At 29.8% G+C, this 60,959-nt stretch overlaps 1 protein-coding gene and 1 pseudogene across 2 annotated transcripts; both read left to right on the forward strand.

The window, feature by feature from the left end:
* Positions 1–4,731: 4,731 nt before the first annotated feature.
* LOC137824765 (alcohol-forming fatty acyl-CoA reductase) lies at positions 4,732–18,576 on the forward strand. Its single transcript, XM_068630444.2, is given in 12 exon segments — positions 4,732–4,803; positions 5,557–5,648; positions 7,420–7,523; positions 8,165–8,367; positions 8,969–9,069; positions 12,722–12,914; positions 16,214–16,375; positions 16,454–16,535; positions 16,660–16,848; positions 18,030–18,082; positions 18,219–18,263; positions 18,265–18,576. Coding segments are annotated over 11 exon segments (1,281 nt in total). The 5' UTR covers positions 4,732–4,803; positions 5,557–5,566; the 3' UTR covers positions 18,332–18,576.
* A 4,250-nt stretch (positions 18,577–22,826) lies between these two features.
* LOC150023328 (putative fatty acyl-CoA reductase 5) lies at positions 22,827–40,742 on the forward strand (annotated as a pseudogene). Its single transcript, XR_016517720.1, has 11 exons — positions 22,827–22,881; positions 23,466–23,557; positions 24,645–24,748; positions 26,052–26,254; positions 31,798–31,898; positions 34,323–34,515; positions 38,949–39,110; positions 39,208–39,289; positions 39,384–39,629; positions 40,299–40,360; positions 40,499–40,742. The product of XR_016517720.1 is annotated as a putative fatty acyl-CoA reductase 5 (transcript).
* Positions 40,743–60,959: the final 20,217 nt, after the last annotated feature.

The following is a 60,959-nucleotide window of genomic DNA, read 5'->3' on the forward strand; positions in this document are numbered from 1 at the left end:
GACTTAGTACGCCTTACTCCTTAAGAGTTTTGGTCGGAAATTTTTACCAGACTTTCGTCACTGTATCAATTGAGTTTTGGCTGAGATTTGAGGGCCAGATTCGTCCCACAAGATTGGCAATAAATTTTTTATTGATCACTGCCAGGGTCGAAAGGAAGGTTCGTTTGTGTGTGAAATTGTTTGATTTTTTTTATGGGCGAATAGTCATCTGTTTGACCTGAAATTTGTCGCGTTCTGTCCCAAATTCAGTGGAGATTCTTACGTGTAATTTCAAGAAAAAACTATTTCGGGAGAATTTTTCGGAAATTTTGTGCAAACCAAGGCTATCCTTTACCAAAACTTGTGAATTTTCGCCCTACTTTTTGCAATTTTTATTCGGGGTCCTTATTTCGCTGAAAAGGTTCACACAAGTACTTCCATATGTTGTTTGCACCCAGGTAAGAAGGCACGTGCATAAAAGAATCACAAAAAGGAGATACGGGGAACAAAATCCAGGACGTTTTGTTTTCGGAAAACCAATTTTGTTCACTCTCGGTCATCAATAAAAAATTTATTTCCAATCTTGTGGAACGAATCTGAGCCTCAAATCTCAGCCAAAACTCAATAGACACTGTGAAGATTGTCTGGTAAAAATTTCAGACAAAAACACACAATGAGTAAGGCGTAGTATGTCCCGGACCGAGAGGGAAGAAAACTGGTTTTCCGAAAACAAAACGTCCTTGATTTTCTTTTTCGTATCTCCTTGTTGTGGTTCTTTTATGGATGTGCCTCCTTACCTGGCTAAAAACAACATATGGAAGTACTTGTGTGAAGATTTTCGGGGCAATACGGACCCAAATTTTTTTTTTGCAGAAAGTAGGGCGAAATTCACAAGTTTTGGTAAAGGATAGCCTTGGTTTGCTAAAAATTTCAGAAAAATTCTCCCGAAATAGTTTTTTCCTGAAATTCCACGTTAGAATCTCCACTGAATTTGGGACAGAACGCAACAAATTTCAGGTCAAACGGATGAGTATTCGTCCGCAAAAAAATAAAACAGTTTTACACACAAACGAACCTTCCTTTCGACCCTGACTGTCATAAAAAAAAAATTTATTGCCAATCTTGTGGAACGAATCTGAGCCTCAAATGTCAGCCAAAACTCAACAGACACAGTGACGAACGTTTTGTAAAAATTTCAGACAAAAACACCCAAGGAGTAAGGTGTAGTAAGTCCCAGACCGAAAGTGAAGAAAACTGGTTTTCCGAAAACCAAACGTCCTGGATTTTGTTCCCCGTATCTCTTTTTTGTGATTCTTTTATGGACGTGCCTCCTTACCTGGGTGAAAACAACATATGGAAGTACTTGTGTGAACTTTTTTTGGGAAATACGGACCCTGAAAATTTTTTTGCAGAAAGTAGGGCGAAATTTCACAAGTTTTGGTAGAGGATAGCCTTGGTTTGCACAAAATTTCCGAAAAATTCTTCCGATATAGTTTTTTTCCTGAAATTCCACGTAAGAATCTCCACTGAATTTGGGACAGAACGCGACAAATTTCAGGTTAAACGGGTGAGTATTCGGCCACGAAAAATATCAAACAGTTTCACACACAAACGAACCTTCCTTTCGGCCTTGGCAGTCATCAATAAAAAATTTATTGCCAATATTGTGGAACGAATCTGAGCCTCAAATCTCAGCCAAAACTCAATAGACACAGTGACGGATGTCTGGTAAAAATTTCAAACAAAAACATCCTAGGAGTAAGGTGTACTAAGTCCCAGACTGAGAGTGAACAAAACTGGTTTTTCGAAAACAAAACGTCCTGGATTTTCTTCCCCGTTTCTCCTTTTTGTGAAATTTCGCCCTACTTTCTTCAATTTTTATTATGGGTTTGTATTGCGCTGAAAAAGTTCACACAAGTACTTCCATATGTTGTTTGCACCCAGGTATGGAGGCACGTCCATAAAAGAATCACAAAAAAGAGATACGGTGAAGAAAATCCTGGACGTTTTGTTTTCGGAAAACCAGTTTTATTCACTCTCGGTCTGGGACTTACTGCACCTTACTCCTTGGGTGTTTTGGTCTGAAATATTTACCAGACGTTCGTCACTGTGTCTATTGAGTTTTGGCTATGATTTGAGGCCCATATTCGTCCCACAAGATTGGTAATAAATTTTTTATTGATCACTGTCAAGGCCGAAAGGAAGGTTCGTTTGTGTGTGAAACTGTTTTATTTTTTTCGTGGGTGAATACTCATCCGTTGGACCTGAAATTTGTCGCGTTCTTTCCCAAATTCAGTGGAGATTCTTACAAAACTTGTGAAATTTCGCCCTACTTTCTGGAATTTTTATTTTGGGTCACCCTTTGCCTTAGGATGAGTCAGTTCTATTTCTCGATGGAGGCAAGGGAAGGGATATAACTCAGCGGTAGAGTGTCACCTTGACGTGTTTAATAGAATCAGTAGAAAAATTATTTTGTAATATTTTTCGTTTTCTCTTTTTTTCAAAGTTTCAATTAATCTTATTCTTATCATTATCATAACTTTTATAAAAAAAAGTAGAATCTAAAACATGTTTTTAATATTAATACATGTTTATATGTTTTTACTACTAAAAACTTTCAAGGGTGTTATCTGTAAAACAAAGTATGACTCAAGACACAACCAGAATGGATGAATCTAAAATTTTCTTGAAAACTCTGATATAGAGCAGAGTAAATAATAACAATAGTTTCAATGAATCAAAGAAAATTAAAATAAAATGATCAAGATGAAAATATAAAAACAATAATTTTTATATGGTTTTATTAAAAATTATTGGTTTTATTCTACAATATCTACATTTGAATTTAATTAAAAAAAAAACCTTAATTAGATTTTTCAATTATTCAATTAGAAGAACACATATAACTAAAACAATAATTACACAATATTTTTTCTTTAAACATCCTTTAAGAAGAATTACAAATTAAAAAAAAACACTCAATTACCTACTATAACCACACACCTAGTGTATCATAATTCAGTAAAGTAGAAAGAAAAGGAAAGATACTATGTGATGACAAATATTTTCCAAAAGGAAACATAGAACCTATAACATGATCAAACTCTTTTATTGATTTTGAGCAAGTCTTTTATAACTTAATCCAGTATTAGCAGTATTTTAGTTAGAGTTCTGGATTACATAATCCATAGGTTTATCCAATTAAGTTCCGCATTGTGTGATCCAAAAGTTATGATTTTTATTATACATTATGACGATATTTTTACTGAGGAGCTTTTTTGGTATTTTAAAAATTTATGGAGGTGTCCGAAGAAATCATAGAAGTGCAGGAAGAAGCTGTCTAACGAATGTTGTCCTTGTTGTGGTACTAGACACTACTATAAAATTACTTCAAAAGTTATTATATAATGTTTACAAACTTAAATGTAAACAAAGTATGACTCAAGACATAACCAAAATGGATGGATATAAAATTTTCTTCTTGAAAACTCTGATATAGATAGAGTAGACAATAACAATAGTTTCAATGAATCAAAGAAAATCAAAATAAAATAATCAAGATGAAAATATAGAAACAATAATTTTTATATGGTTTTATTCCAATATCTACATTTGAATTTAATTTTAAAAAATCTTAATTAGATTTTTCACTAAATTCTTGAATTATTCAATTAGAAGAATACATGTATAACTAAAACAATAATTACACAATATTTTTTATTTAAACATCCTTTAAGAAGAATTACAAATTAAAAACACTCAATTACCTACAATAACTCTTATTGATTTTAAGCAAGTCTTTTTCAATTATTTGTATCAGTAAGTAGAAAGAAAAGGAAAGATACTATGTGATGACAAATATTTTCCAAAAAGAAACATAGAACCTATAATATAACATGATCAAACTCTTATTGATTTTGAGCAAGTCTTTTTCAATTATTTGTAGTGAATAATATTTTAAGAAACTCTCCTCCAAAAATTGCAAATTTATTTTTATAGAACACTAGTTAGTGTATGTTACATAGAGAAATTGGAAGAGTTACCTTTTTAAAGAGTTTTGGAACTTCTAACTAAAATAATTGATTATTATTAATTATAATTAATTATTATATTCTTCAGTTAATCTAGGAATAATTTTCAATCAATATAATAAATTATTGTTAAACATAATTGATTATTTATAAAAATGTAGCTTTTAAAATTGTTTGACATAATTGATTGTATAATGGATTATGTATAAAATGTGATAATAACATAATATTATTTTCAAATAATCGATTATTTGGTTTTAATTAAAATTAATTTTGGGTTATGAACTTAACCTAATCAGTTATATGTTCATAAAAAAATAGAAAAACAATTTTAAAATAGGTTTTTCTTAAAAACTTTAAAGAGATTGGACCATAATTTATATTTAATAGATAAGGAAGAGAAACCATTAATAAGAGGTGTAGGCATTATCAAAATATCAACACACTATTTTCCCAACAGTTATAATTTATATTATAAAAAATGCCATAGTACTTGAAAATGCCAAAACTATGTTTTTTTTTATCTTTTTATCAGCAAGAAAACAACAACATTATTGTACGACAATTATTGTAATTATTGTACAACAATTATTGGTGAAAACTTTATTAACTTTCTGCACACAAATTCAAGTTTTTAATTAAAAACTTAGTAAAAAAAATGCAAACTATGCATTATGAGAAGTCTCTTGGTCTATAAATATGAGAAAGATTCTGAAATTGCAACTTCATCTCCTCTTAGTTCTTTTAATCTTCTTAAACTTTCTCATACTTCTTCTCCTTCGTCTTTATCTTGGTATGTCATTTTTCTGCAGATTATTCGATCTATATTATTTTATTTCTTTTTCTATTTCTAACTTCTCCATTGTTCTGCTTCATATTCCTGTAAAATATATATGTGCTTCAAAAAATTCATTATACTTTATAGTGCCCCATCTTTCTCATCTTTCTGTTAAACTGAGTTAAAATAAAATATGTAAATATCACTTTATTAAAAATACGAAAATCTACTTAAAAATTAGAAAAATTATAGTGACATTCAAGAAACATTACAAGAAAATCATAAAATAGAAATTAATTTTTTAGAGACAAAAAATAATTAGTTGCTATAATGACAAAATTAGATACCATTTTAGAGACTAAACAAATTTTGATTAGTTTATATTATTGTTAAATGGTTTTTAAACTGATGTCTAATTAACAATCAATGTTTTTGCTATCAAATTTAGAATCTAAATAATTAGTAGCAAAATGGTTATTAATTAGACACTAATTTAGAATTCATTTAACAATAATAGAAACTAATTTAGAATTTAGTATGTAAAATGATATTTAATTTAGTCACTATAGCAACTAATTATTTTTTTTTTCTCTAAAAGAGTTATTTATCATTATATTTACCAAATTGGTGAAAATAAATGAAGTTAGGAATTAAAGTATATTGAACAACTAGGGTTTAACCATTTTGTACTTAAAAAATAATGAAAAAAAATTAATCTCATATTACATTTTGTTGGACACTAATTATATTAAAATTTTGTGAAGAAAGATATCTAGCTATGGCTGAGGTTGAAAGATTCAATGACTTCATCAGAGGAAAGACCATTTTTGTCACAGGTGCAACAGGATTTGTAGGAAAAGGTTTGTGATTTTCTCTTTCTCAATGTCAATTGTTTTTATCCATATTAGGTTTATATCAAAACTTAAACAAATTTTAATTGAGAAGAGGAGTTAAGAGTGATAGATTTTCTTTTAGAGAATACCAAAGTTGTTAATAGTGTAATAATTGGTAAAAGTTAGATACATAACTTACATGTTAATAATTCAACCATTGAATTATAATGATATATTAATTTGATGGTATAGGTTAAATTTGATAAGAAAATAAATAATATTAAGATTTCCATCAAATGATTAGTTTTGTATATTTTGATAAGTATGAATTATGTTGATTTTGTTGTATATAGATAAAATATAAATAATTCTGGATTAATTTAAAATTTTGCATACATTATCTATTTTTAAAAAAAATTAATATAACAATAAAATTTAAGAAAGAAAAAAATCAATTAAAATTTTCAATTATATATATCAAAATTATATAATATATATTATTTAAAAATATAACTTGTATATTTTTTTTATCCTTTTTCAACTTTAATAAAAGACATTAATAATCAAGATAATGTAAACTTATAATTAGGAGTGACAATGTGGGTTGACTCGTCCAATATTGGTTTGTCTCGCATTAGCTCGCTTAAGTAATGTGAGTTCAATGTATTGGCTCGTCCTGCATAAGGGGTGACTCCAGGCCAGCTCGCCCTGCACAAGGGATGGTTCCAGTGTGTCTGCTCGCATAAAAATTAAAATTTTATTAAAAAAATAAATATCAATTCACTTGTAATATATATAGAAAATAAAAGTTGGAGGAGACAATTTTTTATTTTTATTAAGGTGTTTCTTTCTGCACCCATCAAAATTTCTTCCTACACCTCATCAATTTCGAAATTTAATTTTCATAGCATAAAAGTCAATTCCAAAAATGAAGAAGAGATTTTTTTTGTTTGAAATAACCTTTCAAAAACAACTATTTTACCTTCCAAAATCTAAAACAACTATTTTGACTTTCAGAATTCAATTTTTAAAAGTGATGGTGTGCAGGAAGAAATTTGAGGGGTGTAGGAAGAAACACCTTTTTATTATTATGTAGGCTAGCTCGTCTCATCCAGTCCTTGGTTCGTGTGAATTGCAAGTTATGTGGGCGGATCTAAGCGAGTCAACAAGTCAAAATAGTGAGTCTGTCTCGCGTTTTCTTTAGCAGACTGCGAGTTGACCCGCACGACCTGTCTCATATTGTCAATCGTACTTTTAATTTTCTGGTGGAATCCAAAAAGGATTTTAAATAGAATTATTAATAATAAAATAGTTTGTAGATATTTGGAATTTAATCTCTCCTTATATATTTATATAAGGGATGGATCAAAGTAATATAATTTTTATAAAGGATTCTGTATATCATCCATTAACTTTCAACGGAATCATGTTTTCTCCTTAATATGTAGATTACATATACATACATATATAATTTTATATTTATTTGATATTTTCTTTGTATAAATCAAAATTATTGTAGTCTATATTTTCAAAATATAGTAAAATAGAAATAGTTTGATATTATTTTTTATTGTACAATTTTGAAAAAAAAAATATATAGAAAAGCAACACAGTATAATTTTTTATTCAACTGGTGGATTGAAAACATAAATATTATTGATAATTTAATAATTGGTGAAAATTACATTAGTGGAATTTGATGTTTCTCCATTTAACCATAATCATTTATTGAGTAAAAATGTTAATAAAAATTTCTCATATTTTAATTTGACTCTTGTTATTGTTATTATTTGTACAGTGTTTGTAGAGAAGATATTAAGGGTTCAACCAGAAATAAAAAGGTTATACCTTCTTATAAGGGCACCAAATTCAGATTTAGCTACCCAACGCTTGCACAATGAGGTACCTATGCAACTTATATATATATATATATATATATATATATATATATATATATATATACATATTAGTTTTTAATTAATTAATTAATAATTATTATCTTTATATATTAAATTATTTTATTATTAGTTAGAGTTTATTATAAAACAATAACATTTTTAATTATTTTTTATTTAGAATTTATTTATATAGAATCATTTTATTGGTATAATAGACTTCTATCTAGTCTGTTTTTAAATTTTTTTATAAATAGATATAGTCTACATATGTATTGTTTTTGTTAATTAGATACAAATTTAGAGACTAATTTATAAATTTTATTAATAATAGAAATTATTTTAAATATCAATAATTTCTTTTGTGTCTAAAATTAAATCTAAATTAGTTAATATAGTGACTAATTATTTTTTATCTTTAAAATTGATTTATTTGCTTCTAATGATTTAAAATTAATTTTTATATATAAGTTAATTTGAAAAGGCTCTCTTATATCATTTTTTGTAAATCTTTTCCTTTTAACTTATAAATAAAATAACTTTAATTTATGAATAAATTAATTTTATTTTTTCTTATTCTTTATCAAGAGGGTTGTTTAAATATGTTTCTAACCATTATTGTAATTGAATATATTTGAATATGTTGAGGTGTTTGGGAAGGAGTTATTCAAGGTGTTAAAAGAAAAGTGGGGTGCAGATTTTAGATGTTTTATATCAGACAAAGTTGTTGCAGTTGCTGGTGATGTTTCTCTTCAAAACTTGGGAATTAAAGACAAAAACATGTTCAATCAAATGTTGAAAGAGTTAGACATTATAGTACACACTGCTGCAACTACCAACTTTAATGAGAGGTAAATAATTAAATTTCATTTATCTAAAATCAGCAATTGCAAATAAGTTTTTTTTTATTCAGAAATTAACTATTGATGTTTTAATATACTTTTATTTCTCATGCTAAAATCAATTCTTCTTTTTTTTATTAAATACAAACTATTCACTTTACCTACTGAAATGTATTTATTTTAGAAGAGTCAAATCCTATAAAACATTTCCATGTACAGTATATTACAAAAAAATATTTCCTTTTTTTTTTGGGTAGCTAAGTTTTTTAAAAAATATTATTTTTATCACTTGACAATGATAATGTAGGAAGTTAAAAATTGTAAATATATGTTAAAGCTAAAAATTGATCATAACACCACATGTAGTCATATACATAGTTATAAATTTGGCTTCTCTATTTTTTTTTCAGAAAAATAAAATAAAATTTGGCTTCTCTATATATAATAGGTAAAGATAAAGTAAATAATTAATGAAAAAAATTTATACATTAACATATAAAAATAATTTTAACAAACAATATTTATTTTTGTTAGTATATCACACTCTTTTTAGTGTAAATTGATCATGTAATTGGAAGATTATCTCACTCATATATATTATATTTTGCAGATATGATGTTGCAATGAGCACTAACACAATGGGAGCTTTTCATATTGTGAGTTTTGCTAAGAATTGCCATCAAATAGAGATTGTTCTTCACTTATCTACTGGTACGTAATGAACAACTCAAGTAATTAACTTTTGGTGTGTGAGTACTCAAGTGCTAAATTCACATTTCTTGAGAGAATATGATACAAATAATATTTGTTAAAAATATTCATGAAAATTGATTGAAGACTATATTACAATTTTATAAATTGAAATCATAACCATGTTTTTTGTACTTTACTAAAATAAAATAAAGATTATTATAATAACCATAATTTACTAGTTATTGTTGAATAAAAAAGTAATAAGTGGTGCTTCAATACAAAAAGGAATACTGTAAATTTTATTTCCCTTGAAAACATACTCATGTGTGGTATACATGATTTTATGAAGATGTATAATTTTTTCTATATATACTAAAACAAGTAGGTACAATATCAGTTCCCAAGAAGATGTCTACTCATAATTTAAAAGATTGAAATTTTCTAACAAATTGGTAATTATTTAGTTACTATTATGAACTACCAAGGTTGAGTTCAATCAAATTCTGTTGTAATGATTTTAACAACATTAATAAGATTTTATACCTATGGTCCCAAGGACTCCAAGTAATTGCTATCCACAGTCCCTTCCATACCATGTTTTTCTTTGAACTTATATGTAATTGGTAAAATTGTTGGAAATGACACTTATAACTAGAATGTTGGGCTAATTGAGCTCCCACACACTTGCAACATTTATTTCAAACTACAAATGCAATATTACACTCAAAGAACATGTGCTAGACAATTTCCTCACTTCCATTGCATAAATGACATATTGTGGTACTAAGGTTGACTCCTATCCTAACTAAAATTGACCTTGTTGATACTTTCCCCATCAGGACCCTCCAAGCAAACGTTTGAGAATTAAGGAGTAGTCAAACATTCCAAAACAAATTGAAGATACTATTGTATTAGCTCAAACAACTATTTTCTAATATAGCATATGCTGACTTGGCAAAGTTAGTTCCATCCTCTTCTCCTAATAATTGTCATTTGTCTTGATTTTCTCTTTGTAATTGTACAATGTTTATTTCTCCTAGTAACTAAGTGTATTATTTGTTATCTCTCCCCTATTGTATTAGCTCAAACAACTATTTTCTAATATACCATATGCTGACTTGGCAAAGTTAGTTCCATTCTCTTCTCCTAATAATTGTCATTTGTCTTGGTTTTCTCTTTGTAATTGTACAATGTTTATTTCTCCTAGTAACTAAGTGTATTATTTGTTATCTCTCCTCTTGAAACCTCTCCCTTCTCCACTCCAAGTTCCACTCATAACCATTTTGTCCAACTTCCTAATTCTCCTACTGTTTTTTCTTTACCACTAGAAATAGAGAATACACTAGGAAATCTTTGTTTAAGGGTCACCTCACCTAACCATTTGTCCTTCCATAATTTAATCATGCTCCCTGACCCAACCTTCCTTACAATGTGTTTATCAAACTAGCTTTCAATATCCCCTTTCCCAAACACCTTGCACATGTCCCTCCACCACCAAGATTGGGACTTAACTACATAATGTTGATTTTGGAAATTTGTGTTACCATATTTAGACAAGATGATATCTTTCCATTTTCCTATGGGTTCGACCCCGAGTCTCCATTTATAAAAGTTGATTCATATATATTATACTAGACATTATTCTCTTCATTCTATTAGACAACACCTTAGAAATTATTTCGTGGAGTACCTCCACCAATGAAATAGGTTTGTATTGTTCTAGCTTAATGAGGTCATTTACTTTTGGTACTAGCACTATGAAAGATACATTACACCCCCTAGGTATTTTCAGAGGTCTCAAAACTCTCAACAACTTGTATAATGTCATACTTAATAATCTCTCAGCTGCTCTTGATGAAATTAAAATTAAATCAATCATGCTTTGGGATCTTAGATCCCTCATATTTCCAAACAGCATCCTTAATGTCTTCCTCTGTAATCTTATTAGTCAACATTAAGTCATCCTCTAATGTAAGTGATTGGAATTCTACATTTCCTAGCCTAACCTCATAATCAGGAGATGTTTAAACATAGTTTCAAATAATGTCTTAGTTTTATTCGTGATAACTTTGAGTTCTCTCCAGCTTCCATCTACTAACACCCCTTTCATTTCATTCCTAGCTCTCCTCCATGTAAATGTAGAATGGTAAAATTTAGAGTTTGTATCTCCCAACCTCATCCATCTAGCTTTCACTTTTTGTTGATTAATTAATTCCATTCTCTTCAGTCTCATTTCCTCACTTAAGGCACTAGCATCATCCTTTAGTATTCAACTCTTATATTTATTTACTAATTTCCACCTTAGCAAGGTGGATACATCCAAAGACCTATCTATTCCATGACTTAAGATCATATTTGAGTTTTTTCAGTTTTTTTAAGCTCACTAACCCATTACCTTAGTATAAGAATTCCACAGTCCTTTGACTAAGTCAATAAATCCTACAATTGAGTTTCACAATAAAGTGATCATAATGATTTTGGTCCCTAATATTTCATTGATGCTTTTAAGATAATAACAAGGCTACTTTTTAACCATGGTATTGATGTTGTCTTTGTTTGTATCACATTTCCAACCCATCTGTCCCGAGTGGATTTGGATGAAGACATTCCCTTGACAGCTTCTACATATGTTTAATTGGATTCTTTCTACCTCTAAACTAGTTTCTTCTTGCCATCACTTCTTTGATATTTCGTGTGTTTGACCTTGGTTGTAACATGTTTAGTGGATTAACTTTCATTCCCTTTTGTACTGAAGTATATTGACATGGAGTTTAATATTATCAATTTAAATACAATTAGCTCCTTATCCAGTTGCTAGGCATCCTGAATTTCATAGAATTTTACAAAATCAAATCTCTTTCCCGACCTATTAAGCTTTTATAAATTGAACACCTCGTTCACCCTTTCCCATTTCTAGAAGATTTTGAACATAGCTTTTGGGAAAGTTGGAGAAGAAGAATGATATATACTTATGGAGTTTGATGGTATCTCATTTCCTTGATTTTTCTCTTGGAAGCCACATATTAGGCTTCCTTCCAATTTGATTCACGTTGGTGTTGTGTTGTGTATATAGATTAAAAATAATTATGTCCTTTGGGAAAATAAATTGATGCAACAAATCAACTTTGTGGCTTTCATTTGTTGAGCATCATACATAAAGAAGACAATTTTTTTTTTTAATTAAGATACCATTGTTTCATGTTTCTATTTTTAGAAATATATGCATATGTTTCATATATAGTTGCATTAAAAATTTATAAGTTTTTTTTAATGACTTGAATACTCCACAATCACACTTTATAAGATAAGTTAATAATAACTATATATTATTTGCCTTCCACAATCACACTTTATATGCTCCCATAAATATGTCTAAATATCAATTAGAAATTTAATTCCTACAAAATAAGGTCAAATAAGAAGTTATGAAAAATAAATAAATTAGATTTTTGTCAAACTTTATAAATTGTCTTATATGTGAATTTATTTGTTATATTATCTATCTTATGTTTAAATTAATATAACTTAATGCATTACTTTCTAAAGGGTATTTCTAATATTAATGATAAAAGAAAGTAGCACTTCACATTTTAAAAGGGTTAACCCATTATAATGAAGTGATTTTAAGACATTATATCTTGCTAATTAGAGTAAACTTTGTTTTTATTAGCTTACGTGTGTGGGGAGGCAGAAGGAGTTATACTCGAGGAACCCTTACATGGTGATCAGATGAAAAAAGGATCTGCAAAATTAGATATCAAGTTAGAAAAGCAATTGATTGAAGATAAATTAACAGAACTCAGAATGCATGAGACAAATGAAGAAGAAATCAAATCAGTCATGAAAAGTTTTGGACTTGCAAGGTAATTTGTCAATTTACCATTTTTGTTTTAAATAAGGATAAAAATAATACTACAAGAAAATCATTAAATATAAACCAAATTTAGAGACAAAAAATAATTAGTTGTTATAATGACAAAATTAGAGACCATTTTAGAGACTACAAAAATTATTGGTTTCTAAATTAGTTTCTAATATTGATAGATAAATTCTAAATTGGTATCTAATTAGCTACCAAAGTTTTAATTACCAATTTTTAACTAAGTAGATACAATTTAGAAACGGTTTATCAATAATAGAAACTAATTTAGAAACCAATATTTTTTTTAGTTTCTAAAATGGTCTCTAATTTAGTCACTATATATAACAACTAATTATTTTTTTTCCTCTAAAATTAATTTCTATTTAGTGATTTTATTGTAGTGTAATACTTGAAATTAATATTTTACTAAATTTTATCTTAGAAGTAATGCTTGAGGGAACTATTTTTTTTTTCTGAATGAGAAAATAATAAATTAATAGAAACTACATATGTATGGTTCAATCCTTTTACCAATAAAAGTACCATGTATTGTAAAAAAATATTGAGATTACAAAATTATGTACGCATGAATGTACCAACTACAAAATATATCAAAATGTCTTGTTTTTTTTTTATCAGCAATAAAAAATCAATAAATGGGAACCACTTCAGGGGTGGTCCAACCCTTTTACAAGCACACATAAAATTTAACTCCTAACTCGACACCCAAAACCGCCAGCCAAAAGACCAACCAAACCAAGCGTTAACTAGCTTTACCGAATCAGCTGTATACATGTCAAAGGATCCAGAACCCAACAAGGGTAGGAAAAATAAACTTCACGGGACTTTGTAGCAATCCAAGACCACACCTTTACTTGCGCCGAGGCAAAAACTTCTAACACATCTGCCACTCCTCCATTAAAAACGATCGAGTTCCTATGCTTCCAAATTTCACTCACAGTTCCAACCCAAATTGTCCCCCAAACATCATTGACCGAAACAGATGCCTGACTCAACCTGAATTGGATAAAATTTTGCATAGGATTCAAATGGATTACGAACGACACTCCAAGCCACTCAAAGCAAAGACACCAGACCCTCCAAGCAAAGTCACAAACGGCGAACAAGTGACTCGACGACTCGTCGACCTTCCCACACAAGCAGCATACAGGGTTTTCAACCACCACCCCGCGCCTTACCAAATTAACCCTAGTCGCAATCCTATTTTCCAATACCCTCCAGGCCAAGAATACAGCAGAAGGCAAGGCTTTACACCTCCACAACCTACAGTAAATCGAAGAGGGCTCCCCATCACTAACCCTCCTTACCTTGCTATAAGCTGAGTTAACAGTAAAACTTTGAGACCCCTCAACCTTCTAGACCCAACTATCCACCCCTCCCACATCCATCTTCACCCCTTGCAGCAACTGACTCAACTGCTCCTCCAACAACTTCTCCCAGTCAAAGAGGGCTCTACGCCAGCACAGATGCCAAATCCAAACACCATTAGACCAGTTCCCGAACTCGGCCACCTTAGCAGCTTTAGCCGTGCTAAGCGAATATAATCTCAGAAACATTCCCTTCAGAGCACCACAATTCAACTAGTTGTCCTCCCAGAATGCCTTGTATGCAGCCCATGCAATACAATATTACACACACACACACACAAACACACACACACACACACACACACACACACACACATATATATATATATATATATATATAACTGAGATGTAAGTTTTTAAATCTAGTGTTTGGTAATGCATAAAGTCTGAAAACCAGATCTGTAGTTGCTTTTTGCTTCTGCAACGTTTATGTTATCATGTTCCTGTCTATTACAAAACATCTTCACGGAGTGCAAACAAATTACTCTCACTAGTTTGTGTTACATTTGACCATGTGTGAGTGCTGATAAGGTAGCAAACCTGAAATCCCTGCACATATATAGTATGCTACATGTCTGGACCTACAATTGTGAAACTGAGTGAAAAAGATTAATATGTAACCTACGAAGAAATATCTATTTAGAGTTTAATATGTTTTTCTTCTTTTTACTATAACGTGGAATTGATTTTCGTCCCTATTCTAAATTTTAGATTTTCGTTCCTATTCTAAATTTTAGGCCACGTACTTAAAATAAGAAAAATTATTAGAATGAGTTTTTACAATGGTGTTAACTTTTTTTTCTTTTTTGATGTGGCAAATGGACTTCCAAGGTAAGGTAGACTATATTATAATATTGTAACATTCTCGTATTCCACCAAATTATAACAAACCCACATCCCCATTTCGCAAAACCTCATTCCCACTTTACCTATCACGCTCCATCATTGCAAAATTTCAAACTTAGGCACATTTCAACTACCCCACCAAGTTCCACAACTTCCTGAGGAAGAAGATCCTCCACAATCACAAGGTAATCCCTAATCAAATTCCCAACAACCGTCTTTTTATTTTCGACAATGGTATTGAATAGAATGGTGTAGAGTTTAGGGGATTTCTATTGTTGACAGTGTGGTTGAAGGTGAAAAACCAAAGTCCAAGCTTTTGGGTGAATTTGTTTTTGTGGAAGTTGGAGAGTTGGGTTGACCAGTACAAGATAGAGATATGAGTATTTACAAGATAGAGATATGAGTATTTGATTTGGTCTTCTGTTCACTATTTATGAAGATTTCCTTAGAGAAAGCAAGAGGGTGCTTGTTAACAAAGAAGAAGAAATTTTGAAAAGAAGTAAGGTTAGACGAGATGTGATTGGGAACTTCCTTGAAGTAAGAAGTAAAATTTTGAATGCTAAGAACATGGCTAGGGAAATGGAGATGAAGGGTGGGAACAATGTGATTGGAAGATGTGTGGTCACATTTATATTAATTATAATAATTATCATAATTATAATATCATATTTTAATATAAACAAAAAATATTAACATTTTTAATTTGTTTTATATAAAAAAAAAGTTAAAATTGGTTTAGTTTCAAAACTTTCATCCTAACGTGGACAATGATTCACTACTGACTGAGTAAATGTTATAATAGTATGATATAGTCAATGTCGAAAATCTGCATAAAAAAAATTAATGTCGTTTATTCTATATTTTAAGTTATATAAAAAAAATTCTTCTCAGTTATTGATTGATATTATCTTATTTATTGAAAAATTACTAATGTGTTGATAATTATACACTAGATTATAATTGAAAAAATAAATAATTTTATATTGAGATGGAACAATTGAAATTGTATTGGTGAGATTACAATATACAATTGTCAAAATAACATTTTATTTATTTAATAACATAGGGCAAATGTACATGGATGGCCAAACACTTATGTCTTCACCAAAGCAATGGGGGAAATGATTTTAATGAAAATGAAAGGCACTCTACCATTCATCATCATACGCCCTACTATGATAATAAGCACACAATTTGAACCTTTTCCTGGTTGGATTGAAGGTTTCAGGTACTTGTTTATTAACACATATATCTATTTCATTAAAATATTGACGTTAAAAAATATTTGTAATTTTTTTTATTCCAGAACTATTGACGTTATTGTGTTTCATTATGTAAATGGAACAATGAAAAGCCTTGTCGGAATTGGAGAAACAGTTTTAGATGTGGTGAGTTTTACAAATGAATTATGATGATTTTTTATTCAATTAATCTGTAAAATTTCTCTTGCTCTCTCTCTACACAAATATTTATTGTAGCATTTAAAAGTTAATTAATTAATAAAGAATGCAGATACCAGTGGACATGGTGGTGAACCATATTGGATCTTCACTGAGAAATCCTTTCACACTCAATGATCTTGTAGATGATATGTATTACTACTTCACAAAATATCCATTTGTTGATGAATATGGAAAGACAATAGTTGTCACCAAGAAATTAACCATATCCTCTAATGTGAATCACCTCTCCCAAAATAAGGTATTCTTCTTTCATCAACCTTATGTTACTTAGACTGAATATTTTTTTATCAGTAAATAATAAAATGAATACATAAGGATATGAAAGAATATCAGTATAAAAAAACTCTTTCACATAACTTTTTAAAACAAATCATTGTTACAGGAGAGTCCAAAAAATAGAATCTATAACATCATCGACCTTTCCACAATCTGTATAAAAAATTATACCCAATATTAGCTTAAAATTATACTGATAAAAAAATTATCTTAGAATTGTTTTCCAAAAAATTGACTAATTAAGATATTTACAATATCAACAGAGCAAATGAACTAGGATTCTTTAAAAAAACATGCAACATTGTCTTGTAGAGATATATAAAAACAACAACACCCCCATAAAAAAATTATACCTAATACTAGCTTAAAATTGTGCTGATAAAAAAATTTATCTTAAAATTGTTTTCCAAAAAGATTGACCTAAAAAATTGACTAATTAAGATATTTACAATATCAACAGAGCAAATGAACTAGGATTCTTTAAAAGAACATGCAACATTCTCTTGTAGAGATATATAAAAACAACAACACCCCCATAAAAAATTATACTTAATACTAGCTTAAAATTGTGCTCATAAAAAAAATTATCTTAGAATTGTTTTAAAAAAGATTGACCCAAAAAATTGACTAATTAAGATATTTACAATATCAAGAGAGCAAATGAACTATGATTCTTTAAAAAAAACATGCAACATCCTCTTGCAGAGATATATGAAAACAACAACACCCCACGAAATCAACTTTGTACTAATAATTAGTTTATTTTAAAAAAATTTGTACTGAAATTGAATCTTAAATCCTACTTAGATTAAACACTATTTATCATACTCATGAGATTTTGTTATTAATTTTAAAGAAATTTATTAGGAAAATAGCTGCACAATAACAATATCGAACCAAAAATTGAAAAATAAAATCCCACACACTAGGAATATTAGAAGTTATGCTTCATAGGTCTAATAAGTTGTTCCCAGCTATGTAAACCCTAATAACACAAGCCACCAACTAAAGCTTTCTATGTCATATATATGTAAGTAATAACAAATTGCTACAAGCTCCATAAGTAAAATTTCGTTTTTGTGCTCTTTTTTTTTACTAATCCTTTATTCTTTCTTTGATTATAATTCTCTCAATGGATCAAAGGTGGTGATTAAAATTGAAGATTTCTTGAAACCTTTTTCCATGTTTAAGGGCATGTATGTACCATATACCATATATATTTACTCTAATATATATATATATATATATATATATATATATATTGTTTTGGTGAATTTGATAACATTTTTTGGAGCTCACCCTAATATTTACTTTGAAATGCATTTTAAACAGCTTTGATGACAAGAATGCAGAAAGTTTAAGAATGGTAACAAAGAGGGTTGCTATGGATGGTAGATTTGACTTTGACTTTGATCCGAAGAGCATTAATTGGAAAGACTACATGATGAATATTCATTTTCCTGGCCTAATGAAGCATTCTATCAAGAAATTATCTATTGGAAGTAAGATGTAATATTATAACGACAAATAGGCTTTTCTGTTTTTTTAGGGATATTTTAAAATAATTTATTTTTCTTCCTACTATTGCAAAATATAATGCATGACAAGAAGGATATTACTCCATGAACATTCATATGTATTATGTATTTTCATGATATGCTAATTTATTGTGGTGTGAAAGTTATAAGTTGCTCTTAGATTTCAAATTTGTTTCTTGCTTGATATTAGAAGAATTGAAGTTAGGCTCAAAGTTGAATTGGTACCTCAAATGTTTTTGTAATATATAATTTGATTACTTGGTGACTTTGAATTCTTGAATTTATGTTATCAACATTCCTAGAGTACATTTGATTATTTGGGTTTAGAAAAACATTATATTGTAATCTATAAGGGTATAAGGGTTGAAGCATCTTAAAGTTCTCCGCATTTATTCATTTTTATTGTTGATAAAGAAAAATTAATAAAATATTATAAATTAGTTTCTAAATTGATAACTAATTAGTTACCAATATTTTAACTACCAACTACTTTAAATCTTAAAATTTGTAGTTAAAATTTTGATAACTAATTAGATATCAATTATCTAATTAAATGTCAATTTAAAAATTAGTTTATAAATTTTTATTAATAATAGAAATTAGTTTGTGTGTGTGGTTTAGTAGTTTTTGACTTGTTAATTCACTACTTGTATTGATCCAAACTCACTTGAATCTTTATCTCTTTTAAAAGAATTCTTTTCTAAAAAGATGAGAAATTTTAGTTAGTTGTTTTTCAAATCAACCAGTTGAAAAAGCTATTACTCAAAGGTATTGAAGCTAAAACAAGTTTTTCAACCTGTTGAATTATCGAAACAACTGGTTGTTTAACACTTAGTTGTTTTCAAAAGGTATTGGAAAAACTTTGCTTTATTTTGTCTTTGTTGTCAAACTGAAACAACCGGTTATTTTGGTAAAACAACTGCTATTTTATTTGAAATTATTAACAAAAAACTTATTTCAATCTGTTGTTTTTATAATAGAATTATGTTAAGAGTTCCAAACAGTTTTTAAATGTTTCCAACTACTTTTGATTTATGATCTAACAGTTTTAACCACTTCCTTGAGTCTATATAAAGATTGTTTTATGATCTTTTCAAGACTCTAAGATAGATAGTTTATCAAAAACATTTTCAAGAGTATCAAGAGCTTTAGATCATTACTTGTGTGTGGAATAGGACTGAGTTTTGTATACTTCTGTACCACTACTTTGTAAAGCCCAAATGTACTCTATTTCATTCACTTTGATCATTGTATTCATGTGTAATTTTGTGTAAGACAGTTTCAGAAAGGGTTTCTGAAAATTGGGTATTACCAAGGAGTGGTGTGTGTTCTTGAGGGGTTCAAGATCATCACTCTTGGTGTGTGTTTTATAATCTAGGTTTGATTGCATAGTGAATTCTCAATGGTTAGCTGAGGACTGGATGTAGCTCTTAGTTAAGAATGAACCAGTACAAACCTCTTTGTGTGAATCTCTCTATCCCTTCTCTTATACATTGTTTTTAACATTGTTCTTTCTCTACTGGTATAAACAACCTGTTGTTTCGAGAAAACAACCGGTTGAATTTATGTAAAGAACTTTAAAACTGAACTTTTATCTAGTTGAACAAAAAATCATTTGGTTGATTTTTCAGAATTTTTCACTCTACTTCCAAACTTTGCGAAAATCTTATGAAAACAATTCACCCCCCTCTTGTTTTGGTCACACATTCTAAACGAATCTTCTTACTCATTCCATGATATTGTAATTCATAAATATGTTAGATGACGTCAAAGAAGTCATCTTGTCCTCCTTCCGTTACACCTTTTACATGAACCTATTTTTCTTACCTTCATTCCATGTATTTGTGTGGAATTTGTACTGTGGGTTTATGACTCACCTTTCCGTTTTCTTGTCATAATGGGAGATTAATTGCCGCAATCAATTGCAATCAATGGGAGATTAATTGCGCAATCAATTGCAATCAATGGGAGGTTAATTGCCACAATCAATTGCAATCAATGGGAGGTTAATTACCATTAATTGTATTTATTATTGTTGTCTCCTAGAACCACTATATATAGTGGCTTCCTTCAAGCGAATGTAACACACAACAAACAACAACACACTTGCTTCCTCTCTCTTTTTCGTAAGTGTTTAACCCATATAGAGAGAATTTGCTTTGGGGCTATTTATCTATTAGCCTGAGAGGAATTTTATTGTACTCCCAGTACCATTATAGTGGAAGTTTTGGCTCTCTCGCCGGTGGTTTTTTACCTCTATTTAAAAGGGTTTTCCACCTAAAAATTCTGGTATCATTCTCACTTTACTTGTTACTTTAATTTCTCATAATCTTTTGTTGGAATTATCACGCTTCCGCACACGATATCCCTACATGTACCCATTAACAAAGTACACATTTCATGATGTTGCAGATGAATTAGATCCCCAAGCTAATGTCTTTATGTTTGGGTTGATCACTCCATTTCTCTCATCAGCAACCTATGAATTAGTCATAAACATAGTTTGCATGTAAATTTATTATAGTAGTGGTTTACAATCAACCTATAATAACATAAGACTTACATAGTTCTTAAACCACTCTAAAAAATACTTATGTATACAAATCAACACTTCTTCATCGTTGTTGGAGTGAACTTGTAAGAACAATCTTTAAAAAAATATGTGATCAGTCACATAGAGGTAATTTAAACAATGAGTAAAAACTAATGTGATATTTAACTTACTCAAATATGAATTTGACTATGTGGACAAAACGATATTCATCATCACTTAACCAAATATCGTTGTTAGACGACCACTTTTGGCAAAAATTAAAATATAGTCGATTATGTTTAGAAAAAAATAAAAAATAGTTTTTCAATACAAATTTACTCAAGATTATCTTACAAATTGATTCATGCTTTATATTCCGATCATACTAAAATAATGAACAATAAATAAAGAAACTAACAATAATAGGTGCAAACAATCGTCAAATCAACACATGTTCTACCATTGTTAACACATTAATTATAATTTTCTATTATTAATTTAAAATGATCATTATTTAAAATCAAAATAACAATTCTAAATAATATTTAATTTTTTTTTCTAAAAACTGAAATAAAATATATTATTTATAAAATAATATTTTTAAAAATAAATAATTAAAAATACTAATATTTATATGTACTGAATAAAAGTTAAACAATTAAATAAATTACAAATATTTTTATAACAATGAAATAATTAAATTACTGAAATATATTTATTTATTAAATACAAATTGAATAATTAAATTTATACATTTAGTATTTTCTTTTATACTTAAAATTTTAATGACAATATTTTTTATGAGTAAAACTGGTCTCTCATCACAACACACTTGTACTTTTATGCACTAACATGTGAAACACCTTGTAAATAGCCTTCTCTAACACGTTTAATTGCTTTCAAAATTGTTCCATAAAGAAAATATTTTCCATCTTCTTCTTCTTCAGACCTAACATAATTAAAGACTGTGCATTAATGGCTTGTACATGAAGTAAAAATATTTATAAAATTTATGCATCGAAATCATAAGTTTTAAATAGAGCTATGTTATTTATTAGGCCAAAGAAAATAAAACACCCACCTACTCAAATAAATTAGAAATAAATTTTGATGAACGGTTCAATTGAGTCATGTGAAAGGAAAGATTAGGTAAAATAATAAATAATTATCATTATAAAAAATTCTATTAAATAATAACTAATTTTAAGAAAATAATTAGTTATTATATTAATTAATTTAATTAGTATTTGATAAACTAAAAATTTATTGATATATAAAATAATTTTTATTATTAATACAAATTTATAAAATAGTTTCTAAATTAATATTTAACATTAACTGTCAAGATTTTAATTATTTTAAATTGGTCTTTAATAATAAATTAATGATTAATTTAAAATTTGAAATAAGATTTTAATATTAGTACATGTTTAAGGTGTTATTTGTAAAACAAAGTATGACTCAAGACAAAAAAAATCAGAATCTATTGATCTAAAATTTTCTTCTTGAAAACTTTGATATAAGAGATAGGTATTCCTAAAATAATTCATATTTTTATTATTTTTTTATATAAAAAAATGATTACTGCTTTAATCTTAATTCTTATGACTGTTTATTAATCTGAAATATTTTATTTTATTTAATTTTTTTTTTGATAAAAAAAATAAGAGATGTAGATATTATCAAAATATCCACACACTATTATGCCAGTTATAATTTATATTATTGTGAACCATTAGTTAATAATTTTGTACTATATTAAACCTATGGATTATTAATGTTCTACAGTTCTGATAATGAAGGATTCACTGTTTTAGTCTATAAATATGAGAAAAATTCTGAAATTGCAACTTCATCATACTTTAGAGAGTTGTTTTAATCTTCCTAAACTTTCTCATACTTCTTCTCCTTCGTCTTTATCTTGGTATGTCATTTTTCTGCAGATTATTCGATCTATATTATTTTATTTCTTTTTCTATTTCTAACTTCTCCATTGTTCTGCTTCATATTCCTGTAAAATATATATGTGCTTCAAAAAATCCATTATACTTTATAGTGCCCCATCTTTCTCATCTTTCTGTTAAACTGAGTTAAAATAAATTATGTAAATATCATTTTATTAAAAATACAAAAACCAAAATAAAAATTAGAAAAATTATAATGATATTCAAGAAATTCGAGAGTTATTTATCATTATATTTACCAAATTATTTTTCTTTATCTTCATAGAATAAGAATAGAATTAGATAAAAGAAAATAATATATAAGGATGTTCCAACCCTAAATTTAGCTTATTAAATAACTAATTGTTCCAATACTTCTTATTCCCTTGAGAAACTTAAAACCATAGAGAAATTGTTGATATGGGTATAAATTGGTGAAAATAAATGAAGTTAAGAATTGAAGCATATTGAAGAACTAGGGTTTAACCATTTTGTTCTTCAAAAGTTAAACTCAATATATTACATTTTCTTGGAGAATAATTATATTAAAAATTTGTGAAGAAAGATATCTACCTATGGCTGAGGTTGAAAGATTCAATGACTTCATCAGAGGAAAGACCATTTTTGTCACAGGTGCAACAGGATTCGTAGGAAAAGGTTTGTGATTTTCTCTTTCTCAATGTCAATTGTTTTTATCCATATTAGGTTTATATCAAAACTTAAACAAATTTTAATTGAGAAGAGGAGTTAAGAGTGATAGATTTTCTTTTAGAGAATATGAAAGTTGTTAATAGTGTAATAATTGGTAAAAGTTAGATATATAACTTACATGTTAATAATTCAACTAATGATATATTAATATAATTTTCTAGATTAAATTTGATTAGAAAATAAATAATATTAAGATTTCTATCACATGATTAGTTATATATATATATATTGATAAGTATGTATTAATATGTTGATTTTGTTGTATATAGATAGAATATAAATAGTTCTGGATTAATTTAAATTTTTGTATACATTACCTATTTTAAAAAAATTCAATTATATATATATATATATATATATATCAAAATTGATCTAATATATATTATTATTTAAAATTTACTAAAATAATATAGATTACTTGACTATATTTTTTATCCTTCTTCAATTTTAATAAATGGAATTAATAATCAAGATAATGTAAAATGTTAGAATTTGCTGGTTGAATAATTTTTTTAAATAAAGTTATTAATGGTAAAATAGTTTGTAGACATTTGTGACTTAATTCTCCTTGTATATTTATACAAGGGATGGATCAAAGTAATAATATAATTTTTATCAACTATTATATCATTAATTAACTTTTCATGGAATTTTGTTTTCTCCTTAATATGTAGATATATGTGTATATATATATATATATATATATATATATATATAAATTTATAATTTGTTTGCATAAATCAAAATTTTGCAGTCTATATTTTCAAAATATACTAAAATAGAAATAATATGATATTATTTTTTATTGTTCAATTCTGAAAAAAAAATATATAAAAAAGCAACAGAATATAAATTTTAATTCAACTGGTGGATTGAAAACATTAATGTTATTGATAATTTAATAATTGGTGAAAATTACATTTGTGGAATTTGATGTTTCTCCATTTAACCATAATAATTTATTGAGTAAAAAATGTTAATAAAAAGTTATCATATTTTAATTTGACTCTTGTTATTGTTATTATTTGTACAGTGTTTGTAGAGAAGATATTAAGGGTTCAACCAGAAATTAAAAGGTTATACCTTCTTATAAGGGCACCAAATTCAGATTTAGCTACCAAACGCTTGCACAATGAGGTAACATGCAACTTTTTTTTAAGCTACCTACAAAGAAAATTATTATGAAATAAAAACTAATTTTAAAGATAAAAATAATTAGTTACTATACTGACTAAATTAGATATTATTTTAGAAACTAAATTTTTTTTTGGTTTTTAAATTAAGTTTTATTATTGTTAAATAGTTTTTAAATTGGTATCTAATTAGCAACCAATGTTTTAGATACCAATTTAGAAACCATTTAAAAATAATAGAAACTAATTTAGAAACCAAATTTATTTTTAGTTTCTAAATGATCTCTTTTTTTTTATCAGCAATAAAAAATAAATAGATGGGAACCACTTCAGGGGTGGTCCAATCCTTATACATAAAGAGCTAGCGTCTTACCAACCTCCAAGCAAGGAACACCTCCCAACTTAAATAAGGAACAATCAAACCAATTCAAGAAAGCATTAAACAACCAGCCTCATACAATCCACTGGTTCAAAACCCAGTTGGGATACGTAAAGGAATAACAACAGGACTTTGCAAAAATCCAAGACCAAACATTTACCTGTACCAGTACAAATACCTCGAGCGCATCTACCACGCCCCTGTCGAAGGTCACCGAGTTCCTATGTCTCCAAATTCCACTCATAACACCAACCCAAATCGCCCCCCAAACGTCATTAACCACATCAGAAGCCGAACACAACCTGAATTGTTGAAAGTTTAGCAAAGGGTCCTTGTGAATAACAAACGACACTCCAAGCCACTCAAAACAAAGACACCACACCCGCTAGGTAAACTCGCAGACGGAAAACAAATGACTGGACGACTCTTCCACCTTCCCACACAAACCACACACCAAATTCTCTACCACCACCCCTTGCCTTTCCAAATTTACCCTAGTAGCAATCTTATTCTCCATCACCCTCCAAGCAGTGACCAAAGCGGAAGGCAAAGTTTTGCACCTCCACAACTTACTGTAAACTGGAGAAACCTTCCCAACTCTATCCTTCCTAACCTGAAAATAGGCTAATTTAGTCATTATAACAACTAATTATTTTTTGTCTCTCAATTTGATTTCTATTTCATGATTTTTCTTGTATTGCTATATGTCAATTTAAAAAGTACTTTTTTTTTCTTCACACATAATAAATAAATAAAAAGAAGATATTTAAAGGAGGTCTTAATCCTTATTAAAAAATTTGTAACTTATAAATAAAATAACTTTAATTTATGAATAAATTAATTTGATTTTTTTTTATTCTTTATCAAGAGGGTTGTTTAAATATGTTTCTAACCATTATTGTAATTGAATATATTTGAATATGTTGAGGTCTTTGGGAAGGAGTTATTCAAGGTGTTGAAAGATAAGTGGGGTGCAGATTTTAGCTGTTTTATATCAGACAAAGTTGTTGCAGTTGCTGGTGATGTTTCTCTTCAAAACTTGGGGATTAAAGACAAAAACATGTTCAACCAAATGTTGAAAGAGTTAGACATTATTGTACACACTGCTGCAACTACCAACTTTAATGAGAGGTAAATAATTAAATTTCATTTATTGAGAATAAGTATTCTTTTATTGAGAAATTAACTATTGATGTTTTAATATACTTTTACTTCTCATGCTAAAATCAATTCTTATTTTTTTTATTAAAGACAAACTATTCACTTTATAAAACATTTTCATGTACAATATATTACAAAAAAATATTGCCACTTTTTTGGGGAGCTAAGTTTTTTGTTTTTTGTAAAAAATATTATATTTAGCACTTGATAATGTAGGAAATAAAAAATTGTAAATATATGTTAAAGCTAAAAATTGATCATAACACCCCCTGTGGTCATATAAACACAGTTATGAATTTGGCTTCTCTCTTTATATAATAGGAAAAAGTAAAGTAAATAATTAATGAAATAAATTAAACATTAAACGTTTCTTTGTATAAATGTTCTTTAAATATATATTTTAGAAGTCATCCTATCAAAATAAGATATATAATTAATTTAAGAAATACTTTTAAAATAAAATAAATCAAACTTAAACCTAGCTTTTTTTATCAACAAGTAAAAGATAAGTAAATATGGACCATTTTAGTGGTGATTTAAACCTTATACAGACCTATCAATTCCCTTTCAGCTTGCCTATATCATACTATACTAGAGAAAAGTAAACAACCCAACCAAAAGAAAAAACTAAAATCCTTCCTACAAGAACAAACTGTCACATTCAAAGTCACTTAATCGAAAACATATAAACCAGGGATCTATGCACCACCCAGAATAAGAAAAACAAGCAGGAGCAGATTTAAACATTATCCAAAATCATACTTTTAATTGGATCAATGTGAACATTTCTGATTGATCTATCACTCCACCTTTGAAAGTATACTTATTTCCGTGCTTCCAAATTTCACCAACAACAATCCAAATATTCTCCAAATCACATTTACTTGAACAGAAACATTTAATAAATGAAAATGTGAGAAGTGTTATTACAGTAAATGAAGATGAATATTCCTTGTCTGATGTGATGCTTTAATGTAGCGTACGTAATCGCACGTAATCGTAATGAAGAAAGAGAGGTTTTGATGAACCCTAATTGTAGAGAAAAATAAATATAAAAGAAACTTTTATTCACTTGTATATTAGAGAGTAAAATACATGGTGTATATATAAGAAAAAGATTAAGACCTAGCTGGAACAGAAAAAGGAAAGTTGGGTCAAACAAACAAAGCCCAATAATTTAAAATAGAAAAATAAATATATTAACACCCCCCTCAAGCTGGGGAGTAGATATTTGTCAGGCCCAGCTTGGATTTGAGAGTAGAGAATTGTGCGGAAGCAAGGGACTTGGTGAATATGTCAGCAACTTGCATTGCAGAAGTAATGGGTAGTAGTTTAAGGAGACCAGAGTTAAGTTTTTCACGAACTAGGTGGCAATCAATTTCGATATGCTTGGTTCGTTCATGAAAAACTTGATTGGAAGCTATTTGAAGGGTTGCAGGCTGGGAGAGAGGAAGATGTAAATCCTGAAGGAGGTAAGACAACCATTGTAACTCACATGTGGTGGTGGCAAGGGCTCTATACTCGGCTTCAGAGGAGCTGCGGGAGATAGTTGACTGCTTCTTTGATTTCCATGATATTAGGGAGTCTCCTAAGTAAATGGAATATCCAGTGACAGATTTGCGTGTGGTAGGACATGTTGCCCAGTCAGAGTCACTAAAACCACAAAGGTGAAGTGAACTAGTGTGAGAAAAATATAGTCCTTCACCAGGGGTGCCCTTGAGGTAACGCAAAAGACGTGAGACAGCTTGCTGATGATGAGTTGTGGGTGCAGATATGAATTGGCTTAAATTGTGGATAGCGAAGGCGATGTCTGGTCGTGTGTTGGTTAAGTAAATTAGACGTCCAAGGAGTCTTCTGTATTGAGCAGTGGCATCAGCATCGAGAGGTGAGCCTTGGTCGGGGGAGAGACGGGAGGTGTGAGTCATAGGAGTGGCCACAGGTGCAGAGTCAAGCATGCCAGTTTCTTGAAGGAGATCAAGAGTATACTTGCGTTGACTTAAATGAAGACCAGTACTGTTGCGAGCAATTTCCAGTCCCAAAAAGTAAGTGAGATTACCTAAATTTTTTATCTTGAAGTGATGGTGAAGGGATGCAGTAATTGTATTGATTTCCTCCGTGTCATCACCAGTTAAGAGCAAGTCATCAACATAAACAAGAATAACAGTGAGTTTATTATTATTATATTTAAGAAAAAGAGAGTGATCAGCAACAGAAATAGAGTAATTATTTGATAAAAGAAAAGTAGAAAGTTTGGCGTACCATTGACGACCAGCTTGACGAAGGCCATACAAAGACCGTTGAAGCTTGCAAACATGCTGGGGAGAAGGAAGAGAGAGGCCAGGTGGGGGGGTCATGTATATCTCTTCATGGAGATCACCATGAAGAAATGCATTATTGACATCAAGTTGTTTTAAAATCCAATTTTTGGTAGTGGCAATAGCAAGCACAAGGCGGAGGGTAGTGAGTTTAGCAACAGGTGCAAAAGTGTCTAAGAAATCAAGTCCTTCAAGTTGGGTAAACCCTTTGGCAACAACTCTAGCTTTGTGGCGCTCAACAGTGCCATATTTGATTTTATATACCCATTTACAACCAATAGTTTTCTTTCCTGAAGGGAGAGGGGTAAGTTGCCAAGTATTGTTAGCAGCAAGAGCTTGAAGCTCATCTTGCATGGCAGATTGCCAAGAAGCATGTTTGGAGGCTTCGTTATATGTCCGAGGTTCAGGATGAGAATTGATAGAGGAAATAACATTTCTAAAATTGGAAGATAAGGAATTGTAAGACAAGTAATTATGAATAGGATATCTACTACTTACAGTGTTGGTTGCAGTGTGGAAATCTGCAAGATAGGCAGGTTGTCGGTGAGGACGAGCTGCTCTTCTTGGAAATTGGGATGAGATGCTTCCTGGAGATGCAGGCGGTGATAATTCTGATGGAGGTGCAATGTTGGATGCAGGAGCAGAGACACTATTTGTTGGAAGATCATAGGATAATGAGGTTGGTGGAGGAACAGTATTGGGTGCAGGAGTAGAGGCACATGGCTCGACAGGAGGTGCAGTATCAGAAAAAAAATCAAAAGCAGAATTATATGCATTAGAAATAGGGAGAGATAAAGTGTTAAGGTCCTTAGGCAAGCCACTATCCAATTTATATGGAAAGTGGTTTTCATGAAAGATTACATGTCTTGATATCTCTATGCTATGAAACTTTAAATTTAAGATAATATAACCTTTTGTATTTTGCGGGAAGCCAAGAAAAATAACTTTGATAGATCTATCATCTAATTTTTTTTTTATGTGCAGTAATGGTACTAGCATAATAATGACAACCAAACACTTTTAGAAAGGAAATGTCATATGGTTTTCCAAACAACTTTTCATGAGGAGTGATGTTATCAAGTAATGGAGTAGGAATAGCATTTATTAAGAAAACAGCATGATTTACAGCAAATTCCCAAAAAATAGGAGGAAGATTTGCTTGAAAAAGTAAAGCCCGGGTTACATTTAGTATGTGTTGATGTTTACGTTCTACAATGCCATTTTGTTGTGGTGTTTCAACACAAGATTTTTGATGTATAATTCCCTTTGAAGCATAAAAATTTGACATAGCAAACTCAACACCATTGTCAGTACGAATCGTTTTGATATTAGTTTTGAAATGATTTTGAACGAAAACAGTGAAGTTAATGATGTGCTGACGCACTTCAGATTTGTTATGCAACAGAATAACCCAAGTATAACGCGAGTAATCATCAACAATATTCAAGAAATAACGAAAACCTTGCATAGAAATTATGGAATATGGTCCCCAAATATCAAAGTGTACAAGATCAAAAATAGCAGAGGTAACAGTATTACTTAAAGTGAAAGGAAGTTTTATCTGTTTTGCACGACTACAAGTGTCACATACATGATGAGTATCAACAGTAATAAAAGAGTATTGTTTGCTTAAGACATGTAATCTTTCATGTGAAGGGTGTCCTAGTCTATAATGCCATAGTGTTTTGTCTGTGATATTACAATTAATAAAAGGAGCAAAACAATGCGGTTTAGATTGACTAGAAGCAGGCAAGGTAGTGACAAGATACAAGCCAGCAATGGCTTTAACTGTACCAATCCTCTCTTGAGTGAGATTGTCTTGTATAATGCAGTGGGTTGAAGTGAAAGTTAAAGTGCATTTAAGTTGGTGTGTGAGTTTAGAAACAAATATTAAGTTTAATTGAAAATGAGGCATGTATAACACATCAGACAAATAAAACTGATCAGAAAAACGTACTAAACCAGAATATGTGGCATAAACAGTTTGGCCATTTGGAAGACTAATTAAGACAGGTTTAATTTTAGTATAAGTAGTAAAAACGTTCAAATTGTGACAAACATGATCGGTGGCACTAGAATCAATAATCCAAGATTCTTTTATAGAAGATAGTGAAGAGAGAAACTTACCTGTTGAAGAATGCTCAGTATTAGGGATTTCATCCGTAGAGATGCTGCTGACTTGATTAATTTGAGTGTGAGAGGCAGGATCCTCAAGGTTTTGCTGACGCAAAATGTTGGTAAGGAATTGACACTGTTGTGATGTAAGTTGAATCCCCTTTACATCCTGTTCTTTAGGAAAAAGCTCAGAAAAAGTGTCAGTAGTAATCATATTATTGGCTTGGGATGTCCAATTGGTGAATTTGTAGCCAGGAGGGAACCCATGCTTTTTATAACAGGTGTCAACAGTGTGGCCAAGACGATTACAAAAAGTGCAGACTTTTCTAGTAAAAGAAAACTTTGAGGTTTTAACATTACCAGGAAAACCCACTTTGTGAAAACAAACAGCCTCAGTATGACCATATTTACCACAAAAATTGCATGTAATAGTGTGACTACTATTAAGACTATGAAGACTAGGGTTTTCATTAAACATTGCCAAAAAGATTTTTAAAACCAATCAAGATTTTGAAAGAGAACAGAAAAAAAAAATAACCAAGAACAGCAAAGAGGGAAATAAAAATCAGAGAGAAGCGCAGCAGAACTCTTCCTTCGAAGAGCTCTAATACCATATTACAGTAAATGAAGATGAATATTCCTTGTCTAATGTGATGCTTTAATGTAGCGTACGTAATCGCACGTAATCGTAATAAAGAAAGAGAGGTTCTGATGAACCCTAATTGTAGAGAAAAATAAATATAAAAGAAACTTTTATTCACTTGTATATTAGAGAGTAAAATACATGGTGTATATATAAGAAAAAGATTAAGACCTAGCTGGATTAGAAAAAGGAAAGTTGGGTCAAACAAACAAAGCCCAATAATTTAAAATAGAAAAATAAATATATTAACAAGTGTAGTATTATGTTTTATTATTTTCAACAACTTTGATATATAAAGATTATTTTACCAATGAAAACATTTTTAGCAAATAACATTTATTCTTGTTAGTATATCACACTCTTTTTTAGTATAAATTGATCATGTAATTGGAAGATTATATATCTCACTCATATATATATATATATATTATCTTTTGTAGATATGATGTTGCAATGGGCACTAACACAATGGGAGCTTTTCATATTGTGAGTTTTGCTAAGAATTGCCATCAAATAGAGATTGTTCTTCACTTATCTACTGGTACGCAATGATCAACTCAAGTAATTAACTTTTGGTGTAAGTGCTAAATTACTAAATTCACATTTCGAGAGAGAATATGAAACAAATAATATTCCTTAAAAATATTAATGAAAATTCATTGAACATACAGTGAACACAATATTCCAATTTTATAAAATGGAATTATAAACATGTTTTTTTTTTTACTTTACTAAAATAAAATAAATATTATAATTAACCACACATTACTAATTATTGTCTGAATAAAAAATAATATCCATCTATTCATTTGTTGAGTTTCTTTTACCGGTAAAAGAATTAAATTAATATTTCTCTCACATTTCCAAGCAACATCATATAAAAAATTCTATATTTAACAAAAATGATACATAGGTAGACTATATTTATTCATAAAAAATTCTAAAAACAGACAAGATGGAAGCCTATTATACCAATGAAAAGATTCTTTATGAATAAATCCTAAATTAGCCAACTTATCAGCACACGCATTCCCTTCATGAAAAATACGAGTAACCCTAAACCTAATTTTTTCACAGTAATTAAGACAAGTATTCTATCGATTACGAAGCATTTAAGGAACATTTGTCCTAGCAGTAAATGCAGCATAAACCAAAGCAGAATCACATTCCATCCAAACATTAGTAAGCCTCATCTTTTGAGCTTCCTCCATAGCATGTATAACCCCATAAAACTCAGCAACCAGAGTAGTCTGAACCTCAAGAAAGGCAGAAAAAGCTCCAATAAATTCCCCCATACTCCCACGAAAAATACCTTCACAAGTAGCAAGACCAGGATATCTCCTAGCAGCCCCATCAATGTTAATTTTAACCCAGCCTGATGAAAGAAACTCTCTTCTAACAGGAAGAGGATGTAGAACTTTACCAGTACGAGTGTTAATACCAAAAAACTTGAGCACATTGAAATTGAACATATCATTCTTTATTGAAGCTTTAGACGAATTACCCACTAGACAAGTTAAATCTTTAATAACCAAAATAGCCCTATAAACCTCAATCTTATTTTGAAAACGAGCATAATTCATCACACGTCATATCATCCAAATAGAAAAAGTTATCACAGCTAGCTTAATCAATTTAACCAAGGGACTACCATCACTCTTAATAAAAGAAAGAAGATCATCCTTATTAGATAAATGATAAGTAGGAAAAATGTGTCGAACCCAACTCCAAATACACAAAGCATTAGCACATTCAAAAAATAAATGGTTAATATATTCCTCGTGTTTTTCACAAAGCGTACACATAGAAAAAATATGCAGACCTTTATTTTGAATATGTTGATCTGTAGGAAGCCGCCCATGAAAAACTTTCCAAAGGACAAAAGTTTTGGAAGGCGGAATATATGAAGACCAAATAAATTTACCCCAACCACGGGAAACTCCTGGATTCAAGAAAAAAATCCTAGCTGATTTAAGAGTGAGACGACTAGACTCATCTAGAATCCAATTAGGAATATCTTGTTTCGCCCCAACCATGATATGACTAAAAAGATGAGGCATCTGCTGTAAAGACAATGGAATATTCCAATCACAACCTGTCCAAAACCGAGAGACTGTATCTGGAATACTGGCACCATCAGATAATCCTGCAATATTTGCTAAAGAAGTAGTAGCACACCATTTATCATTCTAGAAATTAATAAAAGAACTTGTACCAACAGTCCAAGAAGTATAATCAAGTATAGTAGAATAAAACTGCTTAATTCCAGGCCAAAGAGATGGGGATCAATAAACCATTCGAAACTCGTATTTTGATTTAAGGACCCTGGCTTTCAAGAGCAAAGACCAAAGTCTGTTGCTATAAGCAAAGTTCCAAGCAAGCTTAAGAAGATATGCATTATTTTTATGGTGAAGGTTAATAATTTTCAAACCTCCATTCTCAAGGGGAGAACAAATTGTATATCAATTAACAGTAGTTATACCTTTTTTTTTTCAGAATATCACTAGTCCAGATAAAATTTTGACACCACTGCTCAACTTACTTAAGAAGAGAAACAGGTCATCTATACAAATTAAAACTATAAGCTAGATGATTTATTATTTATTTTAATTTCACCTTGATTATCAATTTATAATTATATGATAAGTTAATAATAACTATATAGCCTTCCAAGATCACACTTTATATGTTCCCATAAATATGTGTAAATATCAATTAGAAATTTAATTCCTATAAAATTAAGGATAAATAAGGAATTCTGACAAAATAAATTAGCTTTTGTCAAACTTTAAAAATTGTATGTTATGTTTAAATTAATATAACTTCATACATTACTTTCTAAAGGGTACTTCTAATATACTAATAAAAGAAAGTAGCACTTATAATTTTAAAAGGGTTAAGTGATTTTAAAACATTATAGTTTTACCTATATCTTGCTGATTGGAGTAAACTCTGTTTTTTGTAGCCTACGTGTGTGGGGAGGCTGAAGGACTTATTCTTGAGGAACCCTTACAAGGTGATCAGATGAAAAAAGGATTTACAAAATTAGATATAAAGTTAGAAAAGCAATTGATTGAAGATAAATTGACTGAACTCAGAATGCATGAGACAAATAAAGAAGCAATCAAATCCGTCATGAAAAGTTTTGGACTTGCAAGGTAATTTGCCAATCTACCATGTTCTTTGTTTCAAATGAGGATAAAAACAATACTTGAAATTAATATTTTACTAGCTTTTATATGAGAAGTAATGCTTGATGGAATTGAGGTTTTTTTTTAATGGAAAACTAATAAATTAATAGAAATTTCATAAGGGTGTGTCAATCCTTTTATATAAAAGGTACAAAAAAAAATTGTTTGGATTACAAAATTAGATACATATAAATGTACCAACTACAAAATATATCCTTCAAGATGTCTTGTAATTGCATCCAGTATAATACAATGTTCATATATATATCATACTCACACCATTTCAACCAAGCTAACTAAGATAAAAGTTTTTAAATTTGGTGTATGGTAATGTAGAGTTTGAAAATGTTAGGATAGGCCCAATAGCATATAGGCCCAACAAACTATGTTAACCTAAATCTCACATATATAAGTGAGATATTCTGGAAATAGAGAAAGAGGAGAGAAGAAATTTAGTAAAACCTAGTTTAGTAGTCTTAGTAGTTTGTAGGCTTAACCATAGTTAATCATAGAATAGGTAGCAGTTATTCATATTGTCCTATCATTGGTGCTTTCATTCACGTTCTCCATGCCTCCCAAACTTCACTCTAAAGACCTTAAGGAAATCCTCCAAGCCATCCATGAACGAATCTCAACTATACAAGCTCAAATGGAGGCCATCAAAACTAGACAGACAAATATCGAAGCCATGAATGAATTTCTGCATTCGTCACTCACATTTGTCATAAACTACGTTTCCTCTCTACCACCTCCTATTTTTTTCCCACATAAGGGTACACAAAATCAGTCTCACACTCAGTCCCCACCATTACCCACCATGAGACCACAAAAACTACAACTCACTGTTTTTGAAGGCTCAGACAGCCCGCGCCCCAACCGCCGCGCCGCCCAGCGCCGAAAACCTCCGTGCACACCAGATCACATGTAGCAACACCGCCCGCACCCCAACCGTCACGTTGCCAAGCACTGCAAGCCTCCACGCACACCTGGTCACACGCTACAAGACCGCCCGCGCACAAACCATCGTGTCGCCCAGTGCCGTCATCCTCCGCGCACACCAGGCTCCATTCCAGAACACCCCACATCACTACCAAAACACTCTACCCCACAACCAAATGCTCAAATGGTCCAGCCCCAACCCAAGAAGCACCAGTGACCCAATTGCACTTAAAACTCCACTTTGAGGACAAAGTGTTTTCTGGGTGGATAGTAATGTTAGGATAGGCCCAATAGCATACAGACCTAACAAACTATGTTAACCTAAATCTCACATATATGAGTGAGATATTCTGGAAATAGAGGAGGAGAAGAGAAGAAATTTAGTAAACCCTAGTTTAGTAGTTTTAATATTTTGTAGGCTTAATCATAGTTAGTCATAGTTAATCATAGAATAGGTAGCAGTTGTTCATACTGTTCTCTCAATGAAAGCACCAATGATAGAACAATATGAACAACTGCTACCTATTCTATGATTAACTATGACTAACTATGATTAAGCCTACAAAATACTAAGACTACTAAACTAGGATTTACTAAATTTCTTCTCTTCTCCTCTATTTCCAGAATATCTCACTTATATATTAGGTTAACATAGTTTGTTGGGCCTATATTCTATTGGGCCTATCCTAATAGAAAACCAGATTTGTAGTTGTCTTTTGCAGCTACAACATTTATGTTATCATGTTCCTCCCTATTTCAAAACGTCTTCACAGAGTGCACACAAATTACTCCCATGTGTTACCTTTGACCATGTGTGCATTGCTTATAAGGTAGCAAAGTTGAAATCCCTACATATATTTCTTTTCCCTAGTATGGTACATGTTTGCACCTACAATTGTTAGCTTGATGGAACTGAGTGAAAATGATTAATATGTAATTTACAAAGAAATATCTATTTAGGGTTAAATATGTTTTTCATCCCTGTACTATAACATGAAATTAGTTTTCGTTCCTTATCGAAACTTTAGACCACAAGGGTACTTATACTAATGAAACTACTGGAATGAGTCATTGTTAGCCGACGATGTTAACTTTTTTTACTTGACAAACAGACTTCCAACGTTGACTATATTATAATATTATAAGATCCACATCAACGATGAGTAATTGTTCATGTCAGCGATGAGTAATTGTTCACGTCAGCATGAAAGTCCAGGAACTAAAACCAATTTTAACTTTATTTTTTTTATATTAAAAAGGTTTAAAAAAATATATTATACTTAATATTTTTTATTCATATTAAAACATGATCTTATAATTATAATAAATATAAATATGAATAATGACACCACACTTTTTTAACTCGGAAAGAATTTTAAAGATAAGAATTTAGATGATGCCCTTAAAATTCGAGAAGACAAATTTGCACATGAAAGGAAGACAAAAATAAAATCATATTTAATATTTTCATTAGCATTGATGAAAACATTCAATGGAATAAATACTTCACAAAAATGGATCCTGATTTAAAGTATGAAAAAATAGGTCGATAATTCATACAATTTTAACTATTATGATATTTTGCAATGGAATGAAAGAAAATGGTGGATTATTTGACAAAAACAATGTATCCCTCTCATTCCCTAAATCCTTGAAACCTATCTTTCTCTCTCTCTGGTTGATTATCCAAACCTAAGATCTCTGAAAATCAAAGGATCACGAATGAAATACAGCACTGAACCAAACAAAAACACTATCATTGTCACAGTTGACAAAATCCACAGCCTCCAATGAACCCCAACTCTCGTCCATGGACATTCTCAAAGTTTCAAACCCCACCAACTATTTAGCCCCTCTTTTTGCGACTCCAAAACCCTAAGCCCCACATTCCCACCAAATTATAACAAACTCACATCCATTTTGCAGAACTTTATTTTCATTTTTTTTATCAGCAATAAGGATTGAATAACATGAACCATTTAAAGGTGGTTCAACCCTTATACATACCTATATAATATGAATCAAATCTCAAGTCTTGCAAACCAACAAAACCCTAAGCCCCACATTCCCACCAGATTATAACAAACTCACATCCCCATTTTGCAGAGCTTCATTCTCATTTTACCTATCATGCTCCATCACTGCAAAATTTCAAACTTGGACGCATTCCGGCCACCCCACCAAGTGCCTGAACTCCTTGAGGAAGAAGTTCTTTCGCAGTCACAAGATAACCTAATCTGATTTCCAACGACCCTCTTTCTATTTTTGGTAATGGTGTTGAAGAGAGTGGTGTAGGGTTTAGCAAGTTTCTATTGTTAACAGTGTGGTCGAAGCTGAAAAACAAAAGTACAAGAAAGATATTGAGTATTGTGTCTTGTATTGTGTTCACTATTTATGAAGATTCCTTTGGAAGTATCAAAAGGGTGTTTGTTGATGAAGAAGAAGAAATTTGAAAAGAAGCAATGTTAGAAGGGATGTGATTGGGGACATCCGTGAAGTGAGAAGTAAACTTTTTAATGCTAAGAACATGGTTAGGGAGATGGAGAGTGGGAGCGATGCGAATGCAAGGCTAGTCTATTTTCAGGTTAAAAAAAATGTGTGGTCATTTATATTAATTATAATATCATATTTTAATATAAATAAAATATTAATATTTTAAACTTTTTTTATAAAAAAATTATTCTATATATAAAAAATAAATTTAAAATTTGTTTAGTCCTTGAACTATATTATGCAGATGTTGATGTTTTTATAATATAATTTATGTTAGAAGTATGTTTTTCAAGTAAAAAAAAAATTCACATCATTTGCTAACAAGATTACATGGATTCCCATGGTCTAAAATTTTGATTAAAAACGAAAACTAATTTTACGTTATAATAGAAGTACAATATTTAGATATACATAATAACTTAATCTTAGAAATTTAAATAATACATTAGGTAAAAATGATTATGTTAGGTGGATAATGAGTTATTATGTCTCTACTAATTAAATAGCCCTAATAAAATAATTAATCTTTTGATTATTTAATTAATTAAAATGTAGTAAATTGTTTACTTTTATTTTCTGATAAAGAGAAAATTTGTATCCATAGATTTGATTTTTTTTTATAAGTTTGTGATATTGAATTTTGGCATAGTTTTTCTACTTTATTTTTTACTTTTTTTAAGTATGTTGTTGTGGACTATGGAAAACAAAGAGTCATCATTCATCGTATATTTTATCAAATTATATAGTCACATTTTTTTTTCTTATCATATTGCCTTCTTTATTGATTGATATTTTCTTATTTATTGATTGATTGAAAGACAATGCTATACTAGATTACAAATGAAAAGATAAATAATTTTATGTAGAAATGGAACAATTTTGAAATTGCATTGATATATCACAGTTGTAAACTGGTGTCTTTTAATGTGAAGCTATTAAAATAACATTTTACTTATTTGATAACATAGGGCAAATGTACATGGATGGCCAAATACTTATGTCTTCACCAAAGCAATGGGGGAAATGATTTCAATGAAAATGAAAGGCACTCTACCATTGATCATCATACGCCCTACTATAATAATAAGCACACACTATGAACCTTTTCCAGGTTGGATTGAAGATGTCAGGTACTTGTTCATCAAAAACATATATCCATTTTGTAAAAACTTAAAATATAATCATTTGGGCAAGTTACAAAATTTTTGTAATTCTTTTTTACTACAGAACTATTGACATTGTGGCGTTTCATTATGGAAATGGAACAATGAAAAGCTTTGTCGGAAATGGAGAAACAATTTTAGATGTGGTGAGTTTTACACATGAATTATTATGATTTTTATTATTATACACAAATATTTATTGTAGCATTTAAAAGTTAATTAATCAATAAACCAATGCAGATACCAGTGGACATGTTGGTAAATGCAATGATAGCAGCATCAATGGCTCTTTCCAAAGGTCTACCAAAAAATTTGGTGTACCATATTGGATCTTCACTGAGAAATCCTTTTACAGTCAATGATTTTGTTGATGTTATGTATTACTACTTTACAAAATATCCATTTGTTGATAAATATGGAAGGACAATAGTTGTCACCAAGAAATTAATCTTATCCTCTTATGTGAATGAACTCGGTCAAAATAAGGTATTCTTCTTTCATAAATTTTATGTTACTTAGATTAAACAATTTTTTTTTATCAATAAATAATAGAATAAATAAATAGAGATATTTAAGAGATACCCAATTCTTAAAAAAAAAACTCTCTCATATATTTTATCAAAACAAATGAATGTTATATGAGAATCCCTCAAAATAGAATTATTATATCTTGTATTAGCTTAGAATTGTTTTCTAAAAAAATTGACACAAGAAACTCACCAACCAAAATATTTACAATATCAACCATCTTTGTATTAATCATTAGTCATTTTATAAAAATGGTACAAGCATTGAAATTGGATCTTCTAAATTACCTCATCCTACTTAGATTAAACACTATTTATCATACTCATAATTTGAGATTTTTTTTTTGTTAATTTAAAGAAATTTATTAGAAAAATAGATGCACAATAACAAACCAAAAAATTGAAAAATAAAATCCTACCCTAAGAATATTAGAAGTTATGCTTCATAGGTCTAATCAGTTGTTCCCACTATGTAAACCCTAATAACACAAGCCACCAACTAAAGCTTTCTATGTCATATATATGTAAGTAATAACAAATTGCTACAAGCTCCATAAGTAAAATTTCGTTTTTGTGCTCTTTTTTTTTACTAATCCTTTATTCTTTCTTTGATTATAATTCTCTCAATGGATCAAAGGTGGTGATTAAAATTGAAGATTTCTTGAAACCTTTTTCCATGTTTAAGGGCATGTATGTACCATATACCATATATATTTACTCTAATATATATATATATATATATATATATATATATATATTGTTTTGGTGAATTTGATAACATTTTTTGGAGGTCACCCTAATATTTACTTTGAAATGCATTTTAAACAGCTTTGATGACACGAATGCAGAAAGTTTAAGAATGGTAACAAAGAGGGTTGCTAGTATGGATGGTAGATTTGACTTTGACATTGATCCGAAGAGCATTAATTGGAAAGACTACATGATGAATATTCATTTTCCTGGCCTAACGAAGCATTCTATCAAGAAATTATCTATTGGAAGTAAGATGTAATATTATAACGACAAATAGGCTTCTCTGTTTTTTTAGGGATATTTTAAAATAATTTATTTTTCTTCCTATTATTGAAAAATATATGTATTGACAAAGAAGGATTACTCCATGAACATTCATATATGTATTATGTATTTTCGTGATATGCTAATTTATTGTGGTATGAAAGTTATAAGTTGCTCTTAGATTTCAGATTTGTTTCTTGCTTGATATTAGAAGAATTGAAGTTAGGCTCAAAGTTAAATTGGTACCTCAAATGTTTTTGTTATATATAATTTGATTACTTGGTGCCTTTGAATTCTTGAATTTATGTTATCAACATTCCTAGAGTACATTTGATTATTTGGGTTTAGGAAAACATTATATTGTAATCTATAAGGTTTGAAGCTTAAAATTCTCCACATTTATTATTTTTATTGTTGATAAAAATTTAATAAAAAATTATAAATTAGTTTTTAAATTGATAACTAATTAGTTACCAATATTTTAACTACCAACTACTTTAAATCTTAAAATTTGTAGTTAAAATTTTGATAACTAATTAGATGTCAATTAGCTAATTATAGAAATTAGTTTATAAATTTTATTAATAATAAAAATTAGGTTTTTTGACCATGATGGAGTTTTTTTTTTTTTTTTACCAAAATGGGGTCCGTTTAAAAAAAATTACAAATTTAGGCAAGTCGTGCCTAATTGGGACGACTTCATATGCAGAAGTCGTCCCAATTAGGCACTGGCATGTCATACTAAAGTCGTGCCAACTTGGTACGACTTCTGCCCTGTCATACTGAAGTTGTGCCAACTTGGCACGACTTCTGCCCTGTCATATTGAAGTCGTTTGGCACGACTTCTGCCACGTCATAATTTTTTATTTTATTTTTAATTTTATTGTTTATATATTCGGTAGTAAGTTATGTAATGTTACAAATTAATTTCTTCTCATCATTATGTGTTCTGTAAAATCATTACTTCTCAAACTATTTATTTTGCAAATTCACAACAATAATTCTCTATTTATTTTCCAAATATAATAATTTTTCATTTATCTATTTATTTCCAAATTCAATAACAATTTTCTTCATTTTTTAATTAATCAAATAATCAAGTTATTGTATTACATTACCGTCAAACATGATCCATACACGATTATCCAATTTTTTGTTCCTTAAAACTAACACTCTTAGAAAATTATGTATCAAATTAATTTTTAACATTACATAACTTACTATCCAATATATAAACAATAAAATTTTTTAAAAAATGACGTGGCAGAAGTCGTGCCAAGTTGGCACGACTTCAATATGACAGGGCAGAAGTCGTGCCAAGTTGGCACGACTTCATTATGACATGGCAGAAGTCGTGCCTAATTGGAACGATTTCTACATATGAAGTCGTGCTGAATTGGCACGACTTGCCTAAATTTGTAATTTTTTTTAAAACGGATCCATTTTGGTAAAAACCAAAAATAATAACCCCATCATGGTCAAAAAACCTAAAAATTACTTTATATACCAATAATTTTTTATTAAATAATATATAATTTAGTCAACTAATTAATTTTATTTTATCTCTAAACTTTAATATATATATATATATATATATATATATAAAAGTTTAATTAAGTAAAAAATTATTTAAACATAACTTTTCCCATGTTTTAATTTTGGTAGCAAGTGAGATTTTTTAAGAAATTTAGTTTATGAGACAATATATGCATGTCTTTTCGTGCATGTAGTAGTGTGGTCTACAATTGTGGTGAATAGGAATGGGTGATTCGTATGTATAAAGGAAGTGTCCCCTCCCAAACAAGTGTACATGCAAAGTTGGTTGCAAAATAATTGGTTTGCATGTGCTTCTATTTTTCTTCATTGGGAATTGATATCATCTTATCTATCCACCCACATCCAACTATAAATATTATATTCAAGGTATCTACTTATGGATTGATATAGAAGATATTGAGTTTATAGATTGATATAGAAGATATTGAGTTTATAGGATATTTAGATAAAATGAAAATATTTTTTTTATGAATATGTAATTGCTTAATAGCTTAAATGATATATTTATAGTATATTTTTTATATAGTAAAAAAAATAAAAAATTCACCATACAAATGAAAAAGATTGTAGTTTTGAAAAATACATTTTGTGGATTCTTAATCACTATAACAAAATTATTAAATAGAAATCAATTTTAAAGACAAAAAATAATTAGTTACTATATTAACTAATTGAAAGGAAAAAAAAAATAGTTACTATTTTTTAAGTGTAGGGTTTCTTGGAGAATTAGGGGAATGTGTCTCGAGTGGTTGCGATCTTCTTTGGCTCTACATTGTGATGCACAAATGCATTTTAAGATGTTTAAACTTATAGGTTTGAAACATGCTATTATTAGGTGTTGGGGGGACATTTGGGTAGGTATTGTAAGTGAAATTTGGAACCACAAGAATAAGGTTGTTTTTTAGAATGGGCGCGTAGATTTAGTGGAGGTTTTACGGTGGTACAAATGAAGACTTGGTCTTGGGTCACAGTAAAAGAAAGATTGGTTGATTTCTCTTACTCGGATTAGTATTTGGAACCTCAATGATGTATGAGGAATTTGAAAGATTGATTTTTGGTGTTCCATGGTTAATGGTTTTGGCTAATATTTTTTCCAGGTTTGGAAGTTATGGTGTGCTTTGCAGGTTTCTTGGTTTTTTCTATCTAACAGATTTGGGTTGATGGTTTTGCTCTTGGGTTGCGATAAAGGAAAGTGTATTTGACTTATTATATCGGTTGGACGTTGGACCTATATGGTGCATGAGTTTTGATAAATTGATGTGTGGTGTTTATGGTTATTGTTCTGTCCAAATTATGAAGTGGTAAAGTGCTTTTTGCATGTCTTTTGGTTCATGTATCCTCCTCGCAAGACCGATTTGTTGATGTAGGCACTTGGTTATTTGGAGCTCTTCAGCTTGTTGTCAAAGATCTTGTTTAGTAGTTAGATTTTATGTCATGTTTGAGGGTGTAGTCTCTTTGGTGGGTTGATATAATTGTTTTTGTTGGGATTTTGTATCTTGATTTGGTAGGTTTATGGTTAGTGTGTTGTAATGTCTGGTGGATCCTTAGCTGGTTGGGTGCTAGGAAACTTGTTTTGGGTGTTTTGTATAAGGGTTGATGCACCTCTGAAGTGCCTCATTTTATTTTATATATTCTTTGTTGATAAAAAAAATATTGTTTTAGAAACTAAAAAAAACTAATGGTATCTAAAGTAGATTTTATTATTTAATAAAATTTATAAATTAGTATTTAATTAGATACCAACTACTTTAAATTTAAGATTAATTTAGAATACAAAATAGTTAGTAACTAAAATCTTTTTTGATAGTTAATGTTTGATATTTTATAAAATTTTATTAATAATAGAAACTACTTTAGATACTAAAAAAATTTTAATTTATAAGATATCTAACTTAATCACCATAATGATATGATATAACAAGTTAAAATTATAATTTTTTTTCTGGTCCGATCTATATTAATAACAAAATCATAAAAAAAATAGAAAACAAGAAATCTTTAGAATAAATTTATTTGAAATTTTAATCATGTTGGATTGATTTGTAGTTTCTTAACTACTATGAGATATCATCAGATTTTATGAAATAATGATATATGGAATTTGAAAAGTTAAAAAAAAGAAAAGAAAAATAGGAGAGTATGAGAAAGAGCGTGAGAAAAAAGTTGTGTTTTTTTATCGGATGTTACAAAAAATTATAATTGATATTATTTGAAATAATTAGACATGAAAGTTTAATGTATTGTTATGAATTTATTAAAAATTATTAATGTCTATAAATTTTGTTTGTTTTTAATATTTTAAATTTTAAATTTTTTAAGTTCTATTTAATATATTTTTATTATTTATTATACAAATACTTATAAAAAATAATAAATATTGTAATATATATATATATATGATAAGCAATATATATTTCATAATAATATAAATAAAACATATATTTATAACTATGTAGCTTTACTACACGCGCGCGTGAAAAGTTAAATAAGATATATTTTAATAATAAAATATATTAGGAAATTAAAAACTAATTTAAATTAAATTAACATGACCTACAAATCATCACCAATCATCCAACTCAAAGTGTTGGCAATTGAAAGATTTAGTTTCAAACTAACACCTCAACACTGTATCAAAAAGTAATATCACGTAAAAAATAAAATTTATTATTTATTATTTATATTTTTTTTAATTTCTTTCTCAATGTGAAGAACACATAAAGACAAATTAAAGATACACAAAAGTATAATGATTATCATAAGAAAATATGCGTGTTCTAATTATTTAACAATCAAATGTTTGCTTCAATATTTGTAATTAAACAAGACATTTTGGTTTTTTAGAGTTCACAAAGTCATATCATTCATCAAAAGTATCTTTATTATTTGTAGTTAAGAATAACAAACATAAAATACTCATGAAAGTTGTCGACAGTGATTTAATGTAATAAATAAAGAGAGTTTGTCACACACTCATATAAATTATAGAAAATAATAATACTTGTAATGAATTAAATTTATAATAGAAACTTTTAAGAAATTATTGAAGGTGAAATGGAAGTAACAGGATAAAAATAAAAACAAGAAATATTATTTTATTATATTTTTTTATTAACAAATAATTAATTAATATTAAGGGACATTTAAGTGTTTCAACCCTTATAAAAAAAACCACACTCTTATATTTTATTATACTCGTATAGACTATTTAGCCTATTTAACTTTAACACATTTTTATACTAAATTTTGTGAAAATTACTTTTAATTCAAAATATTTTTAAAAGTGTAAACACTCATTCAACTAACCATCTATTGTGAACAAATTTGTAAACTCTATTTAACTCCTTTTAAAATTAATTTATTATTTCAAATAGATATACAAAGAATTAGAAATTAAGTTCATCTTACAACATTTCTAATTGGAACTATCTAATAGTTTTACAAATTAATTACATTAATTCATACTATATAAATGATCAATAGAAATCATACAAAAGCAAGTTTATAGAGCAGTTGATCATAGAAAGCTCTAATGGTGGTGCCATGTTTGTTTGGTAACTGGTTAGTTGTTGCATGGTTATGTTGTGCAATATTAAATCTAGGTTCTGTGATTGCACAATACACGATAGTAGTGAGCTTTTATTTGTTTGTTATTATTTTGGATTTCTTTGTGTGGGGTTAGGAGATATGTTATGTTTCTATTAATGATAGGAATCAAGATATCTATGAATTCTTGGATCCCTATTTGATTAATCAAATTGGTTCAAAGAAAGTTGAAACTCAATCATACATCACTAACACTCTGAGTTTAGAGGGAAAACAAATTTATGTTTGCCCTTATATTAATGGGTAAGTTCAATTATAAGGTCAAATATTACTATTTCATGTTTTAAATATTTACTATTTGTTTTCATGAATGATGTAGGGGTCACTGGCAGTTACTTGTGTTATTCATAGTTGATAGCACCGTTGTGTGATTTTGTTCACTGCACAAGAAGTCATCCACATATCTGAAGCAAATAATTGATGTGTAATTACATTATAAACTTAACTGCATATGTTACTTAAATGTCTACTAACGCGGTTTTTTGTATTAATTAGGGCATGGCGTGGATATAGCATACTCAGAGGTTGACTCAGTGCAAATTACCAAAAGCTGACATGGTTGAACCTAAAGGTTTGTAATTTTTGTCTCCCTCTTTTCATTGTTTATTAATATTATCTTTTAATTTATATTGAATTATAGTGTAATAGACAACTGGGAGGCTATGAGTGTGGCTATTACGTTATGCAATGAATGGTTACCATTGTAAGACTAGGCATTCAAAAAGATTGGGAGTAAGTAATAATATTTAAATTATTCTTTATAATTCTTTAAAGTATATGTATCTTAACACTAATGTGAACCTTATTTTGTAATGCAGTTCTTTACGAATGAGCAACCAGTGTATTTGGCCACCATAGATTATGTGAGACATGCTTGGACCACATATTTTCTCTAGGATAACTAATCAATAGTATAGGAATTAGATAGATAGATAGATAGGAATATGTATTAGTATTTGTAATACATTTTTAACAATATAATTTGTTTTTTTGAATGAATGCGTTCCAATTTATGTATATGGCTGGATGGATTTAAATGAACAAGTTAATTAAGATGGAAAAACACATAAAACAAAATGAACTAAAAAAAGAATGTCCATAATAACGGTGGTTATAACCATAACCACCGTCTAAAACTCAACCATGTGCACGATTTAGGAAAGGGTACAAACGACGGTTATGGTCATAATCATCGTTTATGTGTGACTTATGCACAACGGTTCTAGAGCCACCATCTATACCTCAATAAAATAGACTATGTATTCAAAGATAGCGGTTTCAAAACCGTGGTGTAATTGCTAAAAAACCATTGTTTTTGACATTTTTTACACCAGTGAAAACTAGTATCGAAAACTTAGATATACATTTTTTTTTATTTAACAAGATTGAACTGACCATGTTATTATTTTTACTTTTGTGTATATTGTGATTAGATGCAACATTGGAATAAAGATATTATTTATTTATTTATTTTTGTTTTAAATAATTTCTTTGAATTTTTACTATGGTTTATATCATTAATTGATTATAAAGACTATTTTTTGTGAGTTTTATATAAAGAAATGATACAATATCTTTTTTTATATATTTTATTATTTATTAAAAAAGTGTTTTTGGGATTGAAGGATGTGAGAGTAATCTCATTAGCTTGTAGCAGTTAATATATCTAAATAAATGGAATGAGAATAAAGTTTGTTTTAGATGATAAAAAAATAACAAAAAATAATGTATTTTATGAATAAACAAGAATAAAAAAATTCATGATAATTGAGTGCAAAATTACTAAACTTTCTCATAAACCCTAAATATATCTTTTGAGTAAAACAAAATAGTAACAAAACAAATTTTAGATTTTTTTTTTCATAAATTTTTTCCTAAGAATCTCATTTCTAGAGAAAGCAATATTAATGGAAATTAAAGAGTTGTTGTTCTAAACACCCTCATGTGTTTTAATAAAAAAAAATTAGGGCATATTTCAAAAGGGTAGGGTTGTGCTTGGGGTAGCTTCCTAGAAAGTCTCTTATGATATAATTGTTCTTACAAAAGAACAAATAATAGAAGCATGAGAAGAGATTGTACTTTGTGTAGGACTTTTCCATTATCATGTGCATTCATATCATAAAGAAAATTATTATATAATAAAGTAAAGTAACATCCTTTTTGTTTTTGTGCCTCACAACTAAATATTCCATTCTCATGGACACACATAATCCACCTCTTCATAGGTCCATCATTTTTGCCCTTTCTCTCCCTCCAAGAAGAGAAGACACATGTTAAAATAAAAATTTAAAAAAAAAGGGAAAAGTTAATATTCAACCCTTTTAGGAGTGGAAGAATATTCAAAATATATATATTTTGAAATAATTTTGATCACTTCAGTATAAGGGTTGAAACACTTGTAGTCGAGACTTCTGAAGTGTCTGTATAAGGGTTGAGACAGTTTCAGAAGCATCTGTATAAAAATTGAAATGTTTCTGAAGTGTCTTATTTTATTTTATTTATAAAAATAAAAAAATAAAAAATAAATATAATAATTTAGATTATAAATTATTTTTTTCTTGAATTTTGATTATAAACGTTTATTTATTTTTTATTCCACTATTGGAAATTGTTGTTTTAAAAGATTTTTTTTTCTTTAAATAATGGTGCATCAAGTTAATAACAGTCCATATAACCACAAGAAAAATATAGAATAAAAAAATTTGGAAGATAAGGAAAAAAAATTCTAAAGACAAAAAAAAACGTATTTCACAAAAAAACGTAAAATAAATAAAAGATAGATTAGAATTTATTTAAGTTTATAACTGTTGTTTCTAATCTATATAATACTATGTATAAAGAAGTTTTATAATGTATAGAAATTATTTTTATTTTACTTTTAATAATATTTTAAATCACAACACAACATTCATTAATTATAAAAGAAAAACGATCATATTTAACAAAAAAGACTATATAAACTTATTTTTTTACTCTCAAAATTAACACTAAATAAGAATACCTTGTTGTTATAGATTAAGACAATATATGAAATAGGACATTTCATTGTACACTATTTTAAAAATAATAAATAAAATCACACAAAAAAAAAATATTTGATTTAGAAAAAATAAAATAAAATCACATTTTTGAATAATTAAAGTAAAGTAAAATTTTCATTTACAAAATTCTTGGAACTTGAAACTCCTCTTTAGACTCAAAGCAACTAAATTCCTTTTCAAACAAAAAAATAAAATAGATTAATTTGAGTATTTAAAGATGTTTCAAGTCATGTAAAACTTACATATAACACTACGCGAAAATAATTAAATAAAAATAATTTTAAAAATAAAAAATAATTAATTAGTATATTAATTAAATTAAATATTATTTATAGATTAAAATAATTATTAATATTAATAAAAAAATTAAATTAATTTTTAAATTTGTATCTAATTAGGTACCATCTACTAAATTAGTTGTTTAAAATCTAGATAGTTAATTCGATAACAATTTAGAAACTAAGTTATAATTTTTTTTAATAATAAAAATTAATTTAGATACTAATAATATTTTTTAGTTTATAAAATAATATTTAATTTATTTAATATAATAATTAATTATTTTTTTAAAAAAATAATGTATATTTAATAATTTTCTTAACACAGAAATTACAGTTTCAAACTACATTTATTTGTTATCATTAATCCATTTAAAATCCACCCAAAAAAAAATACAGCCAAATCCTTCTTTCGAAACATTAGAGTGAGTTAAGAATTTAAATAAGATGAGAATAATTTAAGAATTGAATTTAAAAGAGAAATATGATGTTGGAAGTGCAACATAATAATTGAATGGGAAGCGTGTGTTAGAAACAGCACAAGCATTTGAATTTTGAATTTTGTCATATTTATATTCGTTACTTATCCATAAACAATTATTCAAATTAAAGAGTGTCTCATCATCACATGCAATGTCTCCATCCTGCCCTTATAGCTCTCATTATAAAAAAATATATGTAAAACATCATCACTATTTCTTCTCCTTTTCATTATCAAACTAATTTTTAAAATTAAATTAAACTTGAATTTTATATTGTTAAAATAGTATTATAATTATTCAAAATTTTATCAAATTAAATTATATATACTGGTGGAAACACAGACGCAACCGCATTGTGTATTTGCATTTTTCTCTCGATTTTTACGATGATAGAAATTTAACATACATACAGAAATAATTTTGAATGAGTCGAAAATGAAAAGCAGAAAATGGAGGACAAAGGTGATCGAAAATAGAGGTTATTTTATTTTATATGTGAAATTTGGTGTAAAAATGTGTGAGAGTATGTTCTCTCTTTCTTCATCTTGTTGCCGTAAAATAAGGAACTAAGAAAATAGTAGGGAAGTCATATAAAAACTGTATATTTATATTAATTTAAAAAATTAAACAATAATTTTATTTTTAAGTAATTCATATGAAATGACAAAATATTTCATTCTATTAATAAAATGAGATATATTAAATAAGGATAGAATCGAAAAAAAAATTATGTAAAAAAAAATCGTTATAATGAAAAATTCTCTTTATATATAAATATAGATTTATAGATTTAAATCTCGTGTGACTATATGAAATATATTAATCAGCAATTTCAAATATGAGTAGAATTCAATTATTATTCACGTAAAAAATCACAAAAATGGTTTCAAAAAAGGTTACAACTAAAAAGAGTAGGGTACAAATGAGATAAGGATAACTTTAGTATTTATCAACCAATTTTTTTATAAGAAATTTTTGTATTTTCTTCTAAGAATTTTTAAAATATAAAATGCACTTTTTAAACTCTTAAAATTAACTTATATATAATAATTTATAATATATATTATTATATGTTATTTTAAAATTATCTTTTATTTTATATATAATTACCCTAAATCCTTTTTTCTTTATTTTTCATGATTGTCATCTATTTTGATTTGGATAGTTAACTAAAGTGAACTTTTCAGCTTATTTAGTCATGTACAAAAATTTAGTTGTGTTTTTGGTTATGTAATTTAGATTTCTACAATTTTAGTTTTTTAGAGATAAATGCTAAGTTAACTCTAGGAAAAGATTTATATTAAAATTGGTTTGAAAATATAGAATGATTAATTATCTGTGGAATTTGTCATAAATGATAGATTGATTTTGAAAATGGATTTTGAGGTAGTTCAATTTGAACATTAAATTAAATATTCTAATTAACATTGATCAATAAATAACACTAACTTACGTCTTTCAAAAAATAACTCTAATTTACATTGGTTTAAAATATCCCAAGTGACATCAACTAAAAAAAACCGACATAAATATATTTGACATTAATCAAATTATTGTTAATGTTAATTAAGAAAATCATGACTCGTGTTAGTCTGGAAAATAACTTTGACTTAATAATATTTGTGCATCCCAAAAATACATTTAACTATTATAATACAAGTTCTATATGTTTCTATACAAGTTTAGAGTTTTTTAAAACATTCGTAATACATAATTAAGACTTATAGGAATACAAATATTTACAATTCGTAGCTCAAAACAAACTCTAAAGCCTTTCAGGCTCTCCTGCACCTGTATGATCATTTGTTCGTTTGTTCGTGTACATAGTACGGTCATCGCAGTTCACAACGCAACAAGAAAAGAAAGGGTAAGCTAGTGAAAATAAAATTTTATAATATACACAATTAAATCAAATAGAGAAAACCAAATTACATGGATCAATATTTCAATTATTCAATTTTCTTCAAATACCAACATAAAATATCAATTTTTTTTCAAGTATAGATCTTACATGGATCTACACATCCAAGATATTCAATAAACATAATAACAACTAACGTCTTCCAGAAGATCCGTATTAAGTAAGTCCTACTAGAGGCTAACACTTAGTCCAAAGATTACCAGCAAATCCAAGAGAAATTATCAAGGTAAGTTCAATACAACCAAGCCATGCAAAGTCTGTGTATGTGCACGAACTCCAACAAAACAAGCTCCCCTACACTTCACACAACTCACACAAACAAGCACCAACTTTGTCAAGCTTAAGAACACAACTGTGAAGCTCTTCTACCTCCATTCATGAGTATTTATTGTCGTTTTCAAAGGACCACCTACACTAGTCAAAGGATTTTCTATTGGAGTTTAGCAATCTCTACGTGAACAATGTAAAAGTCAAGGGCAATCTCGTCTTCTCAGCAAGTCCAACTAACTTTTCTTGTCTTTCTTCACTCATGAGTGATACACTCCCTCCAAACTTTCTTCGCACATACACACTCTCATTTCTACACTAATGAATAGATCAAACACGCCACATTCCCTTAAATCTTTCTGCATAAATAACACTTCATATATTCTCTCAAATCCATCCACATAAATAGTTTTCTATCGATGCACCTAGATAGCTAGATATAGAATAAGAGAGAGAGAGAGAGAGAGAGAGAGAGAGAGAGAGAGAGAGAGAGTATTGGAGAGAGAAGAGAGAGAAGGAAGTGAGAGAAAGATAAATCTGAGTGTATTGATATGAGAGCAAGAGATGGGTATATATAACCCTGAGTTACGTAATTACAGAGTAAAAGGGTAATATTATAACTGATGTACTAACAGCCCCCCTTAAATTAATGGTTGTTTTTGTCTAACACCATTAATTTACGTGAGAAGGCAGTGAAGGTGGTGGCTGTTAAGGGTTTTGTGAAAATATCTGCTATTTGAAAAGTTGCAGGAACATGGAGGAGCTGCAGTTGCCTTTGTTGAAGAGCTTCTCTAACAAAGTAAAGGTCTAGTTCGAAATGTTTAGTTTTGGAGTGCATGATATGGTTGGAAGCAAGCAGAACTGCACCAAGGTTGTCCGTTCGAATGGTGGGAGTGGTAGGAGGAAGATGAATCTCTGTTAGTAAATTCTGAATCCATTTGAGTTCAGCAAGCGCTGCAACAATGCTGCGATATTCTGCTTCTGTAGAACTCCGAGAAAATTTGTTTCTTTGACAGCCAAGCAATGGGGTTAGAACCAAAATAGATCACAAGTCCTGAAGTGGATTTCCGGTCATCCGGATCAGAACCCCAATTAGCGTCTGCAAAGGCATTGAGAGAGAGATGAGAGGAACGGCGAAGCTGAAGACCGTGTGTAGAAGTGCCTGCCAGATAGCGTAAAATGCGCTTGACAGCCTTCAAGTGATGATGTTGAGGGTTATGCATGAATTGACAAACCCGATTGACACTATAAGCGAGCTCTGGACGAGTGATGAGCAGATAAATAGAACAAGATTCTTGACACTTTGAGGAATCACCTTGAGCTGGAAAATATAGAGGCACTTTCTTAGAAGTTGGATCATGGTTCTAAAATCAAGAACTCACCAATAACAAGTACCAAATCCCAAACTCATTTGGATGAATTTATACCACAGAAACTTCAAGATGTTAACTCAATAATGGCACTGGAATCAATTAAAAACAGTAAGCCAATTGAGAGAAGATTACCGTATTTTTTTCGGCAGGAATGTACACTTTTTTTATTTTATTTATCATTTTTTGTGTACTTCATATTTTTGAATGATTCTTTTTTCTATTCTTTTCTAACACTTTGAATATCTCAAATACAGAATTTCAGAATTTTACAGTACGTAAATCAGTTGCAATAAGGAAAAACAGTAAGCACTCTTTTCAGAAACAGAGGAATCCTAATAGGAATAAAAAAAACAGAATGATGAACTAGCAAAGACATAATAGAAAATGATGTATTGGAACTTGTATAGGTCTAGAATACAAGTATGAACTCAATTCTAAAAAGAAAATGCACAAAGGATCAACATCAATTCAGAAAATTATATGACACCAAAGCAAGAAACAATCAAAACAATAAAAGTACTACTAGAAGTAATGACATATATGGAATAACATGACTAAGACAAAACTTGACATGATTCAAAAATTAAAAGACACATCACAAATTGTAACAAGTGAAAGGAAGCTTAAGGTAAACTCTAGGAAGGATAATGCCATTCCAAAAGAGCAACCATACTCATAAGAATTATGAGTGCCATAAACCTTTCCACAAACACTTGGAGCAAAAGAAAAACAGCAAGAATACTCAATTAAAATTCTAAAACAGAAACTTAAATTGCAAGAAATGAAAAAGAGCTCTTGAAATAAAGTGCACACAACTCAACAATTAAACAAGAATGAACCTAAGACTCATGATACCACATGATGTGATTCCAATAGCCAAATATAACAAGATTCTTGACACTTTGAGGAATCACCTTGAGCTGGAAAATATAGAGGCACTTTCTTAGAAGTTGGATCATGGTTCTAAAATCAAGAACTCACCAATAACAAGTACCAAATCCCAAACTCATTTGGATGAACCAAATATTGTCAAATTGAATCAACAAAGGAAAATAAAAAGAAGAGACCGAACAGAATTAAGAAACAAACAGAATATAGGTGCTGGAAAATTAAAGGAACCGAAACAAAAACAACTCAAAACTCAAGGCAACATGAACAAATTGAAGAAGAAGAAAGGAAGGAGAAGAGAATGCTCATGAAGATGGAAGATAGGTTGGATGATCACGCCACTAGAAGTATGGATGCTCCTAGATGAGTGTGCAAGCCGCCACTTGAGGAAACCATGGTCCTTCAAGATAAGACTAGAGTAGAAGCTCAAAAGCTCTCCAAATGCTCACTCCAATTTTGAGTATAGTTTCTTTAGATGAATTCAAATCTGAAATTTACAAGGAAGGCACCTCTATTTATAGCCTAAGGTGCTGAAAAAGAAAGCTAAAACAATTCAAAATTCCCTCCTAAAACCATCTAGAACCGGCGCTAAAATGCAAAGCAAGGAAGGTGTGATCCTTCCCTTCACTTTGGCACCCCCTATTCTACTTCTACACCTATCTACTAATACACCCCCCTAAAGCTCCTAACTAAAACCTAAAAGATGCTATAACAAAAGAGGTTTCTAAGGTTTCCCTCTAAGCACCTTCAACTAAAGACACTACAAAAAGAGAAAATAAATGTCCTCTAGCTCCCAAGGCTTTGAACATGCTTCTTGTAATCCTTTGAGGTGGACTTTGACCTCCATGGGCGTCCTCCCTTTGTGCCTCCACCTCTTCTTGAGCTTGATGAGTGGTCTCCATGTTCTCTTGGGCTTGATCTCCATCAGATATTGTAGAGACCCAACCACAGAGCGATACAAAGAAGGATCGTCAAACGCAGTGGTGGCATCCTTGGTTAGACGAGAGGTAGACAACATTGGCGTTGGTTGTGGTTTCGAAGAACCCATATTAGCTTTGTTAAGCAAATCATGAATATATTTTGTTTGGGAGAGGTGTAAACCGCCATCCGATGTCCAATTAGCTTCAACTCCCAGAAAGTAATGAAGGCGACCCATGTTCTTTAAGCCAAAGTGTTTACTAAGTTCCGTGATGAGAGATTGAATAGCAGTTGTAGAATTCCCTGTGATGAGAATATCATCAACGCAGATGAGCACAAATAAGATAATATCATTTTTAAAGTGAATAAACAGAGAAGTATCACTTATGGTTGAACTGAAACCAAGAGAGCATAGAGTGGTACTTAGCTTGTGAAACCACGATCTCGGTGCCTGCTTTAAACCGTATATAGCTTTGTTGAGTTTACAAACTATGTTGGAATTCCCAGTGACAAAGCCTGGTGGTTGAACCATATAGACCGATTCTTCCAGATCCCCATATAAAAACACATTATTTATATCAATTTGATTTATAAACCAGTTACGTTGTAAAGCTAAGGTAAGAATGAGACGAATAGTAACATGTTTAATAACAGGGCTGAAGGTTTCAAAATAATCCAAACCTGGTTGTTGATGGAACCCTTTGGCAACAAGACGGGCTTTGTTCCTTTGGAAAGAGCCATCAGTGTTGTATTTGATTTTAAAAATCCATTTGCATCCTATGGGTGTAACTCCAGGAGGAAGAGGCGTGAGAACCCATGTGTGATTATGGTGTAAAGTAGTGAGTTCTTCTTGCATGGCAGAGAACCATTCAGGATGAAGAAGAGCATCCTTTGTGGACTTGGGTAAACCAGAAACAGTGGGTGCAACAAACGTGTGAGGTTTAAAAACACCAGCCTTAGCACGAGTAATCATACGATGGGTGTTTTGTGGTTCAGCGGTGCGAGGGAGAAGAACAGGGGATGAAGGTGGGCTAATCGGTGGTGAAGGCACAGCAAAAGAGGTATCAACTTGATGGGGAGGAGGGTCAGAGGAGACGGTAGAACGATCAATACTTGTGGGCGGAGGCGTAGGCTGCGGAACAGCTGGGAACACCGCTAGGGTAGGTGTAGAAGAGGAATGGCTCATATTATTTGAAGAAACAGAAATGAATGGGTTAAGAGAAAGAGCATAGGGACAAACCTGTTCATCAAAGATAACATGACGAGAAATGTATATACGACCCGTGGGTGATAAGCAAATATAACCTCTGTGATTTGGTGCATACCCAAGGAACACACATAAAGAAGAACGTAAATTCATTTTATGCTTATTATATGGCCTAAGCGGCGGATAACAGGCACATCCAAAAATTTTATATATAGAATAATCGGGTTTCTTATTAAACAGAAGTTGATATGGACTTGAGTTGTGTAAGACAGAAGTAGGTAGCACATTTATAATAGAAACATCAGCACTAAAAGCATATCCCCAAAAAGACATAGGTAAGGACGAACTAGCAAGCAAAGTTAAACCAATATCAACTATGTGCCTGTGTTTGCGCTCTATAGAACCATTTTGTTGATGCGTATGCGGGCAAGTTAAACGATGTGTGATACCATGAGTGGAGAGAAAATTTTTAAAACACAAGAATTCCTTTGCATTATCTGTTTGAATGCTTAAGAGAGAAAATCCAGTTTGTTTTTCTGCAAATAATTTGAAAGATTGGAGAACAGAGAGAGCTTGTGCTTTGCTATGTATTAAGTAAAGCCATACATATTTAGTGTAAGCATCTACAAAGGCAATGTAATAACAAGCACCATTAGTAGCAGGGGTAGAAGAAGGACCCCAAATATCAATGAAAACAAGTTGAAGTGGTTTGGAATATACAATTTGAGAAGTATGAAAAGGTTGTTGATGAGATTTTCCAATTACACATGCAGTACAAAATTCCCGAGTAGTAGTATATGGGATATTACAATGTTTCATTATTTGATGAATCACTTTAGGTTGAGCATGGCCAAAACGAGAATGCCAAATGTTGTAAGTAGAGGAAGAAACAACAGAAACATAAGCAGAACAGGAAGTATTGTGAACAAGATTGGTGAAGACATAGAGACCATCCTTAAGCTTGCCTTGGAGGAGTATCTCGTTTGTTCCCTGACGTTTGACAAAGCACATGTCAGGGTAAAACTCAAAAAATACACAGTTGTCACGAGCAAACCGAGAAACACTTAAGAGATTCTTGGAAATAGAGGGAACATGCAGCAAGTTGGTTAAAGAGAATGTATTATGTGTAGATAAGTCAGTATAAGTGGCAGTACCAATGTGTGGATGGGTAACTTTGAACCATTACCTATAGAGACTTTGTCAGAACCTGTGTAGGGTGTTTTAGTGGAGAGATTAGTGCTTTGAGCAGTGAGGTGATGAGAAGCACCACTATCAGGGTACCACAAAGGATCATGTTGATTACCAGGCATGCCAAGGATCGATGGTTCATCATCATCACTAATAGAGGAGAAATGAGATGTGTTAGCAGAGACTTGGGATGAAGAAGATGGGTCAGACCTGTGCCAACAGTGCAAAGCGGAATGCCCATATTTCTCGCAGATTTGACATTGCACTCTTGTCGCGGAGGTAGTGGGAGGTGTCTTGTGATAGTTCTTGAAGGGTGGAAAGCGTTGTTTGGAATAGAGGCGTTGTTTACTATTACCATAAGTAGCATGAGACGGAAACTGCTTTGTGCGAGAGGAATAAGATTGATGAATGTTGGCGGGAGCAGCGGAAACATTGGCCTGTAGAAGATGATCAACAGAGTGTTTGGCTTTCTCAATACGACTCTCTTGAGCCAAAAGAAGCGTTTCTATATCATCCACCGTATAGGGATCAAGGCGAGATGTAACGGAAGTGACGAAAGGGTCGTATTCATCGGACAACCCATCAAGAATAGCTTCAATATGATCCTCTGTGGAGATTGGGCATCCAACTGTAGCAAGATTGTCGACGGTTTTCTTGATATCAAGGAGAAAGGTGGAAATAGACCTATCTTTCTTGGGGTTACGTAGATGTTGTTTGTGTTTCTTGATCTGTGCTCTGGTTTGAGAGGCATAGTGGGTTTGAAGTTTGCTCCATACCTGATGTGATGAATCCAAGCCCACCATTTGTGTGAGAATGCTAGTCGTCATGGAAGCCAATAACCATGCAAGAACAGACTGATCCTGACGCTCATATGTAAGATATTTGGGGTTGACAGACTTAGGAGAGGCATCATCAACAGCAAGGAGGCGTGACGGCATGCAAGACCCATCCAAGAAAGGTAGAAGATCCATGCTCCTTAAGGTTGCAGTGACTTGTTGCCGCCAAATCAAGAAATTATCAGCATCGAGTTTTATCGGAATAGGAGTGTGAAAAATATAGGGCACAGCAGGCTCTGTTTTGGAAGAAAAATTTTCAGAAAGAGATGATGATGAAGTCATGATGCTCTGTATACCATATAGAATAAGAGAGAGAGAGAGAGAGAGTATTGGAGAGAGAAGAGAGAGAAGGAAGTGAGAGAAAGATAAATTTGAGTGTATTGATATGAGAGCAAGAGATGGGTATATATAACCCTGAGTTACGTAATTACAGAGTAAAAGGGTAATTTTATAACTGATGTACACTAGATGAAGGTTAATCACTTTCCTTTCTACACACTTTCCAATTATGGTTTTGTGTGAAAATATGGTTAATTGGTTTGCTTAAATGCTGATTAGCCACTGTGTTCCTGTTTTGAAAACATGGTTCGTTGGTTTGCTTAAATATTGATTAGCCATTGTGTTCTTGTTTCTCGAAATCCATGACTAAGTCATAATAACTCTCGGATGATCTAAATCCTCCTAAGCAGTTAAATATTCTTCTAAGTTATCAAATTTTACGAATTTGTGAACAAATTAAATTTTTTAATAAGTATATTATTGGTAGCGTGTATGCATATTGCCATGAATAATTTTTGTGGACAAACCCCATTTGACCATTTTTAGTAAAATATTTCTTCTTATATATTATTTAAATTTGAGAACTTACTTAAAGAAAACAAGTCTACGGTTAGAGATGGCAATGTCGAACAACAACATTTGACTTCCAAAAAAAAAGTGGGATGGATTATTTAATAGTTAAAATGAATTCTATGATATAAAAAATATAATGATAATAAATTTATTTCCCATTGTTATATATATATATATATATATATATATATATATATATATATCAATAAAAGGTTAAAAGTAAGAAATTCTACCTCATGTAAAAAAGTAAAAATAAAAAAGTCATGTCCAACCAGTGAATGAAGAGAACGAGATAATAAAATCATGCATTATATAAAAAAACTAAAAAGGAAGTTTAATAAAAAAAATTAAGATAAAATAGGAATATTTTAAGAAAGCTAATGAAAAGCTTGTTTATGAAAGACTAATATAGGGTTGATAGTTGAAGTTAAGTTAACTTATTATAAGTGTTTGAAATCCTTTTTATCAAGTAGTTTAGAAATTTAAATGACAGAAATATAGGTTTATAGGACATTTTAAATAAATTGTAACTTTTTTATTTTTACAATATATTTTGAGACTATTTCTATTACAGAATGAATTTTAAGTCTAACTCAACTCCATCAAAACAGCTCATGAAGTGAGGTTTGCACTCACTTATATGATGTCATAATCTCTAGTTGATGTGAGATCTCCAACACACCCCTCACGCCGAGAGTGACAGCTCATGCGTTATTATGGGCGGTTCGATAACGGTCCGATAGCGGATGACCTAATAAGCCCAACAAATACTCGCTAGGATAAGATTGAAATGGTTCTTATACCATATTACAAAGTGGATTTTAAACCTAACTCAACCCCATAAAATCGGCTCATGAAGTGAGGTTTGCACCCACTTATATACAATGAAATGTCATAATCTCTAGTCGATGTAGGATCTCCAACAATTTCTAATTTTAATTTTTATAAAAATCTCATTTTTTATTAAAAAAAAATGTATTCTTTTTATTTTTATGATAGATGGTTTAATTTAAGACCCGAGTCTTAAATTTTATATTCTGCTAACACAGTTCATTAGAAACTTTTTATAAAACCTAAATTTTAAACTTATGATTTTGATATGAACCTGCAATAAAAATGTCCTTCTATTATGGTTGAAAATCAAGACATGAAAAATAATTAGTGTCTCATGAGCAATGGTTTGGGTCACACAATCAATACATCAACAAACAACCGGCATTAAAATTCCTCCCATGATCAAGTGTTAGATGCAAAACTTTTCCATAACCCTTAAGAAAATAAAGCATTAGAAATGCCCTATGCTTATGAAAGGTTGAAAGTGTAAAAACTAATAGAGATTTCTTGAAATATGTGAGAAGATTAAAATGGGACATCAATGATATTATTTTATTTAAGTACTAATACTTAACAATCCTTCACCAGATTATATCTGAAAAAAATATATTTTATTAAAATAAAACAATTTTAAAACTATATTAGTAAAATGGTATTTGTAAAGTGGTGTATTTCAATGTAGAATTTTCAAAATAACATTTTTCTATTTTTTCTTCAACCATAAATCACTTTGCATAAAACAGACAACTTTGAGCCATCTAGGAGCTAGCTCATCACTAAACCTATATGTTTCTTGCATGAAGTAGACAGACAACCACAAGAATTATGAAATGAATAGAGAGATTAAGCTATCCAATAACTATAGTAGGTGTCTAGGTGGTACCAGAGGATACTTCCCAAATAAAGGGTCATCTAACATATCCATTGGATAGTGCAAAAAATGTCTTTGAGGGGAATCAAATTTTCAACCTTTCTTTATTTTCCTTTTCACTTTTCACCCTTGAGACCCTTTTCAATGCCTTAA

The sequence above is a fragment of the Phaseolus vulgaris genome, chromosome 11, assembly GCF_051622355.1.
Source record: "Phaseolus vulgaris cultivar YP4 chromosome 11, ASM5162235v1, whole genome shotgun sequence".
Lineage (NCBI taxonomy): Eukaryota > Viridiplantae > Streptophyta > Magnoliopsida > Fabales > Fabaceae > Phaseolus > Phaseolus vulgaris.